The 72,089-nt window shown below is 38.5% G+C and overlaps 1 non-coding gene and 1 pseudogene across 1 annotated transcript; both read right to left on the bottom strand.

The window, feature by feature from the left end:
• Nucleotides 1–32,122: 32,122 nt before the first annotated feature.
• TRNAC-ACA lies at nt 32,123–32,193 on the bottom strand. Its single transcript has one exon. It is a non-coding gene; the product is annotated as a tRNA-Cys (tRNA).
• Nucleotides 32,194–35,564: 3,371 nt separating this feature from the next.
• Nucleotides 35,565–36,732, bottom strand: LOC120854171 (annotated as a pseudogene).
• Between the last annotated feature and the right edge of the window lie 35,357 nt (nt 36,733–72,089).

Genomic DNA, 72,089 nt, shown 5'->3' on the forward strand with positions numbered 1-72,089 from the left:
GGATTGTGCCAACTTTCGTTTAAAAGCCTGATAAGTGTTGAAGTATGTACTGTCTAAAACAGAGCCCCCTCGAGGTTCTCCTTCCAGCTCTCTGCATTCAAGAGCTAGAATTTGATTAGTTGGGGCTCTTTTCAAACTTGTGTGTGTGTTTATAGTTGCTCAGTCATTTGACTTTTTGTGGGTCCAATGAACTGTTTCTTGCTAGACTCCTCTGCTCATGGAATTTTCTAGGCAAGAATTCTGGAGAGGGGTGTTATTTCCTTCCCCAGGGGATCTTCCTGACCCAGGGGTTGAACCTGCATCTCTTGTATCTCCTCATTGGCAGGTGCATTCTTGAAGAAAACTCAACCCCAAACTGCACAATGGAATATTACTCATCCATTAAAAAGATGAAATAATGTCATTTGCAGCAATATGTAGGGGCATAGAGACTGTCATACTGTGTGAAGTAAGTTAGACATAAAAAGAGAAATATCATATGGTATCCCTTGTATTCAGAATCTTAAAAGAAATGAAGCAAGCGAACTTACTTACAAAAAGGAAACAGATTCACAGACTTAGAGAGTGAACTTATGGTTATACGGGGGAAAGGAAAGTTTGGAAGTTTGGTATTGGCATGTACACACTGCTATATTTAAAATGGATAACCAACAAAGACCTACAGTATAGCACAGAGAACTCTACTCAATGCTATGTAGCTGCCTGGATGAGAAGTGGGGAGTGTGGGAGAGAATGTACACATATTTATATATGACAACCAGTGTCCATCTAGTCAAGGCTATGGTTTTTCCATTGGTCATGTATGGATATGAGAGTTGGACTGTGAAGAAAGCTGGGCACCAAAGAATTGATGCTTTTGAACTGTGGTGTTGGAGAAAACTCTTGAGAGTCCCTTGGACTGCAGCGAGATCCAGTCCATCCTGAAGGAGATCAGCCCTGGGATTTCTTTGGAAGGAATGATGCTAAAGCTGAAACTCCAGTACTTTGGCCACTTCATGCGAAGAGTTGACTCATTGGAAAAGACTCTGATGCTGGGAGGGATTGGGGGCAGGAGGAGAAGGGGACAACAGAGGATGAGATGGCTGGAAGGCATCACTGACTCGATGGACGTGAGTCTGAGTGAACTCCGGGAGTTGGTGATGGACAGGGAGGCCTGGCGTGCTGCGATTCTTAGGGTCACAAAGAGTCAGACACAACTGAGTGACTGAACTGAACTGGAGTCTCTTTGCTGTCCACCTGAAACTGTCACATCTGAAATTGTTAATTGGCTATACTCCAATACAAAATAAAACGTTAATGAAGATACATGTTTAAAAAAAAAAAAAAAGACATGTATGAACCAAGTGGTGATACTATGTTATGAAGAAGTCCACAGAGGGGTCTGGCTCTAGGCACAGCTTCATCCAGGAACCCCACATTCACCCTGTATTTCTCTACTTCCTTGTTCTTCTGTTTCTGTGCTGTTTTCCTTCTCATTCTGCTGATAAACTCTTTCAGGTAGTAGCAGGAGAAGATAGCTGCTTGCTTTCTCAGATTTATTTTCCGCAATATTTCCCAACTCTGTCAAAAATTATTTCTCTGCCTAGGTTGTATATATGTACCTAGACCTATCATTGTGTCCAATGAAGTGGACTATTATAATGTGTCAAAAACTGGGCCACTAGGCCACTGCTGTGATTATGGGATTGGGACTTATAACCAGAAGAAAGAGCATACCAGGCTAGCTGCCAGGAATGGCAGCCACACTCTCAAATGCAGCCATGCAAGGCACCTTAATCTACAGTGGAGCATAGGAACAGGGGATCCCCACTCAGTGCTTTCCCTTGCTTGGGGCCTTTTCCAGTCATTTCTTTTATCAATAAGAGGATGAGTTCCCATGTAACTGCAGTTACCAATGCCCCTGTCTCCCTTGCCCTGTAGATTTGACTGTCCTTGTTAGATTTTGGCCACAGTCAAAGAAAGGACCTGGGCAAATCAATCCTCATGTAACTGGTCCTGTTTCCTAGGACAGCTTATATCATCTGTCAACGTCATTAGTGCCTTCATTAAGAGAAAGAACTGGATACATGATTTTCTTTAATATAGAATATAAACAGCTTTAATTTATGTGATTCTAAAAATGGCTTTGTGTTCAAGGAGTTTGCAATCATACATGTTAGCTGCTCCAAAAAAAGCAAAACCTAAGGTAGTTAGCCCCATGCAGGAGAAACAAGCACATTTGCACAAAGTGCCAGGGAAACCATTTTCATCTGAATCTTAACATTGTTTCACAGATGGTCTGTTAGCCTCGTGTGTTCATTAGAGGTGTGATTCGCTATCAGGGCCCCTATTGCACTGTGCCTTGCTTAAATGGTTTCTCCTCCAATCTCTTTAGATAAAATATAAAAATTCTCAAAAATAACCTGCCATAGAGACTGCTCTGGTGTGTTTGTATAAGTGTTTTCATGAAAGGACACATTTTTTTGGCTAACAGTGAGATACTCATTGCTTTATATTAAACCATGTAGAGATTATTTATTGCCTTTGTTAAAAAGCCAATTTACTTCCTAGTGTTGATAATTGAATCCAAAGCCTTGCCATGCATCATCAGCACATGTTTTCAAGGAAAAGCAAGAGACCATGTGCAAAACTGAGACTCCAAGGCGCCTGTGAAAACAGAAACTCATAATTCAGTTTTTGGTGCATCTCATATCAATTAGCAAAACATGTATATTTCTTCATTTCCTTTATGTTAATATCTCCCTAATAAACCATCTTGCTGAATCCTTTCATAAGGGGAATGCATCTTAGAGATGCACACATCTGTATTAACTGTCACTCAGAAACCTTAAATACTGGATAAATAACATGGATGCAGTAAGCACAGAGTTGGAGGCCTGCTAGTTGAGAGTTGATTTTATGGTGTGTGTGCACTTATGTATATATTGTGTGTATCTATCTATCTATATAGTATTATCTATATATATAGTATTATTTCTAACAAGACACTGCCATAGCTCAGAGGGCTGTTAGCATCTATAAAGCATATTTATTTACCATATTTACCATATATAAACCATATTTGTCTTGCTATAAGAGATACAGAAAGTTTCCCATGTCATTGCACTGTGGTGGGGGTGGGGGCGGGGGGTCACCCCAGTGACTATTTTCATACGTTAAAAGACATTAATGTAATTTCAATCTTTGATGGACAATGGTTCATTAGGAGATCCCTATTTGTTTTTCTGTCTGACTCATTTTCACTGATTCGTAACTGAAATATTAAACAGAAGTAGCCAAATTTCACCTTTGCCTGCTTGGTTATCTTTGAAAGAAAGAGATAAAATGAGTAGATACCATAATGAAGGTTGGATTGGAAGTTCTTTGAATCTGGGCACACTCCTTGATGTCTTAGCTGAGATTATGTGCTTGGTGATCTAACACCAGCCAAGTTAGGCTTCTTATCTTCAGAGCAAGTATTTGGAGGGCATGTGATGAATATTCCAAGAAGTCTAAAGATCAGTTGATTATCTGAGAATTAAAGAGAAACTCTTAGAAGCATGAACAACATTAATTTTGAATGTCATGTGGGCTGACATGGCCTAGGAGGTGCCCTCAACACTTGCTGGCCTTGTGCCAGTGGGTGTAAACTAGAGGGTGTAAGGTTGTGGCTGTGGCTGGGCATGTGTAGCTCCTGCCTCAGGGATGTTGTCCCCTAACTGTGAGAGTCTGTATAAATACTCTTACTCTCTCGCTTCACAGAGCTCCTATGGACAAATTAAATGAGCGATACGCTATCTTCTTGGTCCAGAGACATTGCAGAAGACCAGAGGAAATGATGACTATCAGAGCTAGTGCTAAGGAACTCACTTGCCAATGCAGGAAATGAAAAAATATGGGTTCGATCTGTGGTTCAGTAAGATCTTCTGGAGAATGGCATGGCAACCCACTCCAGTATTCTTGCCTAAAGAATCCCATGGACAGAGGAGCCTGGCAGGCAATGGTCTATAAGGTCACAAAGAGTCAGACATAACTGACGTGACTTGGCATGTGGAAAGTTAAGGAGGTTGGGAAAAGTGTAGCTCCAAAGGCTAATGAAAATCATGCACCTTAGAGAAAAGCATTAGGAATGGAAGAGCCATAACAAATGCCTACCCTGCTTGCCACGTATCTGGGCTCACGAGCATCTGCTATGTCCATAAACTATGTCCTAGCTTTCTTGTGTCCAGTTCTATTTCAGCATTGTCTACAGGAAGAAGGTTGAGTCAGTTGGTCTTTGGAGATTATGTTGCCTTTTCTGGACTCAGTTACAAAGTGGAAGCAATAATAGCTTAATCCTGTAGTGATATTAAGACAAAGTGAGATAAGGTGTACGAAGTGCCCAGGTAATAGGCATGTGATAGTTGTGGTGCAGTTGTGGGCTGTAAGCAGAGCAATCATGCATGACCTCTTTGGTTCAGAGGCCAAGCACACATCTTTTTTTACTTCAGCTGCATTTTCTCACTGCCCAATTTTGCGTTCTCCCTTCAGCTAAAAGGGCCAATTGAAGTGTCTCTCTGGGTGATTAATCTTTTTCTAACCCTGTCTCTCTGTCCCCAGAGTGACTTCCTGGGAAATTGGCTGTCAGTATCTGGTTAATGGATGTCAGAATATGGACTATAGCCCACCAGATGCCTCTGTCTATGGAACTCTCCAGCCAAGAATACTGGAGTTGGTAGCCATTCCCTTCTCCAGGGGATATTCTCAACCCAGAGATAGAACCTGGGTCTCCTGTATTACAGGTGGATTCTTTACCATCTGAGTCATCAGGGAAGCCCCTAACAATAGTACTTGGTTAGTGGAGGTCAGAATGTTACCAGCAGGCCCACCACGGCTTGTAGTACAACTGGTTGTGATTGCATAGGCCACTTGAGCTTGAAAAAGATTAAGCTTCCGTGAGAGAGGGTCTTTTGTCCCCCTTTCTTGGGCACATGGCTCTCTGTGCAAGCCAGACTGAGAAGGTGTACTCTGGGCTAAGGGCTCTTGCAGCATCCACATGGGGGAGACCATTGTGAGGATTGTGCCTTGAGAACAGCTTCGATAGTAGCAGCAAAGTCTTGGGATGAGGACTAGGGTACCAGAGATAGAATTGGCCTTTCAGAGACCCAGATTGTGCTTGTAAAGGGTGAAAAGTGTGTGTATCTGAGTGTATGAGTTTGGTGTGTTTCACATGTGAGTGTGTGAATGCATGATTGCATATTTAGAAGAACTGTTAGTGGTTCCTGGCTCTGGAGGCCTGCTGGGGTACCTGTATTGTTTGCTATCTCATTTCTGGGATCATGTTCACTGGTACAAAGTGAAGAAAACCAAATCAGTTACCTGGAAGACCAGGGATAAGGAGTGTTTCTAATCTCAGAGGAAAAATACAAAGACATGGAAATTATGAGGAAGAAACCAAAAGTTTAGTTCGGTTCAGTTCAGTTGCTCAGTCATGTCCAACTCTGTGACCCATGGACTGCAGCATGCCAAGCCTCCCTGTCCATCACCAACTCCCAGAGTTCACCCAAACTCATGTCCATTGAGTCAGTTATGCCATCCAGCCACCTCATCCTCTATTGTCCCCTTCTCCTGCCCTCAATCTTTCCCAGCATCAAGGTCTTTTCAAATGAAACCAAAAGAGCATAGGACAAACCTAGGAGGTCTAGCATATTGATACTAAGAGATCCAGGAGGAGAAGAAAGAACATATGGAAAAGGGGCAATGGCTAAACAACTAGTAGAGAATAATTTCATTGAGCTACAGAAAACCTTTTTTACTGATTTTAAAAGCTGCATTCTAGGAAAGATAAATATCTTTCCCAACAAATTTCTGAAGCCCAAGGACAAAAAAAAATCACGTTCATTGAGACTGCAAAAGCAATTTATTAGCAGAGGAAAATGGATTTTTTTCTCATCTACAATAGTGTATGCTTAAAGACAGTGAAGAACCTTAGAGATCACTTAAGAAAATAGTCAAAATCCAGAAACCCTCCAACCAATTCTGGTACTATTCTCCTGTCTAGCTAGAAGAAAGGCATTTGTGAAGTCTCAAGGATTCAAAGAACAAATAAAATAGAAAAGACAAAATATCTAGAAATCAGTAAATAAAGGAAATGTATACAAGGAACCACAGATATTGATAATATTACACTCAGATATAAACATATTTGAGTTCATTATTAAAGAAAGACTGATAATAAAAGAACTATGAACCCACATTAAAGATTAAAGTAAAATAGAGAAAAAAACAAGGAATTAATTTTGAAAGAAATCAGTTGAAATGAAACTATAAAAACAGTGGTAAAAATGAAGTCTTTTCTTGCTTGTTCTTAAAGAACAACAGAATAGACAATTCTCACAAGATCAGTTCAGGAAAAAAATTAAGATTAAGGAAAAATATATCACAAATATAGAAAAACAAAATTATAAGACTATTTTGCATAACTGACAAAAAAGAGAAAATGGATAATTTCCTAGAAAATATAGAACATCAAAATTTCAAAAGAAATAGAAATTTTGAAAAAGGGAAGTTATCAATCAAGATATTGGAAAGATAACTAGCAAGATATCATTAAGAGATATTTTATTTATTTTTATTGAAGTATAGTTGATTTACATCTCTTATGAACAGCAAAGTGATTTAGTTATACATACACATATCTCTTTTTCAGATTCTTTTCCATTATAGATTATTACAAGGTACTAAATATAGGTCCCTGTGATATACAGTAAGTCCTGGCTATTTATTTTATATTTAGTAGTTTGTATCTGTTAATCCCAAACTCTTAATTTATAGCTCCCACCTTTCCCCTTCAGAAAGCATAAGTTTTTTCCCCTTATATCTGAGAGTCTATTTCTGTTTTGTAAATAAGTTCATTTTTACCAAATTTTTACATTCTACATATAAGTGGTATTATATGATATTTGTCTTATCTGACTTACTTCATTTAGTATGAATATCTCTAGGTCCATCCATGCTACCGCAAATGACATTATTTCATCCTTTTTATGGCTGAGTAGTATTCTTTTGTGTATATATATATGTATATATATATATATATACCATATTTTCTTTATCCATTCATCTGCAATTTACATTTAGAGCTTCCATGTCCTGGCTATAATAAATACTGCTGCAGTGAACATAGGGGTTCAGTTAAGTTCAGTTCAGTCGTGCAGTCTTGTCCGACTATTTGTGACCCCATGAATCACAGCACGCCAGGCCTCTCTGTCCATCACCAACTCCCAGAGTTCACTCAAACTCACGTCCATCGAGTCAGTGATGCCATCCAGCCATCTCATCCTCAGTCTTCCCCTTCTCCTCCTGCCCCCAATCACTGCCAGCATCAGAGTCTTTTCCAATGAGTTAACCATTTGCATGAGGTGGCCAAAGTACTGGAGCTTCAGCTTCAGCATCAAATCCCAGGGCTGATCTCCTTCAGAATGGACTGGTTGGATCTCCTTGCAGTCCAAGGGACTCTCAAGAGTCTTCTCCAACACCACAGTTCCAAAGCATCAATTCTTCGGCGCTCAGCCTTCTTCACAGTTCAACTCTCACATCCATACAAGACCACAGGAAAAACCATAGCCTTGACTAGACGGACCTTAGTTGGCAAAATAATGTCTCTGCTTTTGAATATGCTATCTAGGTTGGTCATAAATTTTCTTCCAAGGAATAAGTGTCTTTTAATTTCATGGCTGCAATCACCATCTGCAGTGATTTGGGAGCCCCCCAAAATAAAGTCTGACACTGTTTCTACTGTTTCCCCATCTATATCCCATGGAGTGATGGGACCAGATGCCATGATCTTCGTTTTCTGAAAGTTGAGCTTTAGGTCAACTTTTTCACTCTCCTCTTTCACTTTCATCAAGAGGCTTTTTAGTTCCTCTTCACTTTCTGCCATAAGGGTGGTGTCATCTGCATATCTGAGGTTATTGATATTTCTCCCAGCAATCTTGATTCCAGCTTGTGTTTCTTCCAGTCCAGCGTTTCTGATGATGTACTCTGCATAAAAGTTAAATAAGCAGGGTGACAATATACAGCCTTGATGTACTCCTTTCCCTCTTTGGAACCAGTCTGTTGTTCCATGTCCAGTTCTAACTGTTGCTTCCTGACCTGCATACAGATTTCTCAAGAGGCAGGTTAGGTGGTCTGGTATTCCCATCTCTTTCATAATTTTCCACAGTTTATTGTGATCCACACAGTCAAAGGTTTTGGCATAGTCAATAAAGCAGAAATAGATGTTTTTCTGGAACTCTCTTGCTTTTTCCATGATCCAGTGGATGTTGCCAATTTGATCTCTGGTTCCTCTGCCTTTTCTAAAACCAGCTTGAACATCAGGGAGTTCACGGTTCACGTATTGCTGAAGTCTGGCTTGGAGAATTTTGAGCATTACTTTACTAGCATATGAGATCAGTGCAATTGTGTAGTAGTTTTAGCATTTTTTTTTTTGCATTGCCTTTCTTTGGGATTGGAATGAAAACTGACCTTTTCCAGTCCTGTGGCCACCGCTGAGTTTTCCAAATTTGCTGGCATTTTGAGGGCAGCACTTTCACAGCATCATCTTTCAGGATTTGAAATAGCTCCACTGGAATTCCATCACCTCCACTAGCTTTGTTCGTAGTGATGCTTTCTAATGCCCAGTTGACTTCACATTCCAGGATGTCTGGCTCTAGATGAGTGATCACACCATTGTGATTATCCAGGTCATGAAGATTCTTTTTGTATAGTTCTTCTGTGTATTCGTGCCATCTCTTCTTAATATCTTCTGCTTCTGTTAGGTCCATAATATTTCTGTCCTTTATAGAGCCCATCTTTGCATGAAATATTCCCTTGGTATCTCTAATTTTCTTGAAGAGATCTCTAGTCTTTCCCATTCTGTTGTTTTCCTCGATTTCTTTGCATTGATTGCTGAAGAAGGCTTTGTTATCTCTTCTTGCTATTCTTTGGAATTCTGCATTCAGATGCTTATATCTTTCCTTTTCTCCTTGGCTTTTTGCTTCTCTTCATTTCACAGCTATTTGTAAGGCCTCCCCAGACAGCCATTTTGCTTTTTTGCATTTCTTTTCCATGGGGATGGTCTTGATCCCTGTCTCCTGTACAATGTCATGAACCTCATTCCATAGTTCATCAGGCACTCTATCTATCAGATCTAGGCCCTTAAATCTATTTCTCACTTCCACTGTGTAATCATAAGGGATTTGATTTAGGTCATACCTGAATAGTCTAGCGGTTTTCCATGTTTTCTTCAATTTGAGTCTGAATTTGGCAATAAGGAGTTCATGATCTGATCCACAGTAAGCTCCTGGTCTTGTTTTTGTTAACTGTATAGAGCTTCTCCATCTGTGGCTGCAAAGAATATAATCAGTCTGATTTTGATGTTGATCATCTGGTGATGTCCATGTGTAGAGTCTTCTCTTGTGTTGTTGGAAGAGGTTGTTTGCTATGACCAGTGCATTATCTTGGCAAACCTCTTAGAGTCTTTGTCCTGCTTCATTCTGTATTCCAAGGTCAAATTTGCCTGTTACTCCAGGTGTTTCTTGACTTTGTACTTTTGCATTCCAGTCCCCTATAATGAAAAGGACATCTTTTTTGGGTGTTAGTTCTAAAAGGTCTTGTAGGTCTTCATAGAACTGTTAAACTTCAGCTTCTCCAGCGTTACTGGTTGGGGCATAGACTTAGATTACTGTGATACTGAATGGTTTGCCTTGGAAATGAACAGAGATCATTCTGTCATTTTTGAGATTGCATCCAAGTACTGCATTTCAGATTCTTCTGTTGACCATGATGGCTACTCCATTTCTTCTAAGGGATTCTTGCCCGCTGTAGTAGATATAAAGGTCATCTGAGGTAAATTCACCCATTCCAGTCCATTTTAATTCACTGATTCCTAGAATGTCGACGTTCACTCTTGCCATGTCCTGTTTGACCACTTCCAATTTGCCTTGATTCATGGACCTGCATTCCAGATTCCTATGCAATATTGCTCTTTACAGCATCACACCTTTCTTCTGTCACCAGTCACATCCACAGCTGGATATTGTTTTTGCTTTAGCTCCAACCCTTCATTCTTTCTGGAGTTATTTCTCCAATATTCTTGCCTGAAGAATTCCATGGACAGAGGAGCCTGGGTGACCATTTCCTTCTCTAGGGGATCTTCCCAACCCAGGAATTGAACCTGGGTCTCCCACACTGCAGTCAGAGTCTTTACCATCTGAGTCAAAAATTAGAGATCAATGTCATTCATGAAAACAGAATAAAAACCTTGATAAAAATATCAGCAAACTTGCTTGAACAGTATTTTTAAAGTAATGTATTTTAAAGTATAATGATAATAAAAATTTTTAATGTAAAAATAAATCTTACTATCAAAATAAAGAAGATAAAATATAATTATGTCAAGATATTTGAGAAAAACACTTGCTAAAATTCACTGCCCCTTCGTCTTAAACAAATAAAAACGTTCATGGGATCACAAAGAATTGGACATGACTGAGCGATTAACACACACAATTTCCTTTTAAAAGAAGCTTGGAAATATTTTTGTAACAGGGTTATGCAGGAATCAAAAATGAATCAGGAAGTGTTCCCACTTTCTCTTTTCTTTAAAAGGGTTTGTGGAGTATTGCTTTTATTTTTTTTTTATTTGAATTTGTCAGTGAAACTGTTGTGCCTGGAGTTCTCTTCATAGAACATTTTTAGTTAGAAATTTAATTTCTTAAACAGTCATTTGTATTTTCATGTTTTTAATTCAGATTTTCTATTTCTTCTTATGACAGTTTTGGTTAAATTGTGTTTTTTTTTTTTTAAATCTTGTCTGTTTTATGTAGCTGATTAACAAAATAATTATCAAATTATCATTAATTTGTTTAAAACAAATTGAGATATAATTTATATAACATAAAATTAATCTTTTAGAAGTATATAATCCATTGTTTTTTAGTATACTCACAGAGTTGTTCAACCACTGCCATAACCTAAGTAAAATTTTCACCATCCTGAAGAGAAACCTCCGGTGTCAGCAGTCAGTTCCCTTTCCTTTTGCCCCAAACCTAGGCAATCAGTAACAAAATATCAGTCTTCGTGGATTTGTTGATTTTGAACATTCATGTAAATGAAATTATACAATATGTGTTTGTTTATGATGAATTCTTTCATTTAGCATAATGTTTTCAAACTCCATTTGTGTTTTAGCACTTGCCAGTACTTCTTCTAATTGCTCAATAATAATTCATCATGTGAGGATATATCATATTTTTTATTCATTTACAATTTGATGGCCGTCTGAGTTATTTCCATTTTGTGGCTATTATGAATAATTCTATTGTGAACATTTGTGTGTAAGGTTTTTTGGACATAAACTTTCATTTATCTTGAATATATATACCAAGGTACAATTTTGCTGTGTAATATGGTAACACTATTAACATGTTTACGTGTATTTATTGGCTATTTTCATGTGTTATTTGGAGGAATGTCTATTGAGTTCCACTGTCATTTGAAAAATTGGGTTATTGCATTTTTATTAAGTTAAAAGGTATTTGGACAAATTCCTTTATCAAATATAGAATTTGTAAACCCATTTTCCCATTCTGTGGGTTATTTTTCTTCACTTTCTTGGTGTTATTATTATCAGTAGAAAAGTTTTCAATTTTAATGTCTTCAATTAAAAAAAATTACTTATTTTTGGTAGCTCTGGGTCTCTGTTGCTGTGTGCATGCTTTTTCTGGTTGCAGACAGTGGGTGCTACTCTCTAGTTGTACTGGCCTCTGTTGTTGAGGAGCATGGGCTCTAGGGTGCACAGACTTCAGTAATTATGACACACAGGCTCAGCAGTTGTGGCTCTTGGGCTCTAGAGCACAGGCTCAGTAGTTGTGGTGCATGGGATTTGTAGCCCCACAGCATGTGGAATCTTCCTAGACCAGGGTTGAACCCATGTCCTCTGCATTGGCAGGTGATTCTTAACCTCTGGACCACCTGGGAAGTCCAATGTCTTCAAATACACATATATTTTCTTTTGTTGACTGTGCTTTTGATCTCATATCTAAAAATAATTTGCTAAACTAAGATGAGGAAGATTTACTTGTATATATTCTTCTCATTGTTTTATAATTTTTAGCTTATACATTTAACTCTGTCATCTATTTTAAATTACTTTTTCTGTATGGTGCAAATAATGGGTTTACATTTATTATTTTGCAAGTTGAAATTCAGTTGTCCCAGCACCATTTGATAAACACTTTTTTATCTCATTGACGTGTACCCTCTGCTGAAATTCAATTGATCACAGAGATATGAATTTATTTCTGGATCCAGAATTCTATTCTATTTATCTATATCTCTATCCTTATGCTAGCACCATACAATGTTGGTTACTATATCTTTGTAGTAAGCTTGAAATCAAGAAGTATGAATCTTTTGTCCATCCTATTCAATATTTTTAAGTTATTTTTGGCCTTTTGTCTTTCCATATGAGTTTTAGGAACAGTTTGCAAATATAAGCAAACAAACAAACAAACAAACAAAAACAAGGTTGGATTCTGATAGGAATTTCACTTTGATTCATGAATGTGGGTTGTCTTTCCACTTATTTAGATTTTTTTTACTTTGTTTCAAAAATGCTTTGTAGTTTTCATTGTATATCTTACATTTATTCTATAAAATTTATTCTTAAGTATTTAATCTTTGATGCCACCATAATTCTTCCTCGGTGGCTTAGACAGTAAAGCATCTGCCTGCAATGCAGGAGACCTGGGTTCAATCCCTGGATTGGGAAGATCCCCTGGAGAAGGAAATGGCAACCCACTTTAGTACTCTTGCCTGGAAAATTCCATGGACTGAGGAGCCTGGTAGGCTACAGTCCATGGGGTTGCAAAGAATTGGACACGACTGAGCAACTTCACTTTTCACTTTTCATTTCCTCTTTTATGCTATTGCAAATGGAATTTTTAAAATAATTTTACTTTAGAATTATTAATTGCTAATGTGTAGAAATACAGCTGAGTTTTGTATATTAACCTTGAATGTTGCAACGTCGCTAAACTCAATAGTTCAATTAGTTTTTGAATCTACTCCTTAGGCTTTTCTATAAACAAGATCATGAAAATTACACTTGCTTCTTTTTCCAACCTAATTGCCAGAACTAGAATACCTAGTGCAATAGTGAATAGAAGTTTTGAGACTAGACATTCTTGGGTTTTTTCCCTAATCTTACAGGTTTTACTCTCTCATTTACTCTTTGATTGCTAAGTATGGTGTTAGCTGTGGGGTATTTTAGATGCCCTTTATCAGGTTAAAGAAGTTCCTGTCTATTCTTAGTTGTTGAGTGTTTGCTTGCTTTTTCATTCGGCTGGTGGATTTTGGCAAATGCTTTTCTCTGTGTCTATTGAAATGATTATATACATTCTATTTTTTATACTTTTAATTGGTTTTCACATGGTAATCTTACATTTCATGGCATATAATCCTTTACATGTGTTGCAGAATTTCATTTCATTTCACAGAGTATTTTTGTGAATATTGATCTGTAGTTTCTTTTTCTTGTGATGTCTTTTGATTTGGTAGTAAGAGTGGCTCTGTAGAATGAGTTGGGAGATATACCCTCAATTTCTTTTTCTTTTAGGAGAGCTTTTGAAGAATTAGTTTAATGCTTCTTTAAATGTTATGTAAATATCACCACTGAAACCATCTGGGAATTGGTTTTACTTTGTAAGAAATTTTAAAACTACTATTTAAATATCTTGCTGGTTATAGATTTATTCAAAATTTTCATTTATTCTGAAATCATTTTTTTTTTACCTTTTCATTTCTTTTATTTATTTATTTATTTATTTTTTAATTTATTTTTATTTTACTTTACAATTCTGTATTGGTTTTGCCATACATTGACATGAATCCACCACGGGTGTACATGCATTCCCAAACATGAACCCCCCCTCCCACCCCCCTCCCCACAACATCTCTCTGGGTCATCCCCGCATACCAGCCCCAAGCGTGCCATATCCTGCATTGGACATAGACTGGCAATTCGATTCTTACATGATATTATACATGTTTCAATGCCATTCTCCCAAATCATCTCACCCTCTCCCTCTCCCACTGAGTCCAAAAGTCCGCTATACACATCTGTGTCTTTTTTGCTGTCCTGCATACAGGGTCATCTTTGCCATTTTTCTAAATTCCATATATATGTGTTAGTATACTATATTGTTGTTTTTCTTTCTGGCTTACTTCACTCTGTATAATCGGCTCCAGTTTCATCCATCTCATCAGAACTGATTCAAATGTATTCTTTTTAATGGCTGAGTAATACTCCATTGTGTATATGTACCACAGCTTTCTTATCCATTCATCTGCTGATGGACATCTAGGTTGTTTCCATGTCCTGGCTATTATAAACAGTGCTGCGATGAACATTGAGGTACATGTAATAGCTTGTGTCTCTCTATGAATTTGTCTGTTCATTTAAATTATCAAGGTTGTTAGTATATTCACAATATTCTCTTATTTCTGTAAGTTATATATTTTTATTCCTGATTTTGGTAGTTTAGTTTCCTATCTTTTTTCTTAATCATATAGCCAAATGTTTGTTAGTGTTGTTGAGCCATAAAATACCCAGCTTTTGGGTTTTTTTAAAACTTTATTATTTGATCTGGTTGATTTGGGCTTATATTGATGTTTTCTCTAATTTCTTAAATCACTGATTTGATATTTTTCTTCCATTTTAATATAGGCATTTACAGCTATTAATTTGCATCTTGGCAGTGCTTTGGCTGCACTCCAGAAGTGTTAGTATATTGTGTTTTAATTTCTATTGGGAATTGTCTTTGACTCATCAATTATTTTTTAACATTTATTTAATTTTTAATTGAAAGTTATTGCTTTACCTAATTTTGTTATTTTTCTGTCAAATATAGACAAGAATCAGCCACAGGTACACCCACATCCCCTCCCTCACAACCCTCCTTCCCATCTCCCTCCCCATCCCACCCTTCTAGATTGTTACAGAACCCCTGTTTGAGAAGTGCTTTTACTAATTTTCACATCTTTGTGAATTTCATACATTTCTTTTTCTAGTTTCTAATTTTATGGTTTTGTGGTTGGAGAATGTACTTTGTATGATTATAAACCTTTTGTGTTTATTAAGACTTGCTTTATGATCTACCATATGGTCTATCCTAGTGAGTGTAGCTTCTTATTTGTATGCTTAGATTTATTACTTTTATTTTTCATATCTTTTAGCCTAGTTACCTAATAGCTGCCTCAGTCAACTTTAAATCAATTTGATCAACAGTTGTACTTAAGTGCCCTTAGCAGATAGATATTTACCTTTTATCATTGGATGCATGTATGATTTGGAGACTGCTAGCACAGTTCCTGGAGTTTATATTTTTCGTTCATGTTTAGGAGTGATTAAACAAGTTGTATTTCTCCTTTCTGACTACTCTTAAGAGAGTCCAGCCTTGTGTATGCACACAATATTCCAGACTGCCTGGCATATGTATAATTTTACTTTTAATCTGCTGCTACCTGAGGAACTGGATACTAACTTGTGCATTTCTTGGAGTTGACAGAACCTAGTGAAATGTTGTTGCTGTGAACCCTGTTCTATGTTGAGATTCGTGACCTCCAGAGGAGAGGATTTTGATCTGGGGCCACAAACCAGGTTTGACCACTGGAGCTTTTTGTGTAACCAAATTTTATTAAAGTATAAGAGAGATAGACAAAGCTTCTGACATAGACATTAAAAGTAGGCAGAAAGAATGCTCCTTGCTAGATTTTAGCAAGATGTTTTATGTAGAAAGTAATTAATCAGATAAGGCACACAACTCAAGGCTGAGGGAGTTTTACCAGACCCCTCTCCCACTATATGCATTTTTGAGATATAATGGCATGAGGTGTGTCATCGCTGGTCATAAAACAATTGACATGAATACTAGTTTGTTGAGCCATTATCAGCCAAAGGCTTGAGGGGGGAAAAAAAAGTTAGTTTTAGGTGGAACCATCTTGAAGAAAGCATATTCCAAAGCAAATACATAATTTCATTAACATAACTTAAGAAAAATATTTCCATAAGAAAATATTGGTTAGCTCAAGGCAGAACCAAGTATCATCAACACAGAATTTATAAAGCTTCTTAATTTTGTGTAGAGAAGGAAAAAATGTCTGTCACTTACAGTTTATTTCCTCCTGCCACTTTGGGACCTCTGGCCTTCCTACCTGTTACCCTCTCATCAGCATTCACTAGTCCCCTAAGACTCAAGGGAACAAAGAATTGATATTAAATGGCTTCACACGGTTCTCCCTTCAGGCTCACTGTAGAATGAGTGAGCAAAACCCAACTCCCAGCTTCTCCTTGGAAGGAATTAGACTACAAATCTTAAGCCCAACTCTTAGGACTTTTCTTGCTGTTGTCAAAGGTTCTGGCTTCTAACTAGACTGCATCTGCCAGCTAACACAGTCCTTTGAGAACTTGAATGAGTGTGTTAGTGCTTCCTGAGGCATCTCTCCCCAGCTCACACCAGTGATAAAACTTTTTGTTTAAAACATAGTTTATCCCCCAGCACCACAACTTTTATGACTGCCATCTGAGGGACCAGCTCCTAATGTCTCTACCTTGTGAACTCACAGGGCTTGGCATTTGTTAGCCTCTGGGGCCACAGAGGACAAACAACATGGGCATGCTGTGGGTACTTTTTATGGTTCTCCCACTGGGTCAGCACAGATAGAACAGGAAATGAAGTCTAGCTCTCAGTTGCTTCCTGGAAGGAGGTTGATTTCACATCTAGTGCCTTGATTTCTCCAGCTGGTGCCCATAGGTTTGACTTCTAACTACCCTGCATCTGGAAGTTGATAGGGTCCTTCAGGAAGTTGAACAAGTGTATGGGCATGTCCCAGAGCTCCCCCCACCAGCTTGCTCCAATGATAAAACCAAGACTCCAGCTTCCACTTTGAAGTCATATTATATACCTGGTACTCTGACTTTTCCAATTTTGTTGCCCAAGGGCCTATATCTGAGACTTGATGAGTTCGAGCATTTGTTAGGCCACTCAGAATGACAGGGAGCAAAACAACAATTTGAAAGACAGTATGTTTTGAAAACATGTGTGCTGCAGTTCCTATACCTGGGTCAGTGCAGAGTGAGTGAGTGAATGATAAACTCCAGTTCCTACCTTCTCCCTGCAGAGAGAAGAAATTGGATCTATTGTTCCAAGTTTACTGGCTGTTGCATGGGGGCTTGCTTCTATCTTTCCCATCTCAGGGTACCGACAGTGCTTGGTATACTATAGTACTCTACCAGCCTCTAAGAACAAAGACAGTGGTTTGGTTGGGCACAAAAATTTGCGAGGCAGTCAGACTCTGGTCAGCGGATAAGGCAATGGCAACCCACTCCAGTACTCTTGCCTGGAAAATCCCATGGGCAGAGGAGCCTGGTAGGTTGCCGTCTATGGGGTCGCACAGAGTCGGATACGAATGAAGCGACTTAGCAGCAGCAGACTCTGGTCAGGTTGGTTGGTGAGATCAGTCTATAAAAGGCCAGTATGTAGAGATGGGGAGAAGTAGCTGTTTTATCTAATGTGCAGAAACAAATACAGAAAGTCAAGGCAAGTAGAGAAATAGAAAACTATGCTCCCAATAAAAGAATAAGAAAAATCTTCAGAAATGAACATGAGTGAAATGGAAATAATATAATTTACTGGACAGAAGATTCAAAATAATGGTTATAAAGATATTCACAAGGGTCAGGAAAGTACATGAATAAATTTAGAATTTCAACAGGCAAAAAATATAAAAATGTACCAAATAAAAACAATAGAGCTAACAATGTTATGAGGCAGCCTGGATGGGAGAGGAGTTTGGGGGGTGGGGGTGGATACATGTACATGTATGGCTGAATCCCTTTGCTGTTTACCTGAAATTATCACAACATCGTTAATTGGCGATAACCCAACTCTTGGGGCTCAGCTGGTAAAGAATCCACCTGCAATGCAGGAGACATGGGTTTGATCCCTGGGTGGAGAAGACCCCTAGAGAAGGGAAAGGCTACCCACTACAGTAATCTGGACTGGAGAATTCCATGGGCTGTATAGTCCATGGGGTCACAAAGAGTCAGACATGACTGAGAGAATTTTACTTCACTTCACTAAAAATAAAATGTTTAAAAAAGTAATAGAGCTTTTGAACTCTGGAGTTGGAAAAGACTCTTGAGAGTCCCTTGGACTGCAAGGAGATCCAAGTAGTCCATCCTAAAGGAGATGAGTTCTGGGTGTTCATTGGAAGGACTGATGTCGAAGCTGAAACTCCAATACCTTGGCCACCTGATGTGAAGAGCTGACTCATTTGAAAAGACCCTGAATCTGGGAAAGATTGAGGGCAGGAAGAGAAGGGGACAACAGAAGATGAGATGGTTGGATGGCATCACTGACTCAATGGACATGGGTTTGGGTGGACTCCGGGAGTTGGTGACGGACAGGAAGGCCTGGCATGCTGCAGTTCATGGTGTCGCAAAGAGTCAGACACCACTGAGTGACTGAACTGAACTGAACACAATAATTTAACTTAAAATTTAATAGAGGGATTCAGCAACAGACTCAATCAATAAGAAAGAAGAAACAGCAAATTCAAAGACAGATCATTGGAAATCATCCAGTCAGAGGAGAAAAAAAAGAAGAGAGAAAAAGAGTGAAGATAACTTACAAGACTTATGGAGCTTCACCAAGCAAAGCAATATATGTATTACAGGAGCTCCAGAAAAAAACGAAGAAAGGTGTAAAGAAGCAATAAAATTTACTGCAAGAAATAATGGCTGAAGACTTCCAAACTTAGGTAAAGAAATAGAGATCCATATTAAAAAAGCCCAAGTAAAATCAAATAATGGACACTTCAGAAATAAAAATGATCTAACAGACTATCATGAAAAATTGTATACAAATTGGATACCTCAGAATTAATGGACAACTTTCTAGATATGTAAAACTTACAAAAACTAAATAAAAATAAAGAAAAACTCTGAACAGACAAAAAACAAAAGGAGATGAAAACAGAACAAGCAGTAATCAAAACCCTCCCTGCACAGAAAAACTGAGGATCAGATGGTTTCATGGATAAATTTGACTAAACATTCAAAGAATATTTAATACCAGTATTTCTTAAACTATTGAAAAAAATGAAGAGAGAACACTTTCAAACTCATTTTATGATACCAGCATCACCTTGATACCAAAGCTAGACAAAGACGTCACAAGGAAAGAAAAATACATGCCAATATCCCTAATGACCATAGATGCAAAATATTTAGTACAATACTGGCAAACCAAATTCAGCAGCAAATTCAAGGGATTATACACTCTGATTAAATGAGATTTATCCTTGGAATACAAAGATGTTTTAACTTACACTAATTGATCAATATAATACAATACACTACATGAAGAGAAAGAAAGACAAAATCTATATGGTTATCTCAATAGGTACAAAATTTTAAAAACATTCTGTACTATTCATGGTAAACAAATAAAACAAAACAAAAAAACCTCTCAGCAAAATAGGTATAGAAGAAATCAGCTTCAGCACAATAAAGTGCATATAGAAAACCCACAGCTAACATCATAGTCAATGGGAAAAATTTAAGGATTCTTTTCCTTAATATGACATGAGACAAAGATGATACCCACTTTGACCATTCCTATTCAATGTAATACTAGAACCCCTTGCTGGATCACTTAAACAGGAAAAAGAAATAAAAGGCATGCAAGTCAGAAAGGAAGAAAAATAACTCTATCTTTGTCATGACATATATATATACACATAGACACAAGACCTGTGAATGCACCAAAGTTGCCACCAGATGTTGAACAACCATTGACAAGAGGATGCTAGAACCCATCAGAAAAAAGACACCTCATATCCAGGAACAAAGGAGAAGTAGCAACAAGATAGTAAGAGGGCCACAACTATGATAAAATCAAATCCTATACCAACCAGGTGGACAATCCACAAACTGGAGGATAATAATACCAAATAAGTTCTCCACTGTTGTGAAGAATCTTAGCCCCACATCAGGCTTTCCAGCCTGGGGACTCATCAAACAGACAAGGAATCTGACTTTGAAATTCTGACTATCAGAATTTGATTGCAGGACTTCCACAGGACTGGGGGAAGCACAGACTCAACTCTTGGGGGCTAAAAAAAAAAACCTTGTGCACACCACAATTCTTGGAGGCTAAAAAACAATCTTGTACACACCAGGACAAAGAGAAAAGTAGCAGTGACCCAGTGGGAGATTGAACCAGACCTCCCTGCTAGTCTTGGAGGATTTCCTGTGAAGCCGTGAGTTGGTGGCTCACTGTGGAGACAGTGGCAGTGGCAGAGGCAGTCAGGGACATGCCGCTTGGTATGTGCCTTCTTGGATGTCTCAATTAACCCTACCATAGAGCTTGTAGACTTCAGGGCTGGGTCACCTCAGACCAAAAAATAGCATCCCTACTCATCAGCAGACAATCAGATTAAACTTTTAGTGAGAAAGGTCCTTCCCAACAGAGCAAGATCCAGTTTTTCCCATCATCAGTCCCTCCCATCAGGAAACTCACACAAGCTACTTAGCCTCGTCCCCCAGAGGGCAAACAGAGGAAGCAAGAAGTATAATCCTTCAACCTCCAGAATGAAAACCACCATAACAGTAAGTTAATAAAAATGAAAAGGCAGAGGATTATGTCCCAGGTGAAGGGACAAGATAAAACCCCAGAAAAATAACTAAATGAAGTGGAGATAGGCAACTTTCCAGAAAAAGGATTCAGACAAATGATGGTGAAGATGATCCAAGATCTCAGGAAAAACAATGGAGAATACGCAAGAAATATTTACCAAAGACATAGAAGGACTAAAGAATAAACAAAGAGAGATGAACAATGCAGTGTTGCTGTTGCTGCTAAGTTGCTTCAGTCATGTCTGACTCTGTGTGACCCCATAGACGGCAGCCCACCAGGCTCTGCTGTCCCTGGGATTCTCCAGGCAAGAATACCGGAGTGGTTTGCTATTTCCTTCTCCAGTGCACGAAAGTGAAAAGTGAAAGTGAAGCTGCTCAATCGTGACTGACTCTTAGCAACCCTAGGGACTGCAGCCTACCAGGCTCTTCTGCCCATAGGATTTCCCAGGCAAGAGTACTGGAGTGAGCTGCCATTGCTTTCTCTGGAACAATGCACTAGAAAGACTCAATAGCAGAATCACTGAGGCAGAAGAATGAATAAGACAGAATGGTGGAAACCACTGCCACAAAGCATAATATAGACATTAAAAAAAAAACAAAAAAAACAGTAAATAAAGACAGCCTGAGACCTCTGGGACAACATTACATTCACCAACATTCACATTATAGGGGCCCCACCAGGAAAAAAGAGAGAAAGGACCTGAGAAAATATTTAAAGAAATAATAGTTGAAAACTTCCATAACATTGGGTATGCAAATAGTTAACCAAGTCCAGAAAGCACAAGAGTTCTAGACAGGATAAACACAAGGAGGAACATGCCAAGACACATAGTAATCAAAGTGACAAAATTAAAGAAAAAGATAAAATATTAAAAACAACAAAGGGAAAATGACAAATGACATACAAGAGAACTCTCATAGCATTATCAACTTATTTCTCAACAGAAACAATATAAATCAGAAGGAATGGCACAGTATATTTAAAGTGATGAAATGGAAGAACCTATAACCAAGAATACTGTACTATCAAGATTTTTATTCAGATTTGATGGAGTAATCAAATGTTTTACAGACAAGAAAAGTTAAGAGGATTCAAGACTACCAAATCAGGTTTACAACAAATGCTAAAAAGAACTCACAAAAGAAGGAAAAGACCTACAAAAAGCAAACCAAAAACCATTAAGAAAATGATAATAAGATCATACATATTGATTGTTATTGCTGTTCAGTTGCTCAGTCATGTACGACTCTTTGCGACCCCATGGACTTCAACATGTCAGGTTTCATTGTTCATCACTAACTCCTGGAACCTACTCAAACTTATCTGCATAGAGTTGGTGATGCCATCCAACCATCTCATCCTCTGTTGTCCCTTTTTCCTTCTGCCTTCAGTCTTTCCCAGCATCAGGGTCTTTTCCAATGAGTCAGTTCTTCCTATCAGGTGGCCAAAGTGTTGGAGTTTCTGCTTCAGCATCAGTCCCTCCAATGAATATTCAGGACTGATTTCCTTTAGGATGGACTGATTGGATCTCCTTGCAGCCCAAAGGACTCTCAAGAGTCTTCTGCAGCACCACATTTCAAAAGCATCAATTCTTCAGCGCTCAGCTTTCTTTATAGTCCAACTCTCACATCCATACATGATTCCAGTTTGTCAGTTCAACATAGGAGCACTTCAACAGGTAAGGCAGATATCAGCAACTATAAAGGGGGACATTGACAGTGGCACAATAATAGTGGGGACTTTGTCATGTTGCTTTCATCAATGGAAAGATCAGCCAGACTGAAAATTTGCAAAACACAGTCTTTAAAGGCCCTTTAGACCATGTGGACTTAACTGACATATATAGAGCATTCCATTCAAAAGCATCAGAGTACACATTCTTCTCATGTTTACAGGGAACATTCTCCAGGATTTACCATATGCTTGGTGACAAGATGAGCCTTGGAAAATGTAAGAAAATTGACATCACACCAAGCATCTTTTCTTATCACATTATGACATTAGCAGGAAATTACAAAAAAAAAAAAAAAAACTATAAAAAACAGAAACATGTGGAGGCTAAACAGTATGCTGCTAAACAACTAATGGATACTGAAGAAATCAAAAATGAAATTTAAAAAAGTACTTTGAAATAAATGAAAGTTGAAGCATAATGGTATGAAACCTTTGAGATTCAGAAAAGCAGTTCTTAGAGGAAAATTTATAGCAATTCAATCTTACCTCAAGAAATAAGAAAAAATCTCAAATAAACCACCTAACCTTACACCTAAAACAACTAGAGAAAAAAGAACTAATTAAACCTAGAAAGAAGTAAATCATAAAGATCAGAGCAGAAATAAACTAAAAAGAACAAAAAAAAAATCAACATAAAGGATCAATAAAACTAAAAGCTGGTTCTTTAAGAAGATAAACAAAATTGGTAAACCATTAGCCAGACTCATCAAGAAAAAGAGAGAAGACTAAAATCAATAAAATTAGAAATAAAATAAGAGAAGTTTCAATGGACTCCATGGAAATACAAATGATCATAAGAGGCTACTATGAACTATATGCTGATAAAATGGACAACTTGGGGAAAATGGACAAATTCTTAGAAACATGCAGTCTCCCAAGACTGAACCAGTAAAAAATTTAAAATATAAGCAGACCAATCACAGCATTGAAACTGAAACGTTGATTTAAAAACTTCCAACAAACAAAAGTCTAGGACTTGATGGCTTCATAGGCAAATTCTGTCAAACATTTAGAGAAGAGTTAACAACTATCTTGAAACTGTTCCAAAAAACTCAAGAGAAAGGAAAACTTCCAAACTCATTTTATTACACCATGGTCACTGTGTTACCAAAACCAGATGAAGATACCACAAAAAAGAGTGTTACAGGCTACTATCACTGATGAATAGAGCTGTAAAATCCTCAAGAGAATAAATACTACTAATCTGAATCCAACAATACATTTAAAAGATCATACATCATGATTGAGTGGGATTCATCCCAGGGATTCAAGTATGTTTCAATATCCATGATCAATGTGATACACCTAATCAACAAACTGAAGAATAAAAACAATTTATGATCACCTCAATAGATGCAGAAAAGTTTTTGACAAAATTCAGCACCCATTTATGATAAAAATTTCCAGAAAGTGAGCATTTAGGGAATATACCTCCACATAATAAAGGCCATATATAACAAACCTACATTTAACATCATAATCAATAGTGAAAAGCTGAAAGCTTTCCTCTAAGATAAGGAACAAGACAAGGATGTTCACTCTTGCCACTTTCATTCAGCATAGTTTTGGAAGTCCTAGCTACAGCAATCAAAGAAGGAAGAGAAGTAAACAGAATCCAAATTGGAAAAGAAGAACTTAAACTGTCACTGTTTGCAGATGACATGATACTATCTATAGAACTTAAAGATGCTACTATAATACTACTAGGATTCATCAATGAAAATGGTAAAGTTGCAGATTACAAAATTAATACACAGAAATCTGTACATTTCTATACTAACAATGAAAGATCAGAAAGATAAATTCAAGAAACAATTCCATTTACCACTGCATCAAAAATAACAAAATATCTAAGAGTAAACCCACATAAGGAGACAAAAGACTTGTACTCCAAAAACTATAAGATATTTATTAAAGAAATCAAAGACACAATAAAATGGAAAGATATACTATGCTTGTGGATTGGAGTAGTCAATATTGTCAAATGACTATACTACCCAAGACAACTACAGATTCAATACAATCCTTATGAAATTACCAATGGCATTTTTCACAGAGCTAAAACAAAACAAAACAAAATCTCAAAATATGTATGCAGACACAAAGGACCCTGAATAGTCAAAACAGTATTAAAAAGGAAAAACAGAGCTAAGGTAATCAGGCTCCCTGACTTCAGAATAAATTACAGAGTAACAGTCATCAAAACAGCATGGTACTGGTACAAAAATAGAATTATAGATTAGTGGAGTAGGATAGGAAATCCAGAAATAAACCCATGTACCTATGGCCAATTAAGGTATGACAAAGGAGGCAAGACTACACAACACTGAAAGACAGTCTCTTCAAGAAATGTTTTGGGAAAACTGAATAGCTACATATTAAAAATAAAATTAGATAATTTTTTAACACCACACACACAAAAAAGCTCAAAATGGGTTAAATACCTAAATGTGAGACTGGACACTATAAAACTTCTAGAGGAAAACATAGGCAGAAAACTGTATAACATAAATGGCAGCAATATCTTTTTCCATCTATCTCTCAGAATAATGGAATTAAAAACAAAAATAAACAAATGAGATCAACTTAAACTCAAAAGTTTTTGTACAGCAAAGGAAACAATAAGAAAAATAAAAAGGCAACACACAGATTGGGACAAAATTTTGCAGATGATATGAGCAATGAGGGATTAGTTTCCAGAATTTATAAACAGCTCATGATGCTTAACAGCATCAAAACAAACAACCCACTCAAAAAAAAAAAAAAAAAAAAAAACCAATGGGCAGAAGATCTAAATAGATATTTCTGCAAAGAAGACATACAGATGGCCAAGAGGCACATGAAAAGATGTTCAACATCACTAATTATTTGAGAAATACAAATCAACACTACAATGAGATATCACCTTACATCGGCCAGAATGGCTATCATTAAAAAAAAAAAAACAAAACCCATAAACAATAAATGCTGGAGAGGGTTTGGAGAGAAAAGAACCCTCCTACACTGTTGGTGGGAATTGTACAACCACTATGGAGAACAGTATAGAGATTCCAGAATAAACTAACACTAGAGCCACCATATGACCCTCAGTCCCATTCCTGAGCATATATCTGGAGAAAAACATGATCCAAAAGGATATCTGCACCCTGATGTTCATTGAAGCACTATTTACAATAGCCAAGGACATGAAAACAACCTAAGTATCCATCAACAGAGAAATGAATAAAGGAGATATGGTGCATTTATACAATGGAATATTACTCAGCCATTAAAAAGAATGAGATAATCCTATTTGCAGAAACCATGATGGACATAAGGGTTGTCATACTGAGTGAAATAAGTCAGACAGAGAGGGAGAAAGATAGTATGACCTCCCTTAAATGTGGAATCTAAAAACAAGTGATACAACTGAACTTACTTACAAAACAGAAAGGAACTCACAGACTTAGAGAACAAATTTATGGTTGCCTGTACACACTGCTGTATTTTAAATGGACAATCAACAAGGACCTAGTATATAGCACATGGAATCTTCTCAAAATTATGTGACAGCCTGAATGGGAGGGAATTTTAGGGGAGAGTGAATACATGTATATGTAAGGCTGAGTCCCTTTGCTGGAGAGTTGAAGCTATCACAACATTGTTAATTGGCTATACCCTAATACAATATAAAAAGTTTAAAATAAGTAAATAATGATGGTGAAAAAATAAGTTGAATTTCAAAACACTAACAGAAAATAATCTGAAGTGGAATTTAAGAAAGCAATCCCATTTGCAGAGCAACAAGGAGAATAAAATACTTATGAAAAAACTTACCCAAGGATCTGAATGATGTATACACTGAAAACAATAGAATGTTAATGAAGGAAATTAAAGACACATATAAATGAAAAGGCATCCTGTGTTCAAGGATTGGGAGAATTTATATTGTTTAAGTATCTGTACTATGTTAAGTGATCTACAGATTCAATGCAATTCTTACAAAAATTCCAATTTCATTCTTTATAGAAATGGAAAAAGATCCTAAAATTCATATAGACCTACAAAAGACTCTGAAAAGCCAAAGCAATCTTGAGAAAGAAGAAGAAAAATGCAGGTGTAACACTCCCTCATTCCAAAATATATTATAAACATACAATAATAAAAATATTATTGTGGTGGCATAAGAAGAGACATATAGATCAATTAAATGAAATTAAGAGCCAAGAAATAAACACACATATTTATAGTCAACTGATCTTCAACAAATGGCATCTGGTCCCATCACTTCATGACAAATAGATGGGGAATAAACAAAAACAGTGAGATACTTTATTTTAGGGGGCTCCAAACCACTGCAGATGGTGACTGCAGCCATGAAATTAAAAGACGTTTGCTCCTTGGAGGAAAAACTATGACCAACCTAGACAACATATTAAAAAGCAGAGACATTACTTTACCAATAATGGTCCATCTAGTCAAAGCTATGGTTTTTCCAGTAGTTATGTATGGGTGTGAGAGTTGGACTATAAAGAAAGCTGAGCGAAAAATTGTTGCTTTTGAACTGTGGTGTTGGAAAAGACTCTTGCGAGTCCCTTGGACTACAGAAGATCAAACCAGTCCATCCTAAAGGGAATCAGTCCTGAATATTCATTGGAAGGACTGATGCTGAAGCTGAAACTCTCTAATATTTTGGCCACCTGATGTGAAGAACTAACTCCTTAGAAAAGACTCTGATGCTGGGGAAGATTAAAGGTGTGAGGAGAAGGCGATGACAGAGATAAGGTGGTTGGATGGCACCACTGATTCAACGGACACGAGTTTGAGCAAGCTCTGGGAGTTGGTGATGGACAGGAAAGCCTGTAGTCCATGGGGTCGCAAAGAGTCAGACACAACTAAGTGACTGAACTGAACTGATCTTCAACAAGGGTGCCAAGCACATAGTATATGAAAAGAATAGTCTCGTCATTAAATGGACCAGGGATAACTTGATATTCACATCAAGAAGAATGAAATTGGGCCCTTATTTCACACCATACACAAAACCAACTCAACATGGATTAAAGACTTAAATGTAAGACCTGAAACTGTTAAGCTACTAGAGGGAAATAGGGAAAATATTTCTGACACTTTTTCTTCACAAAAATTTTTGGTCACAACACCAAAAGCAGACAACAAAGTTAAAATGGATAGGTGAGACTGCACCAAATTAAAAAGCTTTTGCATAGCAGAAACTGTGAACATAGTAAACGTATGGAACAAGAGAAAATATTTGCAAACCACATAATGAATAAAGGGTTAATATCATGGTCCCCTGAAGAAGGGAATGGCAAACCACTTTAATATTCTTGCCTTGAGAACCTCATGAGCAGTATGAAAAAGCAAAAAGATGGCTGAATGGATAATGACAGTGTGGTTTATATGTATATAAAGTGTAATATTAGCCAGAATTTTAAAATGAAGGAATTCTGGCCTTTAACAGTATGGATCTACCTGAAGGATATGATTCTAAGTGAAATAAGCATGACACAGAAAGGAGATAGTGTAAGATCTCATTAATATGAGAGTCTAAAACAGTCAAATTCTTACGACACAGGGTAGAACAGTGGTTGTCAGGTCCAGGGCGAACTGAGGAGATCCAGTCAAAGGGCCTGAAATTTCATTTAGGCAAGATCAATAATTATTGGGGAACTAATGTATAGCATGGTGACAATAATGAACAATACTGTACTGTGTACTTGAAAATTTCTAAGAACATAAAACTTTAATTAAATCTTTTTAATACACACAAACACACACACAATGGTAACTATGTAAAAGTAATAAATAACTTATTTAGCTTGATTGTAGTGATCCTTTTATAATGTATACATATAGCATAATGTTACCACAATCAAAGACAACAAGCCAATCTGATCACACAGACCACAGCTTTGTCTAACTCAATGAAACTAAGCCATACCCTGTGGGACCACACAAGACGGATGGGTCATGGTGGAGAGGTCTGACAGAATGTGGTCCATTGGAGAAGGGAATGGCAAACCACTTCACTACTCTTGCCTCGAGAACCCCATGAACAGTAAGAAAAGGCAAAAAGATAGGATATTGAGAGATGAACTCCCCAAGTCAGTAGGTGCCCAATATGCTACTGGAGCTCAGTGGAGAAATAACTCCAGAAAGAATAAAGGGATGGAGCCAAAGCTAAAACAACACCCAGTTGTGGATGGGACTGGTGACAGAAGCAAGATTCGATGCTGTAAAGAGCAATATTGCATAGGATCCTGGAATGTTAGGTCCATGAATCAAGGCAAATTGGAAGTGGTCAAACAGGAGATGACAAGAGTGAACATCAACATTCTAGGAATCAGTGAACTAAGATGGACTGGAATGGGTGAACTTAGCTCAGATGACCATTATATCTACTACTGTGGGCAGGAATCCCTTAGAAGAAATGAAGTAGCCATCATAGTCAACAAAAGAGTCTTGGATGCAAGACTTGGATGCAGTACTTGGATGCAATCTCAAAAAAGACAGAATGATCTCTGTTCATTTCCAAGGTAAACCACACAATATCACAGTAATCCAAGTCTATGCCCCGACCAGTAATGCTGAAGAAGCTGAAGTTGAACGGTTTTATGAAGGCCTACAAGACCTGCTCGAACTAACACCCCCAAAAGATGTCCTTTTCATTATAGGGGACTGGAATGCAAAAGTACAAAGTCAAGAAACACCTGGAGTAACAGGCAAATTTGACCTTGGAATACAGAATAAAGCAGGGCAAAGGCTAACAGAATTCTGCAATGAGAATGCACTGGTCATAGCAAACATCTTCTTCCAACAACACAGGAGAAGACTCTACACATTAGATGGACATCACCAGATGGTCAGCACTGAAATTAGATTGATTATATATTTTGTGGCCAAAGATGCAGAAGCTCTATACAGTCAGCAAAAACAAGACTGGGAGCAGACTGTGGCTCAGATCATGAACTCCTTATTGCCAAATTCAGACTTAAATTGAAGAAAGTGGGGAAATCACTAGACCATTCAGTTCAGTTCAGTTCAGTTCAGTTCAGTCACTCAGTTGTGTCCAACTCTTTGAGACCCCGTGAATCGCAGCATGCCAGGCCTCCCTGTCCATCACCAACTCCCGGAGTTCACTCAGACTCATGTCCATCGAGTCAGTGATGCCATCCAGCCATCTCATCCTCTGTCGTCCCCTTCTTGTCCTGCCCCCAATCCCTCCCAACATCAGAGTCTTTCCCAATGAGTCAACTGTTTGCATGAGGTGGCCAAAGTATTGGAGTTTCAGCTTTAGCATCATTCCTTCCGAAGAAATCCCCGGGTTGATCTCCTTCAGAATGGACTGTTTGGATATCCTTGCAGTCCAAGGGACTCTCAAGAGTCTTCTCCAACACCACAGTTCAAAAGCATCAATTCTTTGGCACTCAGCCTTCTTCACAGTCCAATTCTCACATCCATACATGACCACTGGAAAAACCATAACCTTGACTAGAATATTCAGATATGACCTAAATCAAATCCCTTATGACTATACAGTGGAAGTGAGAAATAGATTTAAGGGACTAGATCTGACAGACAGAGTGCTTGATGAACTATGGACAGAGGTTCATGACATTGTACAGGAGACAGGTAGCAAGACCATCCCCAAGAAAAAGAAATGCAAAAAAGCAAAATGGCTGTCTGAGGAGGCCTTACAAATAACTGTGAAAAGAAGAGAAGTGAAAAGCAAAGGAGAAAAAGAAAGATATACCCATTTGAATGCTGAGTTTCAAAGAATAGCAAGGAGAGATTAGTAAGCCTTCTTCAGCAATCAATGCAAAGAAATAGAGGAAAACAACAGAATAGGGAAGACTAGAGATTTCTTCAAGAAAATTAGAGATACCAAGGGAACATTTCTTGCAAAGATGGGCTCAATAAATGACAGAAATTGTATGGACCTAACAGAAGCAGAAGATATTAAGAAGAGGTGGCAAGAATACGCAGAACTGTACAAGAAAGATCTTCACTACACAGATAATCATGAAGGTGTGATTACTCCCACTCACCTAGAGCCGGACATCCTGGAATGGGAAGTCAAGTTGGCCTTAGAAAGCATCACTACGAACAAAGCTAGTGGAGGTGATGAAATTCCAGTTGAACTATTTCAAATTCTAAAAGATGATGCTGTGAAAGTGCTGCACTCAATGTGCCAGCAAATTTGGAAAACTCAACAGTGACTCCAGGACTGGAAAAGGTCAGTTTTCATTCCAATTCCAAAGAAAGGCAATGCCAACGAATGCTCAAACTACTGCACAATTGCACTCATCTCATATGCTAGTAAATAATGCTCAAAATTCTCCAAGCCAGGCTTCAGCAATACGTGAATTGTGAAATTCCAGATGTTCAAGCTGGTTTTAGAAAAGGCAGAGGAACCAGAGAGCAAATTGCCAATATCTGCTGGATCATTGAAAAAGCGAGAGAGTTTCAGAAAAACATCTATTTCTGCTTTATTGACTATGCCAAAGCCTTTGACTGTGTGGGTCACAATAAACTGTGGAAAATTCTGCTGGGAATACCAGACTACCTGACCTGCCTTTTGAGAAACCTGTATACAGGTCAGGAAGCAACAGGTGGGCATGGAACTGGACATGGAACAACAGACTGGTTCCAAATAGGAAAAGGAGTATGTCAAGGCTGTATATTGCCACCCTGCTTCTTTAAGTTATATGCAGAATACATCATGAGAAATGCTGGGCTGGAGGAAGCACAAGCTGGAATCAAGATTGCCAGGAGAAATACCAATAACCTCAGATATGCAAATGACACTACCCTTATGGCAGAAAGTGAAGAAGAACTAAAGAGCCTCATGATGAAAATGAAAGAAGAGAGTGAAGGAGTTGGCTGAAAGCTCAACATTCAAAAAACTAAGATGATGACATCTGGTCCCATCTCTTCATGGCAAGTAGATGGGGAAACAGTGGAAACAGTGGCTGACTTTATGTTTCTGGGCTCGAAAATCACTGCAGATGGTGATTGCAGCCATGAAACAAATAGATGCTTACTCCTTGGAAGGAAAGTTATAACCAACCTAGACAGCATATTAAAAAGCAGAGACATTACTTTGCCAACAAAAGTCCACCTAGTCAAGGCTATGGTTTTTCCAGTAGTCATGTATGGATGTGAGAGTTGGACTATAAAGAAAGCTGAGTAGTAGAATTGATGCTTTTGAACTGTGATGGAGAAGACTCTTGAGAGTCCCTTGGACTGCAAGGAGGTCCAACCAGTCCATCCTAAAGGAGATCAATCCTGGGTGTTCATTGTAAGGACTGATGTTGAAGCTGGCCACCTGATGTGGAGAGCTGAGTCATTGGAAAAGACTCTGATGCTGGGAAAGATTGAGGGGAGGAGGAGAAGAGGACAATAGAGGATGAGATGGTTGGATGGCATCACCGACTCAATGTACATGGGTTTGGGTGGATTCCAGGAGTTAGTGATGGACAGGGAGGCCTGGCGCGCTGTAGTTCATGGGTTCGCACGGAGTTGGACATGACTGACTGACTGAACTGAACTGAAGGAAGGAAAATCGCTCAGTCGTGTCCGACTCTTTGCGACCACATGGACTGTAGCCTACCAGGCTCCTCTGCCCATGGGATTTTCCAGGCCATAGTACTGGAATGGATTGCCATTTCCTTCTCTAGTGGATCTTCCCCACCCAGGGATCGAACCCGGGTCTCCTGCATTGTAGACAGACGCTTTACCGTTCAGCCACCAGGGAACTGAACTGAACATATAGCAAAAAAACCAAGTTGTATACCTAAAATATATATAATTTTTGTATGTCAAAGATATCTCTGTTGAATTATTAAAAAGATCTTTGGATATAGTATAAGCCTTATTTTCTTCCAGAATTAACTATATCTTCCTTTGTCAGGTAGGTGATCATTTTGGTTAATCAGAAGTGACCTGTTTTAAGTCTGGAATATGTATTTAGTTAATTTTAGTTAATCATGCTTAAATTTCTTGAGAGTGAGATCTTGCCTGTGTGTATTATAGATCCCTCCCTGTAGAAGCTTTGAGTTCCTTAAAAATTCCAATACTTTTCTCTCCTTTGTCTGCTCAGTACCCAGCCTTCCATCATAGTACTTATATACTATACTCAGCAATTTTGTTATGGGGAAAATCATTCTCATCCTGGGCTCTTACAGATTCCAATCCATCCACTGTTTTTCCTGAACCAAGTCAAATCCTCTGCTTATCCATGCACTCACTCAAGAGATGCCACCCCAAGTAAGTGGCTACTAGTCTCTACTCCCCAGGAAGAACTTATCCCTCTTTAGAGTATAATACTTTTAGGCTTCTTTACAGCAATGCCTCTCTAATACAGTGTTTTAATTTATTTTCTTTTAGTTGTTATAATGGGAAGATTAATATGATGTGAATATGTACATGCTAACCAGAGTTGTAAGTCTTTCTTATGTTACTTTTGCAGTGATCATCTCTTCTCCTTCCACCACATGTGAAATCCATGTTTGAGAGTGTTTTTGCGTGATGGTTGAGAGAGGTTTAGTTGTATGTGGCAGGGATGATGGGGGAGATAAAACAAGAAAAGTGTTGGTAAATCATATTGATAAATGGGGCTTCCAGTACCACTGGAAGGTCAAATCATGACATCACCTGTGAGACCAGTGGCTGCAGTTTTTCCATGTACTGAATGAGCTCCATGGACTTTTCATCCTTGGACATTATTTGACACATTATTCTTCAGGCTAAACAATAGAAAAATGCCTGTAACCAAGAACATAGCTTAAGGGAAATCATAGAAATGCTTTTTCCTAAAAATGGTGATGACAAATAGTAATTCTCACTTGGTTTGGCAGAAGGAAATTAGAATCTGTTTAGCAAAAATGACCCACAAACTGAATAATGTCAGAGGCAAGAGTGCTCTTTCCTTAGGCATGGGGTTGTTTCAGTTGCATTGTATCCTACTGTGATCATATTTTTCTTGTTTGATCTAAATCACAAGACAGGTCGGTCCCCAGGATTCCCAATGCTATACAGTAAACAAGTGGTGAAAACAGTAGTCTAAAATCTAGCACTCTTGACTCCCAGAGCAAGACCAACATTCTTTTAGTGTTTATAGGATGCCCCTGTGTGCAAGGTGCTATTATTCTGTTATCCCACCCGCAGATCCTCAAAAGCAGAGAAATGAGTGTTCCTTCTATTGTACTGCCATTAATCTACTGTTTATGCAGTAAGCACTTGACTGGACTGGATTTAGAGTTGAGGACCTGTAGAATAATTTTGCTTTGTCATGATTTGGAATATGTTATAGATTGAACTGTGTCCTTTCCCCCTAAAAATCTGTGTTTAAGTCCTAACTCCAATACCTTGAAATGTGACTTTATTTAGTAATAGGGTCATTGCAAATGTGGTTACTAAATGTGTGTGATAAAGTTGTGTAATTAGGAACATTGTGTTATTGCTCAGGTTCTTGAAACTGAGTCCAAGGTCATTAGACAGGTTCCTAATAAAATATGGCTGGGGTCCTAATTTAAAGGGGAATTTTGGACAGAGATGGATGCACATAGAGGGAAGACACTGTGAAAAGGTAGAGGAAGACACAGCCACCTACAAGTCAAGGACAGAAGTCTAGAACTGATTTTTCCTTCACAGGCTTCAGAAGAAACCCACTAAGCCCACAGCCTGATTTCAGACATGGAGCCTCTGGAACTGTGAGGCAGTAAATTTCTATTGTTTAAACCAAAGAAGAAAATTTATAAGACAAAGTAGAACTTTTCAGTACTCTTTCCTATGACAGAGTATTAGTCGCTCAGTTGTGTCCAACTCTTTGCGACCCCACAGACTGTACGGGTTCTGTGTAGGGGTTCTGAGCCTCCAGGCTCCTGTGTCCATGGGACTCTCCAACAAGAATACTCAAGTGGGCTGCCATGTCCTTCTCCAAGGGATCTTCTAACCCAGGGATCAAACCTGGGTCTCCTGTATTGCAGGTGGATTCTTTACCATCTGAGCCACCAGGAAAGCTGTATAATACAAAAAAATTATAGCCCAAAGATCAAATGTGGGAGAGAGCAAATTAGCCAAGATGGCATGTTCAGTCTCTCTCACCCCATGTTTCCTAAATAGTGACTGTGTAATAGCTGAGATCATTTGTATCACTGTGCATGCATGTCACAAGGTACTCACTTGGTCATGGGTTGTGTGTGGTATGCATATGTGTGAGTTCCATAAATTGGGGGGAGTTGCTGCTACCTCAGGGCTGTGTCCATCGGGTCAGCCACAAGAGGGGAGAACTGTGGTATGGCTGCTGCACCAGTGAAGAGAGAGCCTGTGTTACGGTTGCTGTGCCAGCCAGGAGAGTATAAATGTGTCTTCAGTTCCTTCTTGGGGAGGAGTCTCCTTCCAGCTGTGGGGCTTCTGGCTCTAGTCTCCTTCCAGCCTCTTAGCTCACATCTTGCCCACCCTGGGTTCAATGAGCAGTGTGCACAGCGAGATACAGAAGAAAATTGGCATCACAAGCAGGATGAACAGTGATACATCAAGCAACACATAATTTAATAAATATTGAGAAGAATATGAGTTAATAATATAAAATTCTATCCAGCATTTACTCTTGTGTAAGTATAAGATTATCATACAGAAAACTTGTTCTATTAAAAGTATCTTCTAGAAAGGGAAAAAACTATAAAAGAAACAACCTATGTTAAAGATTTAGTTATGTGCCCTCCTTTTACAGATTTATGACTGAGACTCAATAAGTAACTTGTCTAAGACAAATCTTAATGGTAGAACCAAGACTGATTCCTGAACTTGACTTCTATTCTGGGATCTTGTTTACCATATCTATGTTCTCTCAGTTTATGACTTAATCATATTATTTATTCACTACATTTTTACTTTAAATTTGGAATGTTTAGAAGTGATGAAATGTCTTCTACCCAACAACTCTCTAGTTTTTCTCAAAAATGAGCATAACAAAGACAGGATGAAGTTCATAACATTAGAACACTTTCTTAGCTTCATTAAGGTAAGAATTTTACACAAGAATAAGTTCACTTTACATATAATTTGGTTTGGCCAAAAAAAAAAACATTATGTAAAAGTCACAAACTTTAAAACCTCTCTAATCTATATAATAACTTCATATGTTGTGAAATGGCTTTCTACAATTTTCTTCAGATAGCCAGTTTTCCTGTTTTAGCTGCCTTATAAGAGCTTCTAAAGACTTCAATCTCCCTAGAGTTTGCTGTTCTTGTAACTCAAGGAGTTATCTTTGAATGTAGTTTAGACTTTCTGCCAAGGATATTCCTTATTTACATTGGTCTGCAGTAAAAATGCTCAATCTGTAAAACATCTGTCTCAAAGTCTATATCTCTGAGTCTTCAATATCAAGGTCTTTAATGTCCATTTCCACTGTTTCCACTGTTTCTTGGGCAGGTATAAAAGAATTAATTGTAGGTTTTGTACAAAAATTGTAATAACAGATTCTTTATCTGTTTAATTCTTCACTGTTGGAGTAATTGTGCTGAATATGAATGCATTTTCCTGTGCTGACTTAACTTCCACAGAATCATTTGTGAAGTGTGGGTTAGCAAGATAACTGGTAATTATTTCAAGTACTTTTTGAGTTTCCAAAGGCTGCTGAATACCCTCTGAATTTGAAGTTATTAAAGTAATAGCTGTAGAATTTAGATTCTCAAAAAATGTGTGCAAACCACCTATATCCATGTCATGGTTAACTAATGTTTCCAAGGTGGATTCTGGTTTTCTGGTATCTTATTTAACTGGACCAAGAGTTAGTATGTTATTTTGTACACTTTCTGGTTTTGAATCTGGTGGCTTTACCAAGGCAGATGATTCGAGTAATTCTGCATGTTCAGGAAGGACATCTTAACTGGATGCTTATTTGGCTCATTTGATGCAAAAGATTCTTCTGACTTGGTTTTCAGATATACTTCTTTCTCACTTTTCAATTTTTTCTTCTGAGATTTTTTTTTTTCAAGAGTCTTTCTTCTGATTGCCTTCAAGCAGAGAAAATATTGTTGAAATTGCAGATTATTTCAAATAGTAAATATCTCATCTGATGTCACAGAGTCAGGAGTAAAATATTCACTACACAGAAACTGGTATTTACAGGGAACCCATGAATCTCATTTCACATTCTTTAACCATTTTCAAGTCTTTCTTTGTCATACAGAGGAAATGGGTAAAAAATCAGCCTCATGTCTTTATTGTTTCAAGCCCAGTGGTTCTTACAGCAAATCTTACGGTGTCTTACCGTGACAAATGACACCATTAACACCTAGAAGTCAAAATTAAGGGAGAAATAGCAACAGTGTCCATTTTCCTATTGCAACCTCAAGGCTGTGAACAGATAACTCTGTACCTTTTTGATTCACTGCAGTAAACATTTACTGAGCACATCCTATGTGATAAGAACTATGCTGTGGATAAAAGTGAAAGTGTTAGTCACTCAGTTTGCTGTGTGACTCTTTGTGACCCCATGAACTGTAGCCCGCCAGGCTCCTCTGTGCATGGAATTCTCCAGGCAAGGATATTGGAGTGGGTGGCCATTCCCTTCTCCAGAGGATTTTCCCTGGCCCAGGGATTGAACCCAGGTCTCCTGCATTGCAGGTAGATTCTTTACCTTCTGAACCACCAGAAAAGTGCCATGATGGGGATACAAAAGTATGTATGCTGAAGATACAAAAGTAAATTAAGAAGCTATCTTAAGAAAAGCTAAGGAGTGACAGCACTCCTTTTGAGTGGTGCATGAGGGTGCTATTGAAGCCCAGAAGACAGAAGTTAGAGGAAATTTTCCAGGGGAGACAACTGGACTGAGCCTTATAGCCTAAATAGAAATTAGCCTAAAGTAGAAAAAAAAGAATGGCACAAAGTTAAAAGCACTGAGAGGTGAAACAATGTAATCCCTTAACGTTCCTGTGAATGGACAGATGTGCTGAACTGGACTCATGCACTCATGCCTAATCCCCTCCCTGCCTCCTCCCTGCACCCTAATGTCAGAGCTTCCCCTTTGCAGCCTTGGATGAAAACCTGTAGGGCTTCTGCAGAGGCCTTTATTGTGTAAGATGAGCCCTGCCTCCAGCTGGTGTCACCATGTGACAGACACAGGGGCAGGTGCTCCCCTAGAAAAAAACCCAGCAGCTGCTTATTTCAGGAGATTTACACTCATACTGAAATATTGCAGACAGAAGTAAGTTTTCTGCTTTAACTGTTAGATTAATTGAGGGATGGGTGGAGATGGGGGAGAGAGAGATAGAGAGGGAGGGAGAGAGGAGAGTGGTGAGGTCTTCCGCTGCCTGTAAGCTCTGCAAGGCAGGAGGCAGGTTTGGAGTGGCAGATGAGAGTGTAGAGCAAGCATATTGGCTCCTGCAGGGGTACTTACTTTGGATGTCAGTTGCTTGGGGAGCAGTCTGTTGGGGAGGAGAGGATGCCAGCCTGCTTTAGCAGCAATGAAAATCACAGTTCATTAGAACTAACAGTGCTAACAGTTAATGAGCAATGAGAGCAATCTGGCAGCTGTGAGCTGACGACTGTGGTACTGCTCAGGTGCCTGTGGTGGAGGCCCCTCTTTTCTCGCTTACTTAGACCAGACAGCACAGCATAGCACTCCCTCCAAGGCATCTGGCCTTCAGGCCAGTGATGTCCGAAAACCACAGTGTTCTCTAAACTCTATTTTTCCTGGCATACTGGATAAGTGCAGGGGAGGGGTGGGTGCAAGGAGAAAGGGCATGAAATGACTTAATTGTGTGATTTATGCTTCCTTGCCTGGCTCCATCCACACTATTTAGAAGGGAGATGCATACTTTCTAGTGAGTTCACTTCTTGCTATTAATGTTAAGGAATAGTCAATAAAAATGTTCATTTAAATTTTGAGGAAACATTGTTCAAAGTTAGTAGAATAAGAATATAAAATAAGTGATATATCAGTAAGATTTAAGATCATAAAGTGTTTGAAAGTATGCTTAAGTAATTTTAATGGTATCAGGAATTTTTACAAAATGATGAGAAGTAGAAAATCAGGATACAAAATTGCACATAGCAATGTTTTTCAAAGTACAGGTAAACAACACATTAATGGATATTGCAATCATTTTAATAGAATGCAAAGAATATATATATATATATTTTAATGAAGGATCAGAAACTATCATAATTTAATGCAGGTAGTAAGGAAATGTGTGGGCTTTCCTGGTGGCTCAGTTGTTAAAGAATCCTATGTCTGCAATGCAGGAGACACAGGTTCAATCCCTGGGTTGGAAAGAACCCCTGGAGAAGGAAATGGCAACCCACTCCAGTATTTTTACCTAGAAAATCCCATGGACAGAGGAGCTTGGTGGGCTACAGACCATAGTGGTCACAAAGAATCACATGGCTTAGTTACTAAGCCATCACCACCAAGGAAATGTATTGCTTTGTGAAACTTTTTTAGAATAATTCAAATAATAAAAAATGTTATTGGGCTATAGTCAATCTGAGAAAGAGTATGTATTATGTTTTTAGCTATATATATATATATATATACATATATATATTTAATGGACTTTCTCCATATCCTCACCTATGTTTGTAATTTTTAACTGTTTAAAGATTGCTGTCAACACATTTAACAAGGATTGCTTCTGAAAGTGAACTTATTGATGATTTATGTTTTCTTATTTTTGCTTTTCTGTGTCCTCAAACTTTTCTCTAAGCATATATCAATTTAATTCTCAGAAAACTGAGCATAAGGACTATTATAAAAGTAAAGTAATATGATGACCATCACATATAGAAGGACACAGCTCACTTGGTGGGAATGTCTTCAGCCTCACTATAGCTATTCTTTGTAGAGTATTAAAGGATAGTTGGGTTCTGATACATCACATTGCAAGAACCTTATTTTTATTGAAGTTTTAAAATGAGAATGCTATTAAAGTTTAAGAAAATAAAACTGGCAAAGGGACTAGGGTGCATTCATTTTTGTTGTTGTTGTTGTTGTTGATGCATAACAAATGACCACAAACTTAGTGGCTTAGAATACAACTCACAATTCTGTTGATTGAAATTCTGTTCTGGGCACAGCATGATTGAACTCCATACTCAGTCTTATGAAGATGAAATCAATGTGTTGGTGGTGTAATGGTCTCATCTAGAGCTTGGGATCTTCTAAGCTCATATGGTTGTGAAAATTCAATCCTGTGGCTATTTTCTTGCTAGTAGTCATTAGGGGCTTCTCTCAGTCCTGGAGGCCACCCACATCTTCAAAGTCAGTAGGGTAAGATATCCCTCAGAGTGACTTCCTCTCATGGCATGGGTCTCTTTTTCAAGGAAGAGCCCAGTACCTTTGAAGGACTCATTTGATCAGATCAGACCCACCAAAGCTAATTTTTGTCTTAAGCTCAACCAGTTTGGAAACTTACTTTCTTTTATTTATTTTTTTTTTTTGGAGAAACACTAGCTTTAATTTGTGTTAGGGTCAGATTATTAATAGCTTACACCATAAACATTATCGTTTTCGAATGATCACATATTAACTTATGAGAAGTATGTTTAGGATTACATTTTAAAAAAAACTTTTTTTTAACCTTTTTGACAAAGTAATATCTCTGCTTTTCTTTTTTTTTAATTTTTATTTTTACTTTATTTTGCTTTACAATACTGTATTTGTTTTGCCATACATTGACATGAATCCACCACGGGTGTACATGAGTTCCCAATCTTGAACCCCCCTCCCACCTCCCACTCCATATCATCTCTCTGGATCATCCCTGTGCACCAGCCCCAAGCCTCCTGTATCCTGTATTGAACATAGACTAGCGATTCGTTTCTTACTTTCACTGTAAAGTCCCTCCACAGCAGCACCTACATCAGTGTTGATTGAGTAAGTAGGAGTGGCCCCCTGGAGACCTTGGGACCCTTCTGAGTTCTGACCAGCACACAGAATGATGATGTGGGGCTGTTCAGAAGGAAGTAGCCTGAAGTCACGGCCTTTCAGCACCCACTTTTATAGGAGTTGTATATGGATCCAGAGCAGATCAATGAAATGAGAGTTGAAGATGTGGATGTATTTGTTGAGTATACTTTGTTCATAGACACTTTGCTAGGTGCCATAGATACACTATTTTCACAGATTGATAAGGATTCTCACTTCTCAGAGGAAGAAAATAAGACCCAGAGTCTTTAAACTTATGCATGATTATCCAGCTTGTGAGTAGCAAAGTTGGAATTCATGCCTAATCTACTTTTCTCATTGCTCCCTGATGGCATAATGAATAGATTGTGTTTTTAGATTAATTGATTGGGCCAACAGTTGACACAGTAAATGATTTTCCAGCTCTTAGCACCTCAGAAGGCTTAGTACAGTTTTGGCAAAATCTCATGTTCTGTGTCCCACCATTCCAGCATGTGCCAATGTTTGCCATCACTATTTATCCACAACGTTCCCCTCCTTGAACCAGGAGTAGTGCATGGGAAGCCATTAGCCAGGGACTAATTATGGCACAGTAGGTAATACCTGAGACAAGAACGAGTGTTCAAGGACTTAGGACTTTAAATGTATTACGATAAACTATACATCAGAAACACATATAGGTTTAATCTTTGAAAGTCATGTTCTTCTTTTGTGTTTAGGTGACCATGTATTAATAATATATCCACAAAACTTTGACAGCTACTAAAATCTGCTTATCTGTCACACTTTCTTTATTTCTAACATATCATTTTCATTGACTCATGCATTTTTCATTCATGCAATAGACAAGTATTAATTTCTTTTTATGTAAAAGTGAGTGTGCTAAATGGCAGACACCTCAGTGAGGTCTGACCTTGGCCCTCTATGTGCTCACAATGAAAGTTTAATACTGTTTGTCTTGGCTTCACTTTCAAATCTTTCTCTGTTTGTATCAATTGCCCCCTGATTTGGGAGTCTGCGTAGAATTCAAGAGCTTCTTGGTGGTTAGATTAGGAAGAGACTGAATGAAAATAAGCTCTAACTTGATACTATTTATTCACTGACTCATTTACACATCTATTCAACATGTTTTTATTGGGATCCCTAGAGTGCTGATAATTATAGATGAATAAAACACAGTACCTGCCCTCCAAATATTTACCATTCACAGGGAGGAGATTACAAATATTAACATGAAAGTGTCAAATAAGTACCATGAGTAGAATAAACACTTGGAAAAAACACAGAAAGCTTTGTGAAACTCCACCCTTCCCATGGAGTCTTGGACGCAGACTCCCACACCTGTCTCCCCTGCACTCGGCCCTACCTCACATCTGTCCTTTGCCCTCTGGATTCCTGCTATGGCCTTCTGACCATTTCTGCCCTAGTGTAGCTTCTCTAAGTCCCAGCTCACCTTCAACATGACTCTCTGCTTACTCTTCTGCAGGCCTTTGTTGTGGGGTTGCAGGGGAGCCTCCTCTGTGGAACTCTTTAGTGCCTCTGTGACCTGCTTTGATAACAGCAGTTGCGCATTTGAAGCAGCTGGATGAAGCCAGCTTTGACCAGAATTGCAGGTTCATAAGCAGGACACACAGCCCCCTCATGATTTGACCACAGCCTACTTTCTACCTTTGTTGATGTCACCTTTTCTTAACCCTCAAAACTCCTGCCATCCTGAATTCCCGAAGGCCTCAGACATGCCTGGAGGGCACATCTGCTGCTTTTATAGTCATCACTTCCCCGTCTCAGACTGTTTTTTAAAGTTGAGTTTATGGTTGATTTTGGCCTGGATATGTTATCTACCATCCTCTTGACTCCAGGAAAATCTTACCATGTATTTCCTGGTTCTTTAGACACTGATCCCAGAGCACCTGTGGATTTTTGTGGGTGCAGTTTTGTGCACTTACACAATACAGTCTTCAAATCCCTGGAAGTGACTTGAAGAAAAAGACAATATCTTCTGCATCTCTTGTAGCCCAAGATTAAATGAGGGCACTGTGTTGAATGAATGAATAAACAAATGAATACATGTTTTTATGTCCCACCATAACTGAGAGGAAGGAGTAATGATGAGATGACAAGTCTGCAGTGATTTAAGGAAGCATTTTACTTCACAACAAGATAATTCATTACCACTCTACTGAGACCCGTGTGAACCAGATAGTGTTTTAGATTTAAGAAAAACATTTGAATAAGTTTTAGCATTTTTGTAACTGTTTATTCATTCAATTCAGTTCAGTTCAGTTGCTCAGTGTATTCATGGCAGACAGATGGAGATAACAAAGTTATAAGGCAGAAAGATAGAGAGCATGCTTAGATGAGAAGACAAATTTGGCTCCAGCTTTTTCTTTCATATATAAACTCAGTTATCCGTTCACTACTAAAACAATTTTTGTTGTTGTAGTTCATTGTTCAGTCACTAAGTCATGTCTCACTCTCTGTGACCCCATGAACTTCAGCACACCAGGCTTCCCTGTCTTTCAGAAACTCCCAAAGTTGACTCAAATTCTTGAGTTTCCTCTAGTCCTTGATGATATCCAACTCTCTCTTCTCTGTCTACACCTCTCTTCCTGCCCTCAATCTTTCTTAGCTCAAAGTCTTTTCCAGTGAATTGAATCTTTGCATTAGGTGGCCAAAGTATTGGAGCTTCAGCTTCAGCATCAGTCCTTCCAATGAAAACTGAGTTGATTTTCTTTAGGATTGACTGATTTGATCTCCTTGCAGTCCAAGGGACTCTCAAGTCTTCTCCAGCACTACACTCAAAACATCAGTTCTTCAGTGCTCAGCCTTATTTAAGGTCCAAAACTCACATTAATACAGACTACTGGAAAAAACATAGTTTTGACTAGACAGACCTTTGTTGGCAAAGTGATGTCTCTGCTTTTTAATATGATGTCTAGGTTGGTCATAGCTTTTCTTCCAAGAAGCAAGAGTCTTTTAATTTCTTGGCTGAAGTCACCATCTGCAGTGATTTTGGAGCCAAGAAAATAGTCTCTCACTGTTTCCATTTTTTCCCCATCTATTTGTCATGAAGTGATGAGACCAGATGCCATGATCTTAGTTTTTTGAATGGTAGGTTTTAAGCCAGCTTTTTCACTCTCCTCTTCCACTTTCATCAAAAGGCTCTTTAGTTTCTCTTCACTTTCTGCCATAAGGGTGGTATCATCTGCCTATCTGAGGTTATTGATATTTCTCCCAGCAATTGTTATTCCATCTTTTGATTCATCTGGCCTGGCATTTTGCATGAGGTACTCTGCATAGAAGTTAAATAAGCAGGGAGACAATACACAGCCTTGACATACTCCTTTCCCAATTTGGAACAAATCTGTTTTTCCATCTCTGGGTCTCTTGCTTCTTGATCTGCATACTGGTTTGGCAGAAGGCAGGTAAGGTGATCTGGTATTCCCATTCCTTTAAGAATTTTTAATCTTTATTGTGATTTACACAGTCAAAGCCTTTAGCATAGTCAATGAAGCAGAAGTAGATAACTTTCTAGAATTCCCTTGCTTTTTCTATTATCCAGTGGATGTTAGTAACTTGATCTCTGGTTCATTTGCCTTTTCTATATCCAGCTTGTGCATCTGGAAGTTCTCAGTTCATGTACTATTGAAGCTTAGCTTGAAGAACTTTAAGCATTACCTTGCTAGCATGTGAAATGAGCACAACTGTATGGTAGTTTGAGATTATTTGGCCTTGCCTTTCTTTGGGATTGGAATGAAAACTTACCTTTCCCAGTCCTGTGTCCACTGCTGAGTTTTCCAGATTTGCTGGCATATTGAGTTCAGCAGTTTAACAGTTTAATCTTTTAGGATTTAAATAGCTCAGCTGGAATTCCATCAACTTTTGAGTACCTCCAGAGAAAAACAATAGAATGGGAGAGACTAGAGTTCTCTTCAGAAAAATTGGAGATACCAAAGAAACATTTCATGCAAAGATGGGCAGCATAAAGGACAGCAACGGTATGGACCTAACAGAAGCAGATGTTAAGAAGATATGGCAAGGATACACAGAAGAACTATACAAAAAAGATCTTAATGACCCAGATAACCCTGATGGTATGATCACTCACCTGGAGCCAGACATTAGGGAGTGTGAAGTGAATTGGCCTTAGGAAGCATCACTACGAACAAAGATGGTGGAGGTGAGGGAGTTAAAGTGCTGCACTCAATAGGCCAGCAAATTTGGAAACCTCAGCAGTGGCCACTGGAAAAGGTCAGTTTTCATTCCAATCCCAAAGGAAAACAATGCCGAAGAATGTTCAAGCTATTGCACAGTTGTATCATCTCACACGCTAGCAAACTTATGCTAAAAATTCTCCAAGCAAGGATTCAGTAGTAAATGAACCAAGAACTTTCAGATGTTCAGCTGGATTTAGAAAGGGCATAGGAACCAGAGATCAAAGCACCAACATTGAAACTGGATCACAGAAAAACAAGAGAAGTCCAGAATAATATCTACTTTTGGTTCACTGACTACTCTAAAACCTTTGACTATGTGGGTCACAGCAAAGAGTGGAAAATTCTTCAAGAAATGGGGACACCAGACCACCTTATCTTCCTCCTGAGAAATCTGTATTCAGGTTAAGAACAGTTAGAACCAGACATGGGAAAATGGACTGATTCCAAATTGGGAAAGCAGTATGTCAAGGCTATATATTGTCACCCTGCTTTTTAATATATATGCAGAGTACATCATGCAAAATGCCAGGTTGGATGAAACACAAGTTTGAATAAGATTGCCAGGAGAAATATCAATAACCTCAGATATGCAGATGATACCACCCTTATGGCAGAAAGCAAAGAGTAACTAAAGAGCATCTTGATGAAAGTGAAAGAGGAGAGTGAAAAAGCTGGATTAAAGCTCAACATTCAAAAAACTAAGATGATGACATCTGGCTCCATCACTTCATGGCAAATAGATGAGGAAACAATGGAAACAGTGAGAGACTTTATTTTCTTGGGCTCTAAAATCACTGCAGATGGTGACGTCAGCCAGGAAATTAAAAGACTCTTGCTTCTTGGAAGAAAAGCTATGACCAACCTAGACATCATATTAAAAAGCAGAGACATTACTTTGCCAATGAAGATCTATCTAGTCAAAGCTATGGTGCTTCCAGTAGTCATGTATGGATATGAGATTTGGACCAAAAATAAAGCTGAGAACTGAAGAATTGTTGATTTTGAACTGTGGTGTTGGAGAATACTCTCGAGAGTCCCTTGGACTGCAAGGATATTAAATCAGTCAATTCTGAAAGAAATCAGTCCTGACTATTCACTGGAAGGACTGATGCTGAAGCTGAAGCTCCAATACTTTGGCCACCTGATGTGAAGAACTGATTCAGTGGAAAAGACCCTGATGCTGGGAAAGATTGAAGACAGGAGGAGAAGGGGATGACAGAGGATGAGATGGTTGGATGGCATCACCGACTCGATCAAAATGAGTTTGAGTAAGCTCTGGGAATTGCTGATGCACAAGGAAACCTGGCATGCTGCAGTCCACGGGGTTGCAAAGAGTTGGACATAACTGAGAAACTGAACTAAATTGAGAATTATGCCATCTTCTCATCATACTGAGATAAATCTGGGAATTTTTCTGCCCTCAAGAGACTTGCAGATTCCTGAGGGTTAGATATACCATTAATAAATATAGGATGCATGCTGGAAGAATTTTTTGCTTGGGAAAAAATCCCAGGGAAGATGGCATTTGAGCTGAGCCTCATTGACATCAGTCAGAGATCCAGGGACTCAGGGAATGTGAGAGGTACAAAGGATCTTGAAAAGCAGGTAGCAAGAAATAGTCTCTCTGACTTTTATTTGAGCTTAGAGAGATGAAAAGGTAGATATGTCAATATCTACAGGCTTCTGTTGGGTTTTCCCAATGAGAATGTGGTGTGGAATTTTAGGAATAGGACTTCAAAGATCAAACTTCCTTTAATATTTCAACGACAGCACTTGTTGCCTGGGTGGCAAGAAAAGAAGGTTGACACAGCAGTCAGATACAGCAGTGCCTTCCACACTGACCACCGCACAGACTGTGCCAGCCTTTTATGAGCATCAGGTGGAGGAGAGCACCTTGCTGACAAGTGGTTGGTGTTCTGGGGCAGTGGGGTTAGAGGGTTGGATGCAGATAAAGCAAGAGTGCCTTCAGAACATTCAAAGTGCTACCTTGTGGGAAGGCAAAAGGGTGTTAGGAGGCAAAAGGCAGGGGGTTGAGCGGGAGCAGGGCTAACCCAGATGGGGAAGTCAGGGCACAGACAGAGTTGTACTGTCATGGGCTAAATTGTATCTCCTATAGAATTTGTATATTGAAGTCCCAACCCTAATACATGAAAATATGACTATCAGTTCAGTCGCTCAGCCGTGTCCAACTCTTTGTGACCCCATGAATTGCAGCACACCAGGCCTCCCTGTCCATCACCAACTCCCAGAGTTCACTCAGATTCACGTCCATTGAGTCAGTGATGCCAACTAACCATCTCATCCCCTGTCGTCCCCTTCTCCTCCTGCCCCCAATCCTTCTGAGCATCAGAGTCTTTTCCAGTGAGTAAACTCTTCGCTTGAGGTGGCCAAAGTACTGGAGTTTCAGCTTTAGCATCATTCCTTCCAAAGAAATCCCAGGGCTGATCTCCTTCAGAATGGACTGGTTGGATCTCCTTGCAGTCCAAGGGACTCTCAAGAGTCTTCTCCAACACCACAGTTCAAAAGCATCAGTTCTTTGGCACTCAGTCTTCTTCACAGTCCAACTCTTACATCCATACATGACTACTGGAGAAACCATAGCCTTGACTAGATGGATCTTAGTTGGCAAACTAATGTCTCTGCTTTTGAATATACTATCTAGGTTGGTCATAACTTTTCTTCCAAGGAGTAAGCGTCTTTTAATTTCATGGCCGCAGTCACCATCTGCAGTGATTTTGGAGCCCCCCAAAATAAAAGTCTGACACTGTTTCCCCATCTCTTTCCCATGAAGTGATGGGACCAGATGCCATGATCTTCGTTTTCTGAATGTTGAGCTTAAAGCCAACTTTTTCACTCTCCTCTTTAACTTTCATCAAGAGGCTTTTTAGTTCCTCTTCACTTTCTTTCATAAGGGTGGTGTCATCTGCATATCTGAGGTTATTGATATTTCTCCAGGCAATCTTGATTCCAGCTTGTGCTTCTTCCAACCCAGCGTTTCTCATGATGTACTCTGCGTAGAAGTTAAATAAGCAGGGTGACAATATATAGCCTTGGCGTACTCCTTTTCCTATTTGGAACAAGTCTACTTGGACTTAAAACCTCTAAAGAAGCAATTAAATTAGAATAAGGTTATTGGTGTGGGTCTAAGTCCAATATAATGGGAGTTCTTATAAGAAAAAGAGATCAGTACACAGACACACAGACACACAGACACACAGAAGGAAGACTATGAAAACACAGGGAGAAGTTAACCATCTATAAGCCATGACAGAGACCTCAGAAGAAACTGTGTGTCCTGACAGCTTGGTCTTAGACTTCCAGCCTCCAGAACCATGCAAAAACAATATCCATTTAAGCTCCCCAGTCTGTAGCATAATAGCAAATCCCTACAGCAGAAGGGCTATGAAGAAATTATAGCATTTTTTAGATGTGCTCATGTTTCAGTATCTGATAAGTGTCCTGGAATTGGGGGAAAATGGTTTTGGCTCCAAAGGACAAGAGGAAGCTTGACCTTGTTAGAAAATATAAGCAAATACTACTGACATATTTCACATCATTCTCACTGTCAAGTGTGGCCTTGGCACTTCAGGCTTGGATCTAGCCACTGGGGTCTGCAGTTTGTAAATTCACATTCATCTGTTTTAGACATTCCTCTTCTTGTTGTTCCCATAGTCCCATAGTGGGAAGAGGGATATACAGAGATGACTGGCATGTTGTTTCTCAGTAGTGGGCCTGAAGGAGGAAGCCTGAGCTACTCTGGCCTGAGATCTTTATGATGAGCATTGCTGGGGCCAAAACAAGCAGAGAAAACAGTGATGGTCCAGTGCTCTGAAGTATAAGGCCATGGGGGAACTAGAGTTCATTCAGAGAGCTGCCCTGTGCCAGGGAGGCTGGGATGGGCTGGATCTGTCTTGGGTGGAGCTTAGAGGGACTAAGCGCTTTGTTACTGTGGCAATGGGGCCAAGTAATTGTGGTTCTCAGAGGGCACAGATTCACTTTTATTAGTTGTTTTTCTTACTGAGCAATCCTGCAAAACTTAGTGAAAGATAACAATCTTACAAATACATTATGTATCACAGTTCACAGAGCGTTTTTATCCCTGTTGCCTCATCAAATCAAGTCCCCTTGGGAGACAGCACCCACAGCATCTCTCCCTTCTTACACAGGAGGAAACAAGTCTTGGGAGGCCAATGGAGCCCCATATCCTTAGGTTGCTGACCCAGGCTCAAGTCCCTCCTGTCACAGGTTCTCCTCTTAGCCGTTGGATTTGATGGTCAGGCTGACTTTCTGGGTCCCACTCTAGGGAGACTCTTCACTAGGAACACCTGGGCCCCAAGGCAATGAGGCCTGGGTTTTCCCTGAATCCTTTGATACCAAGGATCAACTTGGGAAAACTTGAGTTTTCCTCTGAGCTGAAGAAGATGATGCCTCTGCGTTTTTGTGTTTTAGGAATAGGAGCATGCTGCTATACTATGGTGTGACCTCAGTGCTGAGACCTACATTGAGTCCCAGTCTTCTTTCTGACATCTAGAGAAAGTTATATGTAGTGAGAAGGCCATTCTAGGCCCTGAGCTTGCACACTAGCTCCACCACTGTGAGTTCCAAGCCTGGAGGCAAGTTGTTATACTCAACTTTTTGAGCTTCAGTTTCATCATCTGTGAGATGGGAGTAATAATCCTCATCAGTCATGATCACTGCAAGAACTTAAATAGATAGAATAAATGGGAAATGACTAGCACATGGGTTGGGGGGCAAGGATCAGGCCTTCCAGACAAGAACAAAGCAGAACAGCACAAAAAACAGTTATGTGGTATTTGTCCTATTCCAACTACCCCAAGCCTCTCTTTCACATTTGCAACTAAGCTGATGTGTATTCTTGCTTCTATTAAAATTATAAAAATAGAAAATGTACAGAAAAATATACTTTGCTAATGGTTGGAATATTTTTTTGTGTATTCTCTGTAAACCCTAACTTTGTAGATATACATTTGAAGCTCTTGTGAATGGCTTTTTCCTCCCTGGCCACCAGAAGTATCTGCTTTCCAACTTTGGCTGCTTCTGCATTCCCAAACATGTTTTCAAGCCTTTACTACATGTTAAATTTTTTTACACTGCAGATGTGTATGTACAGTAATAACCTGATATTTATTCTGTTGGAGATATGTAAGATGTTTCCAAATGTTTATTACAAAAAGAATTATGCTAAAAATTTTTATACATGTCTCCTAGTATGTGTGAATAAGAGTTTTAGGGTAGAAAGTGTTCCAAATAGCTAATCTTGACCTATTAGTGAATCATAAAATCAAGTAGTGGGTTAAGGCTAGCATTTCAAAGAACGTGGCATGATGGAATAAAACAAACAAACAAACAGTACATCATATGGGAGAAAGATGTGTATATTTCATGGAGGCACACTCACAGCTATACACATATATCAGATTTTATATATATATATATATATATATATATATATATATATATATATATCATACACACCTGTATGCTTCTTCTGTTGACACAAAACATAAATAAATGGGGTTTCTACTAGGTAAGAAGCATTTGGAAACCAAGATGCTAGTTACTACATTAGAATGATTTGCTGATCACATGGTATATGGGCCTTTCAATTTGCAAGATAGCTCCAGATTCATCTCCAAAGTGGTCTTGTCAGTTTTAATACTCTTCCTTCAGATTTGTTTTAACCAGTCTGTTGGGTAAGAAATTGTACCTCATTGTGGTTTAATTTGCCCTTCATGGATTAGTGGTACAGGCTGAGCATTTTGCCATATTTATTGCCCACTCAAATTTTCTATTCATATCTTTTGTTCATTTGTTGAGTGAATTCTTTGCTTTTTCCCCTTTGATTTATTAGGCACTTATATTTGACATGAATTCCTTTAGAGTTACATGTATCACTTATCTTCTCCTTGTCTACCTTGTCATTTCACATTGTTTATTATGTCTTGTGTGTAAGTTTTTATTTTAACATGTCAAAAATGATTGTATCACCATTCATCCTCTTCATGACACTAGTTGTCTCGCTGTTAACACTGTCCACATGGTTCATTGAACCCAGAGTAGGCAAGATGTGAGCTGAGAGGCTGGAAGGAGACTTGAGGAGCTGTAGGAACTACAGACATGCTTATTCTCTCCTGGCTGAGATGGCAGCTGTAACACAGCCTTTCTGCTGGCTCTGATGCAGCAGCCACAGCAGCCACAATGTAACCTAACACAGCATAGCCTCTTTCCTCTTGTGTCTAACCCAACAGGCTCAGCTGTGATGCAGCAATAATACCCCCTCTTTCTAGGTGGAGGTCGTATATCTGTAAAGCACAAAACACCCTGTGACCAAGCGAGTACCTTGTAATGTGTGTGTGCAGTGCTGTAAACGATCTCAGCTGTTACACAGTCATTATTTACAAAACATGGGGTGAGAGAGCCTGAACACACCATCTTGGCTAATTTGCTCTCTCCCCACATGCCACTCCCTTCAGAGTCTCTGGCCTCACATTCTATATGCAGTCCATCTTCTGTAATATTCCCTTGGCAAGTAACACTGACCCTTGGATTTACATCTTGCAACAGCAGTAACTACAACAACAAACAATTACATCCTAAATACATAACAAAACTGAATTCCAGGTATTACCTGGAACTCATGTTGCAGTCGTTGCCATCATGGGACTAGAAGAGCCAATCACCCCATGTGGAGTGCCTTTATCTTCTGTGGCCAAGTCCAGTCCACTGTTTGTTCTTGTGAAATTGCAGGAAAGCCTCCACAGGGGCAACTTCATCCCATGGGGCTTCTATTAAAGTCCCACAACCCAACCCCCCTCCCCTGACAGGCGCTGGGGCCCACACCTTCAAGAAGGGGGTTTTTGTGCGTTCACAGCCCACCCACATGGTTAAGCTCTTGTAAATCTGAGGACATAGCCACTACAGTACACTGTTATAAATCTACATCATCTACACTGTTCTAATGCTTACAGTACCCTCATCATAGGACAGAACCCTTACATTTTACTCCACATGAATCAGCCCACGTTTGCACCCATGTAACCTGGATAGTACTCCTGCCAGCTTGGGCCCTCTTCAGGGTCTTCATTCACACTTTCCAAAATGGCATTTCACATGCCATTCCTCTACTTCTCTCAGTAAGGACCCACAAACACTCTACAGGTATGGGATGGGGCCCACCCTTGTGTCCCAGAGTCCCAAAAGCCAAACTGCCAACGTTTCCCCTTGCATTTCCTGAAAATGCTTACCCAAGTTGACCAACTCCTCCTGAGTATATATGATTGTTACATTTGAACACAGGCACATTGGAGGCCTCTTGAGGATGTACACCCTGGGCCATAGGCTGCTTATGCTTCACTTTCTGCTATACAACAGGTCTCGCTGCCAAGCGGGGACCTGCAGTCTCATAACGTTCATCATCACAGTCACTTACTGCCTCGTTGTCAGAGATGCTGGATTCCTCAGGGCTACAGGATCCTTGTATAATTCCAGTGTATGTTGCTCTAGTCCTTCCAAGAGTTTCTGCACATTGTGCACTGGTGTGGCATCACAGAGAGAACTATCCATCTTCGCCTTCTGGGCAGTCAGGAAAATCCACCCCATGATGCCAACGGCTGTTCATGCTGCCTTGTTGGGAAACCCACCACCCATAACGCCTTTTCAATGCTATGCAGTGAATCTTCCACTGCCTTCCAGTCTTCCACCAGAGCTCATGCCAAGAGGATTGAGAGGGTAACAGGCAGGAAGAGCAGAGGTCTCCAAACAGGGGAAATAGGCTGCAAGTGTCACATTTGTTATCTCTCTCTTAAGCAGCAGGAGGAAACAAACTAATGTTATATTTTTTCTCCTTCTCTATACATAAAAAGAGGTTTCTCTTAAAATTCTGTGTTGCCATAATGACACCTGGTTCCCCCTGATCTTAACTTTTCTCAAACCTTGAGCTAACCAATGCATTTTTCTTACGGAAATGTTTGTCTTAAGCTATGTTTATGTGCTCTCCACTCTCACATAAACATAACTTAAGACAAACATTTCCGTAAGAAAAATGCATTGGTTAGCTCAAGGTTTGAGAAAGAGGAGAGTAAAAAATTTAGCTTAAAGCTCAACATTTAGAAAACTAAGATCATCGCATCTGGTCCCATCACTTCATGGCAAATAGATGGGGAAACACTGGAAACATTGGCTGGCTTTATTTTTTGGGGTTCCAAAATCATTGCAGATGGTGATTGCAGCCATGAAATTAAAAGATGCTTACTCCTTGGAAGGAAAGTTATGACCAACCTAGACAGCATATTAAAAAGCAGATTCATCACTTTGTCAACAAAGGTCCGTCTAGTCAAGGCTATGGTTTTTCCAGTGATCATGTATGAATGTGAGAGTTGGACTATAAAGAAAGCTGAGTACCGAAGAATTGATGCTTTTGAAGTGTGATGTTGGGGAAGACTCTTGAGAGTCCCTTGGACTGCAAGGAGATCCAACCAGTCCATCCTAAAGGATATCAGTCCTGGTTGTTCATTGGAAGGACTGATGTTGAAGCTGAAACTCCAATAGTTTGGCCAGCTAATGCGAAGAGCTGAGTCATTGGAAAAGACCGTGATGCTGGGAAAGATTGAGGGCAGGAGGAGAAGGGGTCAACAGAGGATGCGATGGCTGAATGGCATCACCGACGTGATGGACATGGGTTTGGGTGGACTCCGTGAGTTGTTGATGGACAAGGAGGCCTACTGTGCTGTGGTTCATGGGGTCACAAAGAGTCGGACACGACTGAGTGACTAAACTGAACTGACTGATGTTTATGTGCTATGTATTTACCCTAGACTCTGTTTTCGAGTCAGTTCTGCCTAAAGGCTCAGAACTGACTTGACAAACCAGTATGTTTTACTCATACATTGTTCTCCTAATCTATGTTAATGAAACTGTATATTTGCTTGGAAATCTGCCTTTCTTCAAGAATCATGTCAATCGTTTTATGGCCCGGGATGACTCACCTGGTGCCAATGTCATCTCAATGCATGTTGTGGGTGAGGGGCCTGGGGTCATTCTCTGAGTTTTGAGACGTTTCCTTTCTCTAATTAGCATACTGCTAATAGCTATATAACATCTGGCTAAAGACTAGAAGGGGGACACGCTTTCTTCCCCCTTCTGATGTCTATGTCAGAAGCTTTCTCTATCTCTTTTATACTTTAATAAAACTTTATCACACAGAAGCTCTGAGCAATCAAGCCTCGTCACTGGACCCGGATTGAATTCCTCTCCTCGGGAGGCCAAGAATCTCGGAGTCTTTTGTGATTTAGTAAGAACCTTTCAGGGTCGTGGCCACGTGGTACCTCATGCTCTATGGTGACCACTGACTTCCTCCATGCAGTGGAACCTCAGGCTTCCCTGCCCACTGAGCATCCTGTGAACTCTTCTTCTGTGGAGCCTCAGGCTCCCCTACCTGCTGGGTATCCTGCCAACTATGTCAATTGTATCACTAGTCATCCTGTTTCTAATGACAAATGTCTTACTGTTCATACTGTCCGCATGGATCGCTGAACCCAGCGTAGGCAAGGTGCAAGTTAAGAGACTGGAAGGAGACTCGAGGAGCTGTAGGAACTGCAGACCTGGCTGGCACAGCAGCCATTGCACAGCCTCTCTCCTGGCTGATGAAGCAGCCATAACATAACTTAACACAGCACAACCTCTTTCTACTCGTGGCTACCTAGTGGACACAGCCATGACACAGCAGTAATGACTCTGCTTTCTAGGTGAAGCTCATATATCTGTAGAGCAAAAAACAGCCCATGACCAAGCAAGTTCCTTGTGACACACATGTGCAGTGCTATAAATGACCTCACCTATTACATAGTCATTATTTACAAAAGGTGGGGTGAAAAAGCCTGAACATGCCATCATGGCTAATTTGCTCTCTCCTCATAATGATCAATTTTCTTGATAAATCTTCAATTTAATGGATTGTTCTTTTGGAAACTTCTTAAGGAACACTTCCCTACAATGTCAGAAAAATATTTCCGTATGTTTTCTTTTTAAATATTTAAAGAATTAATCAACTCCGTTTCATGTATTGAATGACCTCTGCACTCTGTACTGACTTGTCACATAGAACGTGTGCATGATTTTGTGTCTAGGTTTTCTGTTCTTACATTGAGTCTACATCTGACCTTACATCAGTATCCCACTGTCTTAATTTCATTGTATGTCCTGCTATAGTCAGGTACCACATTCTTCTTCACAGCTATCTGGGTTCTCTATGCCCCTTTGGCCCCTTTATAAAATAAAGGATTTTGCAAAAATTCATGAAAATATTTATGTAATATTTATTAGAATGACATTGAGTTTATAGATTTTAGAATAATTAACATTTTAATGATTTTGAACCTTTAAATCTATGGACATATCATATCTCTTCATATATACAAGCTATCTGCAATGACTTTCAGTCATGATTTTAGAGTTTCCCAACAACTGTCTTTCATGTACTTATTTCTATGATTGTTAGTAGTTTTTGTAACCATTTTGAATTTTTTTAATATGTTATATTTGGTAGTTACTGATATATAGATATACTATTTTTTGTTGTATATTCTTATATCTAGCAAGCTCTCTCTTTAGTTGTGATATTTTATTGGAACATTTGCTTTATGATATAAGAATTTTACAAGGATCTTATGTTTTGATTTTTTATTCTGCCTAGACATTATAGTTATGAGTTTGCTGTTGTTCAGTCACTAAGTTCTGTTTGACTCTTTGAGATCCCATGGACTGCAGCCTGCAAGCCTTCCCTGTCCTTCACATCTCCCAGACTTTGCTCAAACTCATGTCCATTGAGTCAGTGATGCCACACAGCCATCTCATCCTCTGTAACTCATTTCTTCTTCTTTCTTCAATCTTTCCCAGCATCAGGGTCTTTTCCAATGAGTCAGGTCTTCTCATAAGGTGGCCAAAGTAATGAAGCTTTAGCATCAGTCCTCTCAATGAATATGCAGGGTTGATTTCCATTAGGATTAACTGGTTTGATCTTGCAGTACAAGCAGTCTCTTCAACAGTATTTTCCAACACCACAATTTGAAAGCATTGGTTCTTTGGTGTTCAGCCTTATTTATGGTCCAATTCTCATATCTGAAAATTACTACTGGAATATAGTTTTGACTATTCACACATCTTTTTGGCATAATTATGTCTCTGCTTTTTAATATACTATCTAGATTTTTCATAGCTTTTCTTTCAAGGAGCAAGTATCTTTTAAATTCATGGCTACAGTCACAATCTGCACTTATTTTGGAGTCCAAGAAAATAAAGTCTGTCACTGTTTCCACTTTTTCCCCTTCCATTTGGCATGAAGTGATAGGACCAGAAGCCATGATTTTAGTTTCTTAAATGTTGAATTTTAAGCTGGCTTTTTCGTTCTCTTCTTTCATCTTCATCAAGAGGCTCTTTAGTTCTTCACTTTCTGCCATTAGAGTGATATCATTCATATATCTGAGGTTATTGACATTCTCCCCCACAATCTTGATTCCAGCTTGTGATTCATCCAGCCTGGCATTTTTGCATGATGTATTCTGCATGTAAGTTAAATAAACAAGGTGATAATATACAGCTTTGGCATATTCCTCTCCTAATTTGGAATTAGTCCATTGTTCCATGTCCAGCTCTGTTGTTTCTTGAAATGTATATGCTTCTCAGGAGATGGATAATGTCCTTCAGAATTTTCCACAGTTTGTTGTGATCCACACAGTCAAAAGCTTTAGTGTAATCAATGAAACAGAAGTAGCTATTTTTCTGAAATTCCCTTTGTTTCTCTATGATCCAGTGAATGCTGGCAATTTGATCTCTGTTTCCTCTGCCTTTTTAAAATCCAGCTTGTACATCTCAGTTCATGTATTGTTAAATTCAGCTTGTTCTCAGTTCTAAATCCAGCTTATTCTCAGTTCATGTATTGCTGAAGCCTAACTTGAAGAGTTATGAGCATTACCTTGCTAGCATGTGAAATGAGTGCAATTGCATGGTAGTTTGAACATTCTTTTGTATTGGTTTTCTTTGGGATTGGAATAAAAACCGACCTTTTCCGGTCCTGTGGTCACTGCTGAGTTTTCCAAAGTTGCTGCTATATAGAGTACAGCACCTTAACAGCATCATCTTTTAGGATTTGAAATAACTCAGCTGGAATTCCATCATCTCCACTAGCTTTGGTCATAGTAATACTTCCTAAGGCCCCCTTGACCTCACACTCCAGGATGTGTGGCTCTAGATGAGTGACCACACCATCATGGTTATCTGAGTCATTAAGACCTTTTTTGTACAGTTCTTATGTGTATTCTTACCCTCTTCTTAATTTCTTCTGCTTCTCTTAGGTCCTTGTCATTTCTGCCTTATATTGTGCTCATCCTTGCATGAAATGTTTTCTTGATATCTCCAATTTTCTTGAAGAGATCTCTAGTTTTTACCATTGTATTATTTCCTATATTTCTTTGCCTTGTTCACTGAAGAAGCCTTATCTCTCCTTGTGATTCTCTGGAACTCTGCATTCAGCTGGATATATCTTTTCCTTTCTTCTTTGCCTTTCACTTCTCTTCTTTCCTCAGCTATTGGTAAAGTCTCCTCAGAGAACCATTTTGCCTTCTTGCATTTTTCTCCCCTTTGAGATGGTTTTTGTCACCACCTCCTATACAATGTTATGAACCACTGTCCATAATTCTTCAGGCACTCTCTCCACCAGGCCTAATCCCTTGAATCTATTCATCATCTCCACTATATAATCATAAGGGATTTTATTTAGGTCAAATGGCCTAGTGGTTTCCCTAACTTTCTTCAATTTAAGCCTGATTTTTACAATAAGGAGCTGATGATCTGAGCCACAGTCAGCTCCAGATATTGTTTTCTGCTGACTGCATAGAGCTTCTCCATCTTTGGCTAAAGAGATGACTGGCATTTGCCCTGGATTCTGGGAGGTCATTTTTGCCATATGCAACATGAGTGCAACATCTGTTTCATTGGGGTCTGGCCACACCCTGGTGTCTTAGGATGGGGCTGACCTGCAGGCAAGTTAAGTCCTGTGATTTAGGGCAGGGCCTTTGGGTCACTCTTTAGTTTTGATTTTATCAGTAGCTCCTTTTTGATGTTTTATATAGGCTATCATAAAATCTCAATGTAAGGGTGGTTTGAGCTCTTCCTTCCCAAGTCTATAGCTTTTTGTTTGTCTGTTTGTTTGCTTAGTTTTTATGGCTATATCTTTAATTAATATATTTTTCAAACTGTAAATGTCATACATACATTGGTTAAGTTTTTAGGCTGAAAAAAAAAAAAGTAGAATGAAAAAAATAAAACCCTTCATACTACTACCAGGGTAGGCTACTGTTAAAATTTTCTTTTTACTATTAAGCTTTTAAAATTTATATATAGTAAAATTCACAGGTTTTTGGAGAATAGTCTTATGAATTTTGAAAATATATAGAGTCTTAAAGACATAACTACAATCAGGATAAGGAAAAGTTCCCTCACCCCAAAATATTCCTTTTTTCTACCCCCTTGTAAATTAACTCTTTTATCTATAACCTCTGGCAACCAGCGATCTAGTCATTCTTCTTATAATTTTGGCTTTTCTAGAATGCCATATAAATGGAATCATATACAATGTGAGCTTTAGAATTTGACTTCTTTCTCTTACAATAGTTTGAGATTTATCATTGATGGGTATATCAATTGTTAATTACCCTGAATGTTGCATAATGTTGCATTGTGTGGATATACCATGGTCTGTTTATTCATTCAACTGATGAAGGATATTTGAACTGTTTCAGTTCTTGGCAATTATGATTAATGCTCTTATAAACATTCAAATGCAGGGTGTTTGGTTAACATGTTATTATTTCTCTTGGATGAATCCCTAATAGATTGCTGAGACATAGGGATGAGTGTATATTTGAACTATAAGAAACAGCAAGCTAATTTTCATAGACGCATTGGCATTTTGCATCCCATTTCAAAATAGTCTGCCTCCTTACCAGTACTTAGTAGCCATTTGTGTTTTTTCTTTGATGAAGTGTTTGTTAAAATCACTTAATCATTATTTAATGGGTTATTTCTTTATTGTTCAGTTTTGAGAGTACTTTGTATGCTCTGAATACAAGTTCTTTGTCAGATTTGTGATTTACAAATATATGCTCTTAGTATATAAGGTGTTTTATATCCTTTGAATAATGTCTTCTATACAACAAAAGTTTTTAAAATTTTGATGAAGGCCTATGAAGATTTTTTTTCTTTTTAGGATAATGTTTTTGGTGATGTATATAAAAATCTTCAATAATTCAAATACACAATAAAATTATTCTCGTGTTTTTTTTCTCAGGAGTTTTGTAGTTTTACTTTTTAACTTTAGATATACAATCCATTTTAAGTTATTTTTGCACAAAGTGACACATATAGGTCAAGGCTTTTTTTAAGGGTACATAATTATTCCAAGACCATTATTGGAAAAAAAAAAAATTTCTTTTCTCTATTCAATTGCCTTTGAATCCTTATTAAAATCTAATTGACTGTATTTCATGTCTCTATTTCTAAACTCCATTCTATTCTATTAATATATGAGTCTATCAGTTCTCCAATACTACAGTCTTGATTATGATAGCTTAGAAGGGTTCCCCAGATGGTGCAATGGGTTAAGAATCCATCTGCAATGCAGGAGACACAGAAGATGCAGATTTGATCTGGAGAAATACGCTGGAGGAGGAAATAGCAACCCACTCTAGTATTCTTGCTTGGATATTTCCATGGACAGAGGAGATTGGTATGCTACAGTCCATGTGATCACAAAGAGTCAAACGTGACTGAGCACATGTCACACTGTCAGAGAGAGTAAGCTCATCCTCTTTTATTTTCAAAATTATTGTGCTGTTTTAGCACATTTTCTTTCCAGGCCAAGTTTTTAAATAAGATTAGAAATTTTGACAAAAATATTAATGGAATTATAAAAATATAAACATTTTATTTTAGGACATTTTTACATTTACAAAAATATTGTAAAGATAGTATAGATTATTCCCATATATCATGAATTAGAATTTGTCTGATGTCTTTCTCATGATTAGATTGAGGTCATATGTTTTTGGGAAAAAGACTTCAGAGATAAAATATTTTCATCACATCATATTAAATGACTTACTGTTGATGTTAACCTTGAACATCTGGCTGACAAGTGTTTGTCTGCCTTCTTTACCATAAAATTACTGTTTTTATCTCTGCTTTCTTATTGAGCTCTTTGGAAAAAATGTCCCTATATAGTGGCCAGTTAAGAGTCTTTGAGGCACAGTAGTTACATAAATTATTTGGAATTCTGTAACTCAGTAGATTTTTCTCTTCTCTTCCACTTATTTATTTATCCTATCACTTATTTCTATCAGTAAGGACCCATGGATATGTATGCTGTACTTTGGGCTATAATCCAATACTCCCTTATTTATTTTTTACCTATTTTTTTATGTTTTATTTTGGCACTCAAAGCTTTATGTCCCTTTGAAATATTCCCCACCATGGTGGATTTTTTTTTGGTTTGTTTGTTTTTAACACTTTTTCACTTTCTGGCACTGCAACATGCTCCAGGTTCATTTCATAGATTTCTTGCCCTAGTTCTAGAATCAGTCATTTCTCTGAGGAGTTCTGCTTATTTTTATTAGAAAATGGTATTAGGAACCAAGGTGTAGAGCTAGACACGCTCATTGTTACAAAGATTTCACTGTTTTTAGTCCCTCTCATGTAATAGAGCAATGAAATATTTACATGTATATACACACATATATATTCCTACACAACTATCTAAGTGTATATTATGCTAAATATGAGTTCACAGCAATCTCTATGACCCTAATCCATTTACTTCATGGGTCATTCTATGATTATCTATAAACATTCACTCTGACAGTGAAAGTTGTTGTTGAATCACGATGCCAGGATTCTTGGCCCCGGAGGAGAAGAATTCAATCTGGGGCTAGAGATGAGGCTTGATCACTCAGAGCTTTTGTGTAATAAAGTTTTATTAAAGTATAAAGGAGATAGAGAAAGCTTCTGACATAGGCATCAGAAGGGGACAGAAAGAGCATCCCCTTGTTAGTGTTAGCAATGAAGTTATATACTCTCCAATGAATCCAAAGAATCTCTGAAGGTTGTAAAGTCCTCACCAGACCTACTCCCATAATTTACATTTTAAGATAACAGAATTAGCCAGAAGGTTTAATCCAGAGACTGTCCTCAGGCAGAATACATTATTGTTATATAATCCTTGTAAAGAGCAGGTCTACTCCCATAACTTACAGGATTAGCCAGAAGGTTTAATCCAGAGACTGTCCTCAGGCAGGATACATTACTTTTATATAATCCTAAGGAATGTAGAGAAGGAAAAAAAAATTGTCCTTTCTTCCTCCTTGAGAATTCCAGACCCTCTCTCCTTGGGGACCCCTAGACTTATCAATCTGCATAGGAAATGACTCTCTCAACAGTGAGGAACCTGGCTCCCACCATCCCACATTTATTTATTTATGTACCTAATTAGTAACATTATGAATAACATCAGAATTGTAAAACCCCCAAACTGAAAATGCCAAATACTAACAATAATACGGACCAAATACTCATTTATTGATAGGGAAATTAAAAACCGTACAGGCACTTTGAAATATATTTTGGCATTTTCTTACAGTGTTATGCATAGTTTCAAAGTGGTCAATCCTCAAGGAAATCAGTCCTGAATATTCACTGGAAGGACTGATGCTGAAGCTGAAGCTCCAATAGTTTGGCCACCTGGTGCGAGGAACTGACTCATTAGAAAAGACCCTGATGCTGGGAAAGATTGAAGGCAGGAGGAGGAGGGGACAACAGAGGATGAGATGGTTGGATGGCATCACTGACTCGATGGACATGAGTTTAAGCAAGCTCCAAAAGTTGTTGATGGGCAGGAAGCTGCCGGGGTCCTGCCCCAGTGGATCCAGGGTAATTAGAAGAGGAGATGGAGTAGGTGAGGAAAAACTTACTTATTTAGAAATATAAAAGAGATTAGGAAATAATAGTGCAGTGGGAAATTTAGTGGAGAAAAGAGGCTGAATAACTTGGTTTACGTGGAAAACTAATAAAGTTCCAAGACAAGGAACTTGCGCCATCTACGTTAGGCCACTGGCGCCCACTTGAATAGCTGAGGGTGCCCTGCCTTAGGCTCCCTCTTGCGTGGGTCTTAGAAGTCAGGGCAAGTAAGTAGACGCAGAGAGCCTCCACGCCCCAGATGGAAATTCAGCCTGAAAAGGAGAGGGAGGGAGAGGGAGAAAGAGAGAGAGAGACTCGACATGAGGGGAGCCAGATTTCCAAGAAACCAGTTTGAGAAGCTGGTCTGAGAAACTGGTCCATCCTTTATTGTTCGTAAAAGCTTTTTATACCTTTTTTTGTACATAGAGATCAATGGATAATATAAAATTATGCAGTGTCAACAGCCCTGACTCTTATCGAGACCAGGCTTTCTCTCTGCATACCTAGTTGTATACACAAGTCTTAGGTGATTTACGTCATCTTCTAGCCAGAGGGCCAATTAACATTTTACGGCCCTTTTCTGATAAGGGTCTGTCAACCAGAGAACTTATTTGTGTTGTTCTTCCCAAAGTCTGATGCCACTCTCAGAAAGCACTAAATAAAGTTACATTCTTACATAGCAAGGACACAACAATTTATAACAATGAAAGTACAGTGATTTATAACAAAGAGAAAATTCATTAACTCAAAAGTCTAGTATTGCTAACATCAAAACTACTATATTCCTATTCCTGCATCCCATTTACATTGATTAATATCCTCCCAGGTGCCTAAAAGAAAAAAGGATATGGAGGCCTGTTGGCAAACATTAACTCTTGACCAAACCATAAACAAACTCTTCACCAAACTAATTCTTAACTCTAAAAGGTTCTATATCTTTAAGATGCTCTAAGCTGCATGCCTCTCGCGGTTGGGGGGCTGTAAACAATTCACAAGTTGTAAAAGTCTGGGCAGACCAGTCAGGTAAGGTAGAAAGCCATCAGAGGGTTTTGAGCCAAGACATTCTTTTTATATGCAAGAGACTGTTAACTGGAGCTCTGAGTTAACTCTTTCCAGAAAAAGGTGGTAATGTCAGAAGAGTATAGTATAGCAGACAGTAAACAGACAGATTTTGGTTTCGGGGTAGATGCTCAGGCAGAGGACTCCTTGAGAGCTGACTTGCCTTGCCCGTCAGGTCTTTCCGCATGACCTTGTCATAGGTGGGATCTCCCATGCTGGCTCCCAGCAGGAAGCCTGGTGTGCTACAGTGCATGGGGTTGCAAAGAGTTGGACACGACTGAATGAGTGAACTGAACCCTTGTCAAAGTAAAAAATGCACTGGGCACAGTCAGACAAGCTAGAGAAGACTTTATTCAAGATTATTGCAATAGGGGAAAAGGGCTGAACTCAACTCCTCTGAAACATAGGTGGAGAGTGTCCCACTGCTGGTGAACCAATAGAAAAGTACTGGATGAAATTGGGGAGATGGTTGGTCAGTGAGATGTGTGGAGAATATTGATTTATGTATGGGTTTGAAAATGTTTTTCTTTGTGATGAGACCACTTGTCTTTGTTAACTGGCATCAAAGTTAGGCTCCTTCTGTCCCACAGAGAAAGGAACACTATCTTCCTTGAAGACTGCATTTTAAAGGGATGGCTCCCAGGTTCTTAGAAAGACATTTCCCTGGTTTTATAACTAACAAAATGCTGAGAGAAAATTTATATACATTTTTAAAGGGACAGAGCAAGAATTTACAGTTACAAGTTTTGTTTTTTTTTTTAAATAAATGCTGTAAGAAAGGGAGATCAGGGACCCACAGGCAGAAAGAAGCTTGTCCAAGGTTGGGTCAGGCTGAAGGAAACTTGACGGTTGTCTTGGTCATCCCTGTGGGGAAAAATATTATCATTAAGAGTCCTATGCTATATGCATTTTCTTTTGCACACATTTCCCAAATTACTTAGGTCAACAGCTTTCCGTCCACTTCCATCAGTGAAGCTGTTGCATACATTTGTAATAGAGCTAGATTGTTGGTCACTTTCCACATGTCATACCAGTCATTTAATCTCCTATTTTTTTAAAATTTTGCTGATATTCAGGTTTACTCTTTGTGTGGTAAAGTTTTGCAGGTTTTGAAAAAGGAATAACATCATGAATCCACTGTATTGGTTTGTCATGGCCTTTGTGGCCATAACAAAAGGACCACAAAATTAGAGGTTTAACTAACAGAAATTTATTTCCTCACAGTTATGGAGGCTAGAAGTCCAAGGTTAAGGTATCAGCAGGAATGGTTTCTTCTGAGGTCCTTCTGTTTGACTTGGAAATGGTCATCTTATCCTTGTGTCTTCACAGAATCTTCCTTCTATGTACCTCTGTGTCCTAATTGTTTTCTTCTTATATGAGACCAGTCATGTTGCATTAGGCCTCACCCTAACGTTGCCATTTTAATTTAATTGACTTTTTGCAATTCTTTCTTCAAATATATTCACTGTCTGAGGTATAGAACTTCAATATACGAATTTTGTGGAGATACAATTCTACTAATATAGCATCATACAAAATCATCTTTAAAAATCCCATATGCTTCTCCCATTCCACTGCCTCCTAAATCTAATTGCCTAGCAACTACTGATTTTTATTGTCTCTGTAGTTTTGCCTTTTCTGGAATGTCATATCATGAAATCACATTATATGTAATCTTTACAGATTGGCTGCTTTTAGTTAATGATATGTATATAAGATTCATTGATGCATTTTCATTGCTTGAAAACTTGTGTATTTTATGTGCTGATTCTTCTTATCCATTTGATGAATACACCACAGTTTGCTTATCTATTTACTCACTGAAGATTATCTTAGTTGCTTTCAGTTTGGGGCAATTACGAATAAAGCTACTATAAAGCCACACATGTGCAGGTATTTACGTGGACATAAGTTCTCAAATCAACTGAGTTATTACCTAGGTGCATGGTTCTTGTATGATATAGTAAAACTATGCATTTATTGTTGATCAGGTACTAAGCTGTGTTCGACACTTTGTGACCCCATGGACTGAAGCACACCAGGATTCCCTGTCCTTCACCACTCCCAGAATTTTCTCAAGTTCATGTTCATTGAGTCAGTGATGCCATTGAACCATCTCATTCACTGTCGTCCCCTTCTCCTGCCTTCAATTTTCCCCAGCATCAGGGTCTTTTCCAATGAGTTGGCTCTTAGCATCAGGTGGTGAACATACTGGAGCTTCAGCTTCAGGATCAGTCCTTCCAATGAATACTCAAGGTTGATTTCCTTTAGGGTTGACTGGTTTGAAACTATGTGTAGCACTGTAAGAAAATGCCAAAACATATTTCAAAGTGCCTGTACCATTTTTATTTTTATTTTTTTAATTTATTTTAATTGGAGGTTAATTACTTTACAATATTGTATTGGTTTTGCCATACATCCACACGAATCCTCCACAGGTATACACGTGCTCCCCATCCTGAACCCCCCTCCCTCTTCCCTCCCCGTACCATCCCTCTGGGTCGTCCCAGTGCACCAGCCCCAAGCATCCAGTATCATGCATCAAAACTGGACTGGTGATACATTTCATATATGATATTATACATGTTTCAATGCCATTCTCCCAAATCATCCCACCCTTGCCCTCTCCCACAGAGTCCAAAAGCCTGTTCTATATATCTGTGTCTCTTTTGCTGTCTCGTATATAGGGTTATCGTTACCATCTTTCTAAATTCCATATATATGCGTTAGTATACTGTATTGGTGTTTTTTTTTTTGGCTTACTTCACTCTGTATAATATGCTCCAGTTTCATCTACCTCATTAGAACTGATTCAAATGAATTCTTTTTAATGGCTGAGTAATACTCCATTGCGTATATGTACTACAGCTTTCTTATCAACTCATCTGCCGACGGGCATCTAGGTTGCTTCCATGTCCTGGCTATTATAAACAGTGCTGTGATGAACTTTGGGGTACATGTGTCTCTTTCAATTCTGGTTTCCTCGATGTGTATGACCAGCAGTGGAATTGCTGGGTTATAAGGAAGTTCTATTTCCAGTTTTTTTAAGGAATCTCCACACTGTTCTGCACAGTGGCTGTACTAGTTTGCATTCCCACAAACAGTGTAAGAGGGTTCCCTTTTCTCCACGCCCTCTCCAGCATTTATGGCTTGTAGACTTTTGGATCACAGCCATTCTGACTGGTATGAAATGGTACTCACTGTGGTTTTGATTTGCATTTCTCTGATAATGAGTGATGTTGAGCATCTTTTCATGTGTTTGTTAACCATCTGTATGTCTTCTTTGGAGAAATGTCTGTTTAGTTCTTTGGCCCATTTTTTGATTGGGTCATTTATTTTTCTGGAATTAAGCCACAGGAGTTGCTTGTATATTTTTGAGATTAGTTGTTTGTCATTTGCTTCATTTGCTATTATTTTCTCCCATTCTGAAGGCTGCCTTTTCACGTTGCTTATAGTTTCCTTTGTTGTGCAGAAACTTTTAAATTTAATTAGGTCCCATTTGTTTACTTTTACTTTTATTTCCAATATTCTGGAAGGTGAGTCACAGAGGATCCTGCTGTGATTTATGTCAGAGAGTGTTTTGCCTATGTTCTCCTCTAGGAGTTTTATAGTTTCTGGTCTTACGTTTAGATCTTTAATCCATTTTGAGTTTATTTTTGTGTATGGTGTTAGAAAGTGTTCTAGTTTCATTCTTTTACAAGTGGTTGACCAGTTTTTCCAGCACCACTTGTTAAAGAGATTGTCTTTAATCCACTGTATATTCTTGCCTCCTTTGTCAAAGATAAGGTGTCCATTGGTGTGTGGATTTATCTCTGGGCTTTTTATTTCGTTCCATTGATCTATATTTCCTTCTTTGTGCCAGTACCATACTGTCTTGATGAGTGTGGCTTTGTAGTAGAGCCTGAAGTCAGGCAGATTGATTCCTCCGGTTCCATTCTTCTTTCTCAAGATTGCTTTGGCTATTTGAGGTTTTTTGTATTTCCATACAAATTGTGAAATTATTTGTTCTAGCTCTGTGAAAAATACCATTGGTAGCTTGATAGGGATTGCATTGAATCTATAGATTGCTTTGGGTAGTATGCTCATTTTCACTATGTTGATTCTTCTGATCCATGAACATGGTATATTTCTCCATCTATTACTGTCCTCTTTGATTTCTTTCACCAGTGTTTTATAGTTTTCTATATATAGGTCTTTAATTTTTTAGGTAGATATATTCCAAGTATTTTATTCTTTTTGTTGCAATGGTGAATGAAATTGTTTCCTTAATTTCTCTTTCTGTTTTCTCATTATTAGTGTATAGGAATGCAAGGGATTTCTGTTTGTTGATTTTATATCCTATAACTTTACTATATTCATTGATTAGCTCTAGTAATTTCTGGTGGAGTCTTTAGGGTTTTCTATGTAGAGGATCATGTCATCTGCAAAGAGTGAGAGTTTTACTTCTTCTTTTCCAATTTGGATTCCTTTTATTTCTTTATCTGCTTTTAATGCTGTGGCCAAAACTTCCAAGACTATGTTGAATAGTAGTGGTGAAAGTGGGCACCCTTGTCTTGTTCCTGGCTTTAGGGGAAATGCTTTCAATTTCTCACCATTGAGAATAATGTTTGTTGTGGGTTTGTCATATATAGCTTTTATTATGTTGAGGTATGTTCCTTCTATTCCTACTTTCTGGAGAGTTTTTATCATAAATGGATGTTGAATTTTGTCAAAGGCCTTCTCTGCATCTATTGAGATAATCATATGGCTTTTATTTTTCAATTCATTAATGTGGTGTATTACATTGATTGATTTGCAGATATTGAAGAATCCTTGCATCCCTGGGATAAAGCCCTCTCGGTCATGGTGTATGATCTTTTTAATGTGCTGTTGGGTTCTGATTGGTAGAATTCTGTTAAGGATGTTTGCATCTATGTTCATCAGTGATATTGGCCTGTAGCTTTCTTTTTTGTGGTATCTTTGTCAGGTTTTGGTGTTAGCGTGATGGTGGCCTCATAGAATGAGTTTGGAAGTTTGCCTTCCTCTGCAATTTTCTGGACGAGTTTGAGTAGGATAGGTGTTAGCTCTTCTTGAAATTTTTGGTAGAATTCAGCTGTGAAGCCATCTGGACTTGGGCTTTTGTTTGCTGGAAGAGTTCTGATTACAGTTTCTCTTAGATGTTCTATTTCTTCCTGGTTCAGTTTTGGAAAGTTGTACTTTTCTAAGAATTTGTCCATTTCTTCCACATTGTCCATTTTATTGGCATATAATTGCTGATAGTAGTCTCTTTTGATCCTTTGCATTTCTGTGTTGTCTGGTGTGATCTCTCTATTTTCATTTCTAATTGTATTAATTTGATTTTTCTCCCTTTGTTTCTTGATGAATCTGGCTAATGGTTTGTCAATTTTATTTATCCTTTGAAAGAACCAGCTTTTGGCTTTGTTGATTTTTGCTATGGTCTCTTTGTTTCTTTTGTATTTATTTCTGCCTTAATTTTTAAGATTTCTTTCCTTCTACTAACCCTAGGGTGCTTCATTTCTTCCTTTTCTAGTTGCTTAGGTGTAGATTTAAGTTATTTATTTGACTTTTTTCTTGTTTCTTGAGATATGCCTGTATTGCTATGAACTTTCCCCTTAGCACTGCTTTTACAGTGTCCCACAGATTTGGGGTTGTTGTGTTTTCATTTTCATTCGTTTCTATGCATATTTCAATTTCTTTTTTTATTTCTTTTGTGCTTTGTTGGTTATTCAGCAGCGTGTTGTTCAGCCTCTATATGTTGGAATTTTTAATAGATTTTTTCCTGTAATTGAGATCTAATCTTACTGCATTGTGGTCAGAAAAGATGCTTGGAATGATTTTATTTTTATTTTATTTTTTTAATTTACCAAGGCTAATTTTGTGGCCCAGGATGTGATCTATCCTGGAGAAGGTTCCATGTGTGCTTGAGAAAAAAGTGAAATTCATTGTTTTGGGGTGAAGTGTCCGATAGATATTAATCAGGTCTAACTGGTCTATTGTATCATTTAAAGTGTGTGTTTCCTTGTTAATTTTCTGTTTAGTTGATCTATCCATAGGTGTGAGTGGGGTATTAACTTCTCCCTCTATTATTGTGTTATTGTTGATTTCCCCTTTCATACTTGTTAGCTTTTGTCTTACATATTGAGGTGCTCCTATGTTGGGTGCATATATATTTATAGTTGTTATAACTTCTTGGATTGATCCTTTAATCATTATGTAGTGTCCTTTTTTTCCCCATTATTTATTTATTTTTATTTTACTTTATAATACTGTATTGGTTTTGCCGTACATTGACTTGAATCCGCCATGGGTGTACATGAGTTCCCAATCCTGAACCCCTCTCCCACCTCTCTCCCCATATCATCTCCTGGGTCATCCCAGTGTGCCAGCCCCAAGCATCCTATATCCTGTATCGAACCTAGACTGGTGATTCATTTCTTACATGATAGTATACATGTTTCAATTCCATTCTCCCAAATCGTCCCACCCTCTCTGTCTCCCACAGAGTCCATTTACTCAGCCATTAAAAAGAATACATTTGAATCCGTTCTAATGAGGTGGATGAAACTGGAGCCAATTATACAGAGTGAAGTAAGCCAGAAAGAAAAACACCAATACAGTATACTAACACATATATATGGAATTTATAAAGATGGTAATGATAACCCTGTATGGAAGACAGTAAAAGGGATACAGATGTGTAGTGTCCTTTTTTGTCTCTTTTCACAGCCTTTTTTAAAAGTCTATGTTATCTGATATAAGTATTGATACTCCTGCTTTCTTTTGGTCTCTACTTGCATAGAATATCTTTTTACCAGCCCTTCACTTTCAGTCTGTATGTGTCCCCTGTTTGGAGGTGGGTCTCTTGTAGACAACATATATAGGGGTCTTGTTTTTGTATCCATTCAGCCAGTCTTTGTCTTTTGGTTGGGGCATTCAACTCATTTACATTTAAGGTAATTATTGATTAGTATGATCCCATTGCCATTTAATTTATTGTTTTGGGTTTGGGTTTATACACACTTTTTTGTTTCCTGTCTAGAGAATATCCTATAGCATTTGTTGGAGAGCTGGTTTAGTGGTGCTGAATTCTCTCAGCTTTTGTTTGTCTGTAAAGCTTTTGATTTCTCCTTCATATTTGAATGAGATCCTTGCTGGGTACAGTAATCTGGGCTGTAGGTTATTTTCTTTCATCACTTTAAATATGTCTTACCATTCCCTCCTGGCCTGAAGAGTTGCTATTGAAAGATCAGCTGTTATCCTTATGGGAATCCCCTTGTGTGTTATTTGTTGTTTTTCCCTTGTTGTTTTTAATATTTGTTCTTTGTGTTTGATCTTTGTTAATTTGATTAATAAGTGTTCTGGAGTGTTTCACCTTGGGTTTATCCTGTTTGGGACTTTCTGGGTTTCTTGGACTTGGGTGATTATTTCCTTCCCCATTTTAGGGAAGTTTTCAACTATTATCTCCTCAAGTATTTTCTCATGGTTTTTCTTTTTGTCTTCTTCTTCTGGGACTCCAATGACTTGAATATTGGGGCGTTTCATATTGTCCCAGAGGTCTCTGAGATTGTCCTCATTTCTTTTAATTCGTTTTTCTTTTTTCCTCTCTGATTTATTTATTTCTACCATTCTATCTTCTACTTCACTAATCCTATCTTCTGCCTCCATTATTCTACTATTTGTTGCCTCCAGAGTCTTTTTGATCTCCTTTATTGGATTATTGATTATATATTGACTCTTTTTTATTTCTTCTAGGTCCTTGTAAAACATTTCTTGCATCTTTTCAATCCTTGTCTCCAGGTTATTTACCTGTGATTCCATTTTGATTTCAAGATTTTGGATCATTTTCACTATCATTTTTCAAATTCTTTATCAGGTAGATTCCCCATCTCTTCCTTTTTTGTTTGGTTTGGTGGGCATTTCTCCTGTTCCTTTACCTGCTCGGTATTCCTCTGCCTCTTCATCTTGTTTATATTGCTGAGTTTGGGGTGGCCTTTTTGTAATCTGGCAGTTTGTGGAGTTCTCTTTACTGTGGCATTTCCTCACTGTGCTTGGGATTGTATAGGTGGCTTATCAAGGTTTCTTGATTAAGGAAGCTTGTGTCAGTGTTCTGGTGGGTGGAGCTGGATTTCTTCTGTCTGGAGTGCAATGAAGTGTGCAGTAATGAGTTATGAGATGTCAATGTATTTGGAGTAACTTCGGGCAGCCTGTATATTGGAGCTCAGGGCTGTGTTCCTGTGCTGCTGGAGAATTTGTATGGTATGTCTTTCTCTGGAACTTGTTGGCCCTTGGGTGGTGCTTAGTTTCAGTGTAGGTATGGAGGCATTTGATGAGCTCCTGTCAATTAATGTTCACTGGAGTCAGGAGTTCTCAAGATTTGGACTTAAGCCTCCTGCTTCTGGTTTTCAGTCTTATTATTACAGTAGTCTCAACTTCTCCTTCTATACAGCAGTGCTTATAAAACATCTAGGTTAAAGATGAAAAGTTTCTCCACAGTGAGGGACACCCAGAGAGGTTCACAGAGTTTCATGGAGAAGAGAAGAGAAGAAGGAGGAGTTAGAGGTGACCCAAATGAGATGAGGTGGAGTCAATAGAGGAGAGAGCAAGCTAGCCAGTAATCACGTCCTTATGTGCACTCCACAACTGGACCACTCAGAGATGTTCACGGAGTTATACAGAGAAGAGAAGAGAAGAGGGAGGAAGGAGACAGATGTGGCCAGGAGGATAAAAGGGGGAAATCAAAAGGAGAGAGACAGATCCAGCCAGTAATCAGTTCCCTAAGTGTTCTCCACCATGTGGAACACACAGAGATTCACAGAGTTGGGTAGAGAAGAGAGGGGGTCTGGAGGAGACAGAGGCAACCTGGTGGAGAAAAAGGAGAGTCCAAAGGGGAGAGAGCAGTCAAGCCAGTAATCTCACTCCCAAGTAAAAATGGGTACTGATGATTGGGTTCTTAAAGGTACAAAATTGATAACAAATACGAAAAAGCAAAGATTAAAAATCTAGAGTAGACTTTGGAATTTCAAAAATACAATATTAAAGAAAAGAAGAAAAAAAAAAGAAAGAGAAAAAAAAAAGTTACAAAAATTATAAAAAAAATATATATGAAGTTTGCTTTTAAAAAATAGGGTCTTTTTTTCCTGCAAAGTAATAGTAGGTTATAAAAGTGAAAATTAAAGGAGTAATAGAGGACTTAAAAATTTAAAAAAATAATAAAAAAAAGAATGACCGTAATAATAGTAAAAATATATCTAAGGCTTTCTCTGGTGTTTTTGTGGGTATAGTGGGGTCAGTTCATTTCCAGATAGCTCCTTGGTGTGGCTTATATTTCTCAAGATCTATAGACCCCTTCCTATGTAGTTGGTACCAACGACAGGGTTTTAATCTATTGCATCTGTCACTTCCAAGGTGGTTTCCTCTGTTTTAGCTTCTTCTGCCTACTGG

The sequence above is a fragment of the Oryx dammah genome, unplaced genomic scaffold (assembly GCF_014754425.2).
Source record: "Oryx dammah isolate SB20612 unplaced genomic scaffold, SCBI_Odam_1.1 HiC_scaffold_27, whole genome shotgun sequence".
In the NCBI taxonomy this organism is placed as follows: Eukaryota; Metazoa; Chordata; class Mammalia; order Artiodactyla; family Bovidae; genus Oryx; species Oryx dammah.